This window comes from Pholis gunnellus (assembly GCF_910591455.1).
Source record: "Pholis gunnellus genome assembly, chromosome: 1".
Classification (NCBI taxonomy): domain Eukaryota; kingdom Metazoa; phylum Chordata; class Actinopteri; order Perciformes; family Pholidae; genus Pholis; species Pholis gunnellus.
Genome location: NC_136528.1, coordinates 6,593,868 through 6,665,956, shown reverse-complemented (window position 1 = coordinate 6,665,956; position 72,089 = coordinate 6,593,868). Strand labels below are relative to the sequence as shown.

Genomic DNA, 72,089 nt, shown 5'->3' with positions numbered 1-72,089 from the left:
ACCTGAATATAACAATCGTGTTTTCGTAGCCTTAGAAATAGATGTTTATTATATTTATTCTCTTCATGGAGCCGGCTGCCATCTTCTACAGAAGCCCAGAAGGGACAAACCAAACACAAAGAGGGAGGTCCAAGTTTTCTTGTCAGCCCACGTTTGGATGAACTGATATTAATGCTGACATTAATAAAATACAAACCAAAACTAAAACTAGTAAACAGATTTTAAAGAATAACACCCAGAGAAGGAATATAAACAAATATAATAAACCTTACATTTACTTAGCTGAACAGACTTAAAAGAAAAAAAACACAAACTACTTTTTTATCTGGTCATTTTTATTCATGTTTTAGACAAACAATATGTTCAGACCATATGAATTGGATAATAATGTTACAACCAGTTGTTTATTTGTAAAATACCACAGTGTATTTTTACAGGTTGGTAATAAACAGCAAAGAATGAACGTCTGAAAGAAAGAAAAACAATACAAAACAGAAATGGTTGAGAGGGTTTCCCTCCGTGGACTGAAGGGGGGGGGGCTGGTTCAGGTGAGGATGTCGTGGGCTTGTTGCTCCACCAGCATGGCCATGTTCTTCACGTCTCCACACCAGAAGTCCAGACGCTCCTTCATGCCTTTGACCTGAAATAGTAAACGACAGGAAACCATCACTTCTGATCCAATGGTGTCGTTTGGTGGGTTTGTTTTTCCTCTTTCTATAGTCGTAGCTTTAGACAGTTACTCAGTCAGAGTGTGAACAGGAAAAACTGAGGCTGCTGCTACGTTTCCATTTTAACCAGGTAGAGACCTGTCAATCACAGTAAGCCCCGCCCTTAAGCATCCCCTGCTTTATGGTCTGTTTGACTCGAAATGGACCATCATGTACTAAATGAACATCATGCTGTATTGAATAAGACTTGAAACTAGAGATTGAGACCATAAACTCATGTTTACAATGTTTACTGAGGTAATAAATCAAGAGAGAAGTAGAGTCATTTTCTCATAGACTTCTATACAACCAGAGGAGTCGCCCCCTGATGGACACTAGAGAGAATGCAGCTTTAAGGCTCTTTCGGAGGTTGCTGCCTGGTTTTAAAATGGCGTTTAAAAATAAACGAGTTTCCTCAGCTGGATTTAGGTCAAGCTGATAAAAACATGCGCCGGATTCAAGAGCAATTATAATCTGTTGCATATATATATATATATATATATATATATATATATATATATATATATATATATATATAAATAACTAACCTGCAGCAGGTCCAGCACTCTGGGCTGCACCCAGGTCATCTGCACCTTCTGGTCCACCTCATCAATGTTCCCTTTGATCAGGCCCACAGACAGAGCCTTCATCACCAGCAGCTCCACCTGCAGGACACCAAGTCACCATTTTCATATCGACAAAAAGACTTGAGGATCCGCAAGTTAAAACTGAGAAACGAGGTAATTAAAAGTCGATCATTTCTGATCACGGTGTAAAAGGTTTTTATTGACATTCATTGATGAGCTGATGGTTCCATCTATTCGTCATACGACTGACCTCATTAACAGGGATTTTGGCGCTCTGAGAGATCTCGGTGAAGGTGAGCTGTCTGTGGTTTGCAGGACGAGTGAAAGTCATCTGGGGGGGAGAGAGAGACAGAGACAAAGAGAGAGAGAGACACAGAGAGAGAGAGAGAGAGAGAGAGAGACGTTTCAAGTGATTTAATATTCCTGTTTTTTAACCTTCGGCATGTCACAGATGATGATGTCACTGTGAATCGTGAGGAAAACAAACAGATAAAAGACACATTTCATAACACAAAAGATCATTAAAAGCATCGGATTTGACTATGAAGTGTAAATTTCAAGCATCTAGTCTCACCTCCATCACGCAGAGCAGCTGGATCTTCTGCATCAGTTTAGCTTCGTGAGCTGCGAGGTCGGGCTGCAAACAAGAGGGAGTCAGACCGTCACTAAATATTAGGGATCATCTTCAAAGTGACAGTCCTTTGATCGGGTTCCAGATGTTCAGATCTTACGGCTAAAGTTTGACTGGTGAGTCATGGATGCTGTTGACATGTTAAATGTTGAGATTTGTCTCACTTGGATCAATCACTAAACGTCACAAACACACAGCGATTACATCACTTCACTGTGTTGGGAGTGTGAGCACGTAAACAGAAAGTTTAAATATTATTATATTATTCATCATAACAGGTTGATTGAGGGGGATTAATCTCTTGTTGAAGAAAAAGGTTTAAATCTACAGCGGACCAATCTCAAGGAAAAAGCTGAATTCATTACTTTAAAAACAAACATAAAACATTTACAGTCACAAGATCTCAGCCCGGCTGAACAAAAGCAGGAATATCTTAGAGGATTGGTGCGACGTCCCTCCAGAGACGGTTTAGGTTTTACTTTTATTTGTCATCCATCTGCATTTTAAATAAAGCATCTTCTTTGTTGGACCTCAAAGACATCCCCAAAAACCTAATTATCTTGAGTTTTTTGTTCTGAAAGCTAAATTGTCAAACATCGTCGAAAACGATCACGCAAGTCTTTACTAAAACCATTTTAATTGAGTTTTTCTTTACTTCTCTGGTACATTACCATCTAACTGACATTTGCATATTCATAAAATGAATACATTATGAAACAGAGCTGCTATACTTCTGCTTTTAACAAGAAAGTTCAGTAGAAAACTGAACTTTAAAGAGTAAACGTTTTTTTAAGCATTTGTTTAGGAATGACTGTCAGAAGCTTTTTGATGAACAGAAGCGGTTTCCACCGTCTATGAATCATTGCTCATCAGTTCAACCTTTAACGTCGATGTCACACATCTCACGTTGAGCCGTTATGTAAACGTTGATCACCTGTTGGCCCCAGGCGGACTTGAAGCTCTGGAATTTCTCCACGTTGCCTCCGTTGAAGGCGTAAAGTGTGTCGATGAGCCACTGTTTGTCCGTGTTCCTCAGGGACTCCAGCACAGGATGCATCAGCTGCAAAGACACGACAGCAGACGTCAACAAGCTTCACCGGCTGACCGGCACTGATGAACAAGAGGACTACTGGTGGTGTAACGGAGCCCCCCCTCACAGTTCATCAGGCATGTCAACGTTAACCATCACAGTGTAAATAAAGTTTTACTGACGATCGATATTCTCAATATTCAGTAAACTATGTGATCGGGACGTCATTGATGTGTTTCCAGTCTCTGATCATGTTTCATTGTAAACAACCAATCAGTTTTTAGACCAACAGGAGGAGAGCTAGTAACGTTAGCAGCACCGCTAACGGCTAACCAACGGAGGTTCACTTCCGTTACATGATGATGCCTTCAGGCTCTGCTCAGTGAACATGAGTACTGGCTGAAGGTTTGGATCTAAAAGTTGTATGTATTTAGTAATACGTTATATTTCTGATCCGTTGCACCACTAAAGATGAACATTGTTTTTTAATCTTACCAGCTCTCCGAAGTTGTAGACTCCTTCTCCTAAGAGTCCAGCCAGCCCCAGCGTGAACGCCCTCTCCTGCTTCTCCGTCTCTGTGGAGTAGCAGGACATTAACACTAACTCATGAATATGAAACATGAAAGACGTCCTGAAGTCGAGTCCGAGCGTCCGTCTCCTCTCACCTGGAAGGTCTTTGATGTCCACACACCCGAGGTAGCGCAGAGCGTCCTTGTAGTAGGAGGCGTGGTTCCCGATGATGCGGTAATATTTGCTGGAGAGGTCATAAAAGCGGCCGTGGACCGACGTCACTCCGGGCAAGTTATTCAACAGTTCCTCGACTTCTTCAATGAGTTTCTGAGAGTAACAAAAGAGGGAATATTTATTCTACTGTTAAAAAAGACAGTTTTCACTCCCTGTATTTATTAGTGCAACATGTTTTAGCTCATTATTAAAGATCAAATCAATCTGACTTTTCCACTCTACCGATGCAGATCTCCAAACTCAAGACTCCCGTTGATGCAAAGTAGTGATGTGATACCACTGCTTTGTTGTTTTTTTAAAATCGGTCCACCTCACAGCAGGAACACATTGAGATGATTTTCATGTAAAGTAACATGAGGTCAGTAATGACCGTGGTTCTATTAAACAGACTCTGGAGCCCAGAATGAGCGTAATTGATGGCAGAAACAAATCATTTCCGCCCACCACTGTTTGCTTTCTGGCAAATCTGTACATTAACTATGCTTAATATGTATATCTACTATATGGACAATCTGACGCTAAACTGCACTTTGTTACAGTTAAATTGAATATAATATAATCTGGACCGGCAGTGGACCGACAACAATGACACTGAAGAAAATATGTAACTGTGTTAAGTTTAAAAATCAACTTTTTAAATATAATTTCTCAACAGATTCTTGTTTGTTGATCCCAGAGAGACCGTTGAGATTAAACTTTCACTGATTTTTTTCTTCTTTTTTTTTTACACTAAGTGCATCACTCGGGTTTAAAGAGTTAAATGTTTTGCAGCCATCTCATTTTTTTAGTGTTTGCATGTTAACTCCACATACAGTGCAGTGCAGGAGTAAATAAAAACACAACATCTTCTGTGACCACAGCTGACATCCTCAAAAGATGTGAGATGAAAGTGCCTTTGGGGGATAAAACAGCGGATATTAAATCTACTGGGTTCATTCCCTTCTAGCTGCTGAATTAGAATGTAGCTGAAACCTTTAAGTTAGAGAAAGACACATCGAGTGTGACCATCACCTGCAGCTCGGCGTTTGAAATGTGCCAAACCTGAATGAGGTGTGAGGCTCGTTGTGCGTCAGCAGCTTGATAAAGAACAGAAAAAGGAGAGCGCGGAGCTTTGAGGAGCGTTTACCTTGGTGGCAGGAAGATCGCTGATCTCCAGCTTGAGTCGGCCGATAGAAGTCTTGCAGAGGATGACGGCTTCATCGCTGCTTTTCACCTGAACCACAAACAGACACGTTTGATCAAAGATACCGTTATTAAACTGCAATAAATCCTCCTTCATGAAGGTCAGGACGTTCACTTTGTGTTTTTGGAGGATGTTCAGTTTGTGGTGCTGTTGAATTGTTTTGCTTCATGCAGAGGAGATGTTTGGGTTATTTAGTTTGTGTGGGAAGGACGCCAGCTCTCAATGCAACACAATTCAACAACACAAGAAATGCCAGCCTTCAAAAAGACCGTAAAGTAAAATAAAACACGTCTAAAGCAGTTTAAACTTAAACTGAACATTATAATATTCATTAAAAAGGTTATATTTATTGTGAGGCTTTTGTATTTGACTGCATTAGCTTTAGTTAGGTGCTAATAAACAACTGAGTGTATATTTAAAGATCTGATGTACCGGTCAACTTACCTTTTCCTTGGTCTTCTCGAGAAAAGTGATGGCATCTTTGGGATCTGGCACAAAACAAGCATTTTTTGTAAATACCACAAAATGTGGACAAGCAGTTTATTCTGCTGAGAAATATTTCGTCCTGCATGTTGATGTTCTCACCTTTCATCTGTCTGGCAACGTACAGTATAATCTCCATGAGGGACAATGGGTTGATTCTAATGGAGGAACAAAAATAATGAATCAGCATCAAACATCAAACGAGTCCCGAGCAGGCAGGTGTAACCGAGTGTTTATCTCACCTGTGTTCAAAGTCACTGATGAAGTTGTCGTAGAGCTTTGAGGAAGAAACGGAGCCGTCAGATCACAGAAAACATCACAATGCTCAACGCGTTAAAGTGGCCATGAATACTATTTAGATTATGACATCATTTAGGGTTAAAGTTCCTCCATAGAGCGAGAGAGGAAAGTGTATAAAGTTAGTAACGTTTGTTTAAATTCTTTATAATCAGTAACAAAGCTTCGTGTTGTGACTTTACTGAATTAATCATTGGCTAATGGCAAGTTTATGAACATAAATAAAACAATCATAACAATTCATATCAACACATTTCTGTCGTCCAAATGAAAGAATCTGAGAACGCCGTCATTGCAAAACAAACAAAATGAATTACCTAAGATTATGTAAAGTGAAACAGTTCTTTTCTTCAACCATCATTTTAATTATTTTATAATTCTGACATTTAATGGCAACATTGTAAATGCAAAGAATTGTGTATTTCAAAGCATTAAAAGTATCATTTCTGTCCTGAAAAGAAACTTGGATGCAATAACTTAATGAATTCCCCTTAAAAGGTAACATTAACTATATGAATACAGCAATGAAATGTGTGCATACTCATTCCAGGTTGTGTGCATTGAATCTTCCTCACAGTGAAGCGTAACAGGTGTTATTGTTATTATATTACCGTTATGTTAATGTAGTTACCTGTATGAGGCCATCTCCGGTTTTGAAGCAAGGATCTTTAACAAAGTCTGTCAGCCTGAGAGTCAACTGATGCCACAATCTGTCAACGAAACACACAAACAAACGGTGTTTGTGAATGTCAACACGTTATCCAGAAGATAAACAAATGTCCCAAAGAAACATTGTAGGTTTTTGACAGGAAATCAACTAACGAGAAATGTGAAACTGAATCTTTTGTTGTATCTTGATACCACAAGTGCAAATTATATTTTATATTCCACTAAGTTTATCTGTCACCAAGAAGTTACTAGCGCACAAAACACATGAGTTTATAAAATGTAAATAAATGTTGTGAATTAAACTTCCCAACAGTTTATACAAGTACAGCTGAAACTATTAGTCCATTAAATCAATTGACAGAAAAATGGAATCTATTTTAATAATAGTTTAATAAACATTTAATGATTCCAGCTTCAAACATGTGAAGATTTGCTTCATTTCCTTTTAATAATGAAAATATTAGTAATGCATCAGTAGAAACCTGCTTTTACATTACTGCACGAGTATTAACACTCTTACGATATAATATATAATAGTACAGTCATATGGGTGTTATACTCACATAGCATCCACAGCTAGCTAACAGCTAAAGAAAAACTTGTGATAAACTTTGTCTTACACTATTCTTAATTGATAATGTTGGGTTCAAAGCGTCAGCCCTATATATATATATACACATCGTATTCACGTCAATGATTCAAATGGTTAGAAATAAAAGTCACATTTCCGCTCAGATCTGTAAGAAGGAACTTGCGGCTAACATTAGCCATACATCAGCTAACGCTAGGTCACTGCATGACTCAGCGTGCATTTGCAATGAATGAGCAAGCTAACGTAAGCTAGCCTAGCATAAGCTAGCCGACTTTTCTTTTTACCTTTTGTTGTGAAACTCCTCCAACGTATGCCACTCCGTCGCCATCTCCGGAGTGGTGCTGTTACTCTGCTGCTGTTTGAGGAACCCGGAAACATCTCTCATGGTGGCGATGAAACTGTGAAGTTAATTTTATATATGTATTCGGGCTCTGTTGAGTGGTTATGAATCTTCAGCTAACGTTAGCTAACGTCAAGTAGCCTGCCGTGTTGTGGGTCTACTGCTGGGCGCAAAGGATGATGGGAAATAAAGTAGGCGTTCCTAAAGCTAGCCTTGTTTTTACCGTAAACTGTACTTCTTGACTGCTAACGTTATACGTTATACAAAGTTATACATGTTTGATTTGTTTCTTGGTAAAGTCGTTTTTTAGACGTTATACACTAAATATATATTGCACTGTAGGTTGTTTTTGATCAATAAACGGTGGATAATTGAACAAAATATGAATTCACTCGGTAGCTATCGACCGAGCTAAAGTTAGCTAGTCTATATCGTACATTACGGTACACCCGTCCGCGTCATTACGAGGTCAAAGGACAACAACAAACATGTCAGCAGGCAGCTAGTCATTGTTAATTACATATTTAATCTGATTTTAGCTGGATAGAATGCTTTAATATCTCGTATCCGTGAGTAGGAGTCATGCAATAACAATCTGTCAGTAACTTTAGTCCAGTTTCTGCTCTGTTATGGCTTCTTTAGTGAGTTCCTCATTACTGTCACCTGTCAGACTTTGTTTGTACTTGAGCTCGAGGACAAGCAGGGCGCTCTCTGCCAACGGTTAGTAGACAGACCATGAAACTATAATGAAATAAGGATTAGTGGTTTGATGAGTGATCATTGCGAGTCTTTTTTTCTAGGTCGTTTGAGTCAAAGGAGTTCGTGTCCAGGTTCAGGTGCAGCTCTGTGCAGGTATGTCACACACAGGTACACACGAGACTCCTTACCAGACAGCAGTGGGGGAATGTAACTAAGTACATTTACTAAAGTACATTAAGTATTTGAGGTACTTTTATTTTATGCAACTTCCTCCTTCTACTCCACTACATTTCCTTCAGCCCATAAGGGCGTCTTCAAATGTCTTGTTATGTCCAGCAGTCCAAAACCCAATATATTTATAAAGATGACAAGGAAAAGCATTGTCACATTGGCTTAAAATTGCTCAAAAATGGTCGTCACCAAAAGCCCCAAGTGACCTCCTCAAAAATATTGTTTTCTATCCAAAAATATATGTTTTACAATTGTATGAGACTAAAGAAACCACATCATATTCACAATAGAGAAGCTGCAACCAGATAATAATGGAAATATTATAATAGTTGCCAATTACTTTTCTATCAATCAACTAATATTTAAAACGAGTAGAGCAGTAGTATCTGCAGCTCTGATTGTGCAAAAGAAAAGAAAATCAAATGAGTAAGCAGAGCACAATACTTGACAGACAGAAACAATGAGATGCTGGATGTTTATGTGACGTTACTTCAGAGTTACATGTGTATACGTCCATGTGGGTTGCTGCAAACTGCCCATTATAGATAGATAGATAGATACTTTAGTCATCCCACAAGGTAAATTTGTTCACTACAGCAGCAAATAATATACATAAGCAATGAAAGTAACATACAATACAAATATTCAGTAAAAAAATGCACATTATATATACGTGATTATGGGCTCTGATGCTTCTGTTAAATCTAATATTTATGTGCATCTCTGTGGCGTTGATGCTAGAGATGGGGACTAGGACTTGGCACAGTGACTTGATTTGGACTTGTGATGGTCTCTGTGCTTGTGAGTCTACAGTACAGTAGATTAGAAGCTGGCATTAGTTGGAGACCCAGTGTAGTTATACAATACGGTCGTACCAACTGTAATTGACTTTACGGGTATTATTCCAAGTCCAGTAATTTTAGCGATGTTTTCCTGTCTTCCTTCCTTAGATATAGCTACCATAACCCTAACCCTCTAAGTAGACCGGCTGGCGTGCAGCAGACGATAGAACGCTCGTCACAACCATAAAACTCGACTTGCAAAACATTCCTTGTGAGCATCTCTGGTTCAGTCAGACAAACATATTTATTTTAACAAACTCCTTCGTTCCTGTTTTTCTTCTTCAAAGACAAACCAACTCTCCCTGGTGGAATGGGACTCGAGGGCTTTCCTCCCGCGGTGGCGGTGCAGCCGAGGATCAGAAGACCCTGGAGGACATCGCCAAGAGCATCCGAGAGCGGCAGTACAGGAGGGTGGTGGTGATGGCTGGAGCCGGGATCAGCACGCCCAGTGGCATCCCAGACTTCAGGTGACACTGTTGGCTGTTCATTTGAGTATTCGTGTAAACCTCCTGTCGGTATCGGGTGTATTCAGCAGCTTATTACCTCGCAGGTCTCCAGGCAGCGGCCTCTATGACAACCTGCAGCAGTACGACCTGCCCTACGCCGAGGCGATATTCGAGCTCAGCTTTTTCTACCAAAACCCGAATCCCTTCTTCGCCCTGGCCAAAGAGCTCTATCCGGGGAATTATCAGCCCAATCTAGCCCACTATTTTGTGCGGCTGCTTCACAAGAAGAGTCAGCTTCTCAGGATGTACACGCAGAACATCGACGGGCTGGAAAGACGTTTGTACTTACTTACTTTATGTATTCATTCTACAAATGACTACACGTCAGTGAGATACACGCACTGACGTTTTAAGCCACCTTGCTTTGTTTACTTGTGTATCAAGTGGCCGGGATTCCTCCTGCGATGTTGGTGGAGGCTCACGGCACATTTGCCACGGCGACCTGCACAGTGTGTCTGAGGGAGTACGAGGGGGAGGAGCTACGCGTGAGTTCTGACCCAAAACACGAACTCTACACATTCAGCCAACCTTCAGCAGAATATTTAAAATAGGTTTATCATGTCGTCTGTTTTTAGACACGGTGAACATTAAAGGGACAGTTTACCCCAAAATCCTCTTACCTGTAGTGCTATTTACCAAGCTAGATTATTTTGGTGTGAGTTACTGAGTGTTGGAGACGTTCAGGCGTTGAGATGTCTGTCTTCTCTCCAATATAAATGTATATGACGCTCTGTGGTCGGTCTGTCTGTCCATTCATCGATATATCTATCGATGTATGTTGAAGAGAGGGCGGTTATCTTTACGGGTGATATCTCCAACTTTCAGCAACACACACCAAACAATCTAGATTGATAAATTACAGGTAAGAGGAAAAATAAGTGAGTCATAAAATGAATTATAAATAAAATGACATAAATGATATATATACAAAAATAACCATGTAAATAAATCAATTGCACCATTTTATTTATTATTGATCACTTGTGCACTCAACATTTTAATTCTCTGCACAATAAGACTTTTTGATGTCACTTTATCTTAACATAGATAACGTAACACCTCAGATAAGCTTTTTCAATGCTCAAGTAATTGTTCATCAATTAGCAAAAAACTAATTGAGCATTTTAAATTAGACGGTAAACCAATGCAGTCGTTTATCTAAGTATGAATCACAAACACTTGAGTATTTTCTTGTTTTCCTTCATTTTATACAATTGTACCGTTGAATACGGTTTGAATTCATGATTAAAATGTAAGATAACACTTTAGACTGTAATGATTTAAGAATATTATTAATACTAATGTTCCATGTTGTTTCCATGTCTCACTAGTCAGACGTGATGAGCGGGACGGTCCCACAGTGTCCCACCTGTAAAGGTGTGGTGAAGCCCGACATCGTGTTCTTCGGGGAGGAGCTTCCACGTCACTTCTTCAAGTACCTCATAGACTTCCCTCAGGCCGACCTGCTGATCATCATGGGAACCTCACTGGAGGTGAGCGCCTCCGGCCTCAAAGCACGTCATGGCCCAGTAATCTGATGTTCTTCCAGCTGAACCAGCACATTAGAGTGAGAGATAACATGAGGAGGGGTGGCTGTAAGACTGGAACATGCACTCTTTAAAGATTTAGTTCTTGTCTTATTTAAATAGCTTACAGTGAAGATGCTGACGGGACACATGGGCAGAGAGATAGATATGACACCAGGAAGCCCCTGAAATTTAGGATTCTTTGTAAATCGATGAATTCCAGCAGCCACCAGGTTAAAACCATCTTGTTTTGCAAAAGACGTAAAAGTCTTTGTTGCCATTTTTGCAACTTTAAAAGCAGCTCTTATGTTCTGTTGCTAACAGGTGCAGCATGAAGTAAGCACTGCAAATATTCTCACTTTTCATGCTGGAGAATCTGTCGGGTTTTCATATGAAAATACAACAAAATACTTTATTGTTGGCTGACGTGGTAAAAAATCCACTTCTTATTGTGATATCAATAGTTTCAAGCAGCTGGATCAGGATCTGTCTTCTCACACTCAAGGTTCTTTGTCATAGTTGCTCTTGATTCTTTATTGTTAAATATTTGGAGTCACCACAAAGTCTGTTTCCTGTCTGCATCTCCACTATAAAACTATATTAATCTGCAAAATACCCCCAAAACATATTTAAAAAAGGTTAAAATAACCAGTTCGACATGCTTTGACCAGCTGCTCTTTGACTCTTTGACTCTTCGCTCTGCAGGTGGAGCCTTTCGCCAGTCTGGCGGGATCTGTGCGCAGCTCCGTTCCCCGTCTGCTCATCAACAGGGACCTGGTGGGTCCGTTCGCCTGGCGCCGCCGGCCTCATGACGTCGTGCAGCTGGGCGACGTGGTCGCTGGCGTGCGAGCTCTGGTCGATGCCCTCGGCTGGACTCAGGAGCTGGACGCTCTGATGGCGGCTGGTGCTGAGAAAGTGAGTGTGTGAGTGTGTGTGTTGTGGTTACAAACTCAAGTTATAACTCTTCTACGTCAGAGTTCCCATGAGCCTTTCAGGGTAGTTCACTTTTACGTACTTGGGTTCATGGCATCTATTTAATCAAACAGCCAATAAAGTAAAGTTTAGGCTGTGAAAACAAAACATGAGCTGAAAGGCACTTCAAAGCTGAGATAATGAATCACTGTGATCTATTTCACATTACACCAAATCATTTTAGTAACGTTAGCTGATGAGTTTATGTTGTTTTGTGCTCTGTTATCTTCAGGCTGCAACAAAGACAGAAGAGTGACGACTACAACGCATCAAGATGGAGGTTTGACTTTATTCACTCACTGTAACAAAAAACACCAACAGACTAAGTCTAGACTTTTTAAAATGGGATTTGTGTGGTGATACCCGGACCTTTGGTTACATCAAAGGAAACTCACAGACGGGACAATAAGGAATATCAGCAAAACGCAGGTGAGTGACACGCAGGGAAAACAAACCAGGTGCAGGTTTATATGTACAATCGAACACAATGTGCAGCTTATTGACCATGTTGACCTAATAATAAGAAAGATGTGCAATATTATATTTTATTTATTCACCTCTAACTTCATGAAATGTGTCGAAAGTCTGCAAAAGAAAAGCAACGTCCGTTTGTATGAAGTCATTTAATCGCTACTTTAGTGGAATTTCAAGGTTCCATACGTTATAAAGAAAGATTTTTATTATAAAGCAAGTTTAAATGTTGTATAAATACTTTGAAAGTATTGAAATGTCAATCCATGGTGAAATACTCACAGCCTCTATTCAGAAACTGTGGATCCAAACTACACAGTAAAGACCATCCACAGTTTTATAACGTAAACGTTCTCAATGTGTCCGAGTTTATTTGCGATGTATGTGTGAATGACATCAGCTGACAGGAAGTAATCATGGACCCAAGCTGCAGTGTTTCAGACAGAGGATGAAGACGGCTGTATTCAGAGATAAATAAAGAGTTTTTGAACATTAAAGCATGAACACAATGTTCTATTATAAACCCAAAATACAAGTATGAACCTGAAATATGAGCTCAATATGTCTCCTTTTAAATAAATATCAATATTTAAGGCAGGGGAATACAGGAAGACAAGATGGTATGTTTAGCTTTTTGATCAAACAAACAGGAGGAAATAGAGCTTTTGTTGGGGACTATTTTCAGCGGCAGATGAATCCACATTCGGTGCTCTAGTGAGCATTTGGGAAAGCAGGACTGTGTGTGTTTGAGTCACAATACACTAGAGAGTGTGTGTCTATGGTGATGAAGGAAGACCAGTGAGGCTCTTTGATTGTTTTGGGACAGCTGGGACAACTTTTTATGAGGTTTGAGGGTGTTTTGAACCAGCAGAGGGAGCCAGAGGACCGTGATAAAGACTCCTGTGTGACTGCTGCTTTGAATGGTGTTTGTATTTATAATTACTGAACAAATTACTGTTGTTGACAAAATAAAAAGTGAACTCTAATATGTTTTTACAATGTCTTCATTTGAACCAGAGCTACTTAACAAATGTCAGTAAAAACTCAAACTTAGATGATTAAATAACATCAGTTAGGTTTTCATGATACGTTATTTTCCTCTCACTTTAAACTGCATTAAGTACGGCAAACTCCGAAATATTTCTCCATATTAAAATACATTAATAAAACAAAGTCATACTTACATTTATGAAGGATTGGCTGTTAAGTTTAAGATATTATTTGGCTTCCTAAAACTGTTATTTTGTAAGTTATCCAACAGCTTGTGATGCTACAGTGACTGGTAATACTGATTACATTACTAAAGTCTATGTTTAGCGAAGACATTTCTCAGGTTTTAATGGCGCCATCTGATTTTATTAAATCACAAACTGAAGCTACTTGTTACTGAGAATCTAAGAGTCTAAGAGGGACTTTACATAATAAATAGCTGGTGCAGCTCAATCCAGGATACTTTGATGTGTAAACACAAGTTAGTCAGTAAAATAAAACAAACTGATGCAATGACGGTCCTCGTGCTAAAGTAAAGATGGAAGTCTGGCTTTAGTGATCCAGAGGACATTCTTTTTGCCTCCTCTGGTCTTCTATTATTAAAGATTAGATGGAGAAATGTAATCCAGACGACCACAAATCAAACAGATCATTGTCAACTACTGAGGCGTTGACTCGGTCGATACAGAAACAACAGGTTTGCTGGATGTGGAGGATTGACAGAGAAACCTTCACTGATGCAGACAGTCAGGAGCAACACTGTGTCTTTTTACTCAGGTTTCATGTTAATGTCATCAAAACCAAGATAACAAAGATCTTGTCTCGACTCTCTTCCATCTGTCTTCCTTTCACTTCAGTTTTTTCAACCTGTCTCTCACCTCTCGCTTCAACCCCCTCTCAGGTCCTGCTGCTGACGTCTGTGTAACAAGAAAATGCTTCACTGCACGATATCGTCTAATGCACGGAGACTTTTCTCTTTCATGCGGATATCTGTGTCCCTCTTAAAGGGTGTGAAGTGCTCACGCTTTGTAATATCTTCACAGGATTATTAATGAGTTTAATAAGTCGACTGTAGAGTGTTTTATGTTTTCTTCTCTGGCTCTGCTCTCAAAAGGTGTCTCCAGTTTGAACTGGGTTGACCATGAGATCCACCGGTCTCAGCAGCGGTCACTTTACTCTTTAATGTTCAGTCAGTCAGTCGCTCCACCACTTTGGTCCAGACTGAAATATCTCTACAACTGCTGGATGGATTGACATGAAATTTACAAGAAACATTAATGTTGAATCCTCCTGAATTTTGTTGATCCTCTGGATTTATTTAGCGCCACCATGAGATTCCAGTTTGTGTTTTTTTAGTGGAACGTCTCGACACCTATTGGCTGGATTTCTGTGTATTCAGTACAAACATTCATGTTCTCATCAGGATGGATTGTAATCACTTTGGTGATCGTCTGACTTTTCATGTGTAGCTCAGTCATCGGGTCGAAATCTCCCTTTGTCCAATACTTTGGTTTATGACCGAATGACATCACTCTCCGCTCTAGTTTGTGTGTTTGTTGCGTAAACTGTCTATAAGAACGGACGTAGTCATCGTAATGTCACCCGTTGGTTTGTGGACGTCCGTTTTGAAGCCTCAAGTTCGTCGTTTTGGTCGTCGCCATCTTGTTTTTTCTTTGCAACCGGTGAACAGGAAGTGACCATATTTGGACTGAGAAGGAGTGACGTAGAGACACCGTATACGTCTCTGATGGAGACCTGTCAATCACTGTAAGCCCCGCCCTAAAGCATCCCCTGCTTTATGGTCTGTTTGACTCTAAATGGACCATCATTTACTAAATGAACATCATGCTGTATTGAAGAAGACTTGAAACTAGAGATTGAGACCATAAACTCATGTTTACAATGTTTACTGAGGTAATAAATCAAGAGAGAAGTAGAGTCATTTTCTCATAGACTTCTATACAACCAGTCCTTAGACATATTAGTGGCAAATCAGAAAGTAAGACTGTTGTTTTCCTCTACTGCTGATGCTGTTAAGCATCAAGCATTTTTAGAAGACACCCAGATGTGACTGGTGAGTCACATGTACACAACAGTATAAATGCAGACCATGGATGGAAATGGCACAATTTAGTTTTTAACATGAAGTCACCACATGTTGAGTAGGAAGTAATAAGACGGTGCAGAGCCTAATATCCAATTTGCACATCTCAGCTGGGTGCCTATTCATGGTTTATTCTTCTTACTTGGTGGTTTCCCAGCTCCATTAATCCAACAGAGATATTGTTGGACCTTTTTATAACTGTATCAGAAATCTTGCATTACATTGTTTCTTAAATGGATTTCTGGACAGGACCACCGCGCACAGTCCCAGAGGATCAGTGGTCATTTTAGGCCTTTTGTGTTGTAGCATTTAGTACGATATCTACGCAGAGGAGTGTGGGTGTGGATCTGCTGTAGCAAGAAGCTTTAAACAGGATTCAGACAGCCTCTACATCTCCAGAGGGATTAAATGACCAGAAAGAGACGACGACTACAACCACAAAGAGATGCAAGACGATCAGAAAGAGACAATAAATTACTACAAAGAGACAGAAAACCACCAGAAAGAGACAGAAAACGGCTACAAAGAAATGCAAAATGATCTGAAAGAGACACAAAACTTGTCTTTCAATGAAAGGTCTGTTCATCCGGCGCGAGGCGTTGAAGCACATGAAGTTATTTACATTAACTGACATTAATCAAACTGAGCTGATTAGAGTTCAGCCACTGGAACATTTAGAAAGATGACACACTTTATTAGAAAGGTTTCCACATAAAACGTGGATATGGCGTACAAGAGGCACAGTCAGTAACCAGACATACACACTGTGTGACAGGCAGTAATGGCTTAAATGATGATTCCACTCAAAGTTAAGCCATACTTAAGAATACTTTCAGAACATAGAAACAACTTCTTCATAAAACTTGACACAAAAGATATCATGACTAGTGAGCAACGTTATCAAGACACAATCTGGAAATGCTTCACTTACATCTTCTATTGTAGCAACTTAAAGGTTTCATTCAACATCGTACGAACATTTTTGAAAGCAAAAACAAAGACTTCCTCTACGCGGTTGCTGCTTTTTAAGATGTCCAGACTAATATTATCGATAAGTCAGAGAAGGTATCATATGTTGTCTTTCATGTCTCAGAAATAATAGTTAAGTAAGGAAATGAGATCATTCGAGGCTGGATATTAGTGTAAAATATAGCAAGTTATTACTGCCACAATGACAAAAAATATTCAATCACATTCTCGTTATAAAAAGTTTTAGTTCTTCATTTTAACAAGATCCTTGTCAAAGGTATTTTTCATGTTATAATTACATATATTTCTTGTTATTACCAGATTAAAACAAAAAATCTGTTTTAATAACGTATCACTTCTTTTTTTAGTCCTGAAACGTTGCTGTTATTACAAAAAACTTGATAAGTCTTCATTTTAATTCTCATTAAAACAAGTCTTTGTTTAGTTTTAGTGCGACGAGTCGGTTTGTTACATGAAACTTGGGTTTGTTTCAGTTACATATTCATTTTAAGCTAAACTATGATGTTTATTAATAAACCTAACCAAGTAGTTTTGTAACGTTTAGCTGTTATTTTTGAATTTTCAACGTTAACCACGTGTTTAAAACTGTTGAACTTAATTTAAGTTGCACTTTAGTTTAGGGAAAGTCATTTTGTAGGAGACAAATTAGACAAATAAAGAAACAAACATTTCACAACACATAAAGAAACAGGCTGCGAATACAGAAGTTGACTCCACGTTAGTGGTTAAAAATGTTCTTGTTTAAACTTGAAATAATGAGAGATTTCTTAATATAACATGCGTGATTAAGTGATTTGTTATTATCGGAAATATAGTGTGGAAATAAAAAGGATCTTGTTTAAACAATACTTTTTGTTTTATTAAATGGATATATTTTTTTGTCATGGTGGTGCCACAGTAAAATAATTAGTGGGAGGATAAACTTTCTTCTTTCCAGAGAAGCAGAGAACTATTTTTGAAATGTCAGGTAAAAGATGGATGGTCTTCCTGTCCTGTGTGATTTATTTTAACGTGCGCGTGTCTTATTCTCACCGCTAGAATGAATCATATCACTGGTTAAAAAAGCAGAGAAAGCAACAAATCGGGACTCCTCATCCTCGCGTGTTTTGATGAGTGTTTCTGACATAATGTGGGACAAAGGGTTTGAATAGGAAACGCGGGATCTCATTAACGCCTCAGTATGTCGAGAGTGTGACTTCTATCACGGCAGAGAGACAGAACATCCTCTGAGTTTTAAGGCATATCGCTACTTAATATCGTATGAATGTATTTTTTTCTTTATCAGTACACGACTTTAAACCGCCATGATGAGCTGGTTCCAACTGTGCCGTGCTCCACTTTATGAAGAGTTTCACTGATTCAGCACACAGAAGGAATCAGTGATGCCGTCGACGGCATGCAGCTGACTCTCCAGTTCTGCTCCTCTGAAGGGAAAACTCCACATTATCCACTCGCTCTTCTTGATGTCACGCTTCAGATTCCTGAGAAGATGAAGCATGGTGTTTCGAGCAGCCTCTTCGCCTTCATGTCTTATCACTTTTAATGTGAACTCATTTGGGGAAATCGTCTAATTCGCTTTCCTGCCGAGAATTAAGAAAGATTGATACCACTCTTCATATAGCAAGGAGCTGGTTAGCTTAGCTTAGCATAATGACTGGAAATGGGAGGAGTCTCATCAGGTCGTCAGAAAGTTACTTTGAAAAACTAATCTAACATCATAACATGTTTGTTAAATTAAGCTTTAGAGGTTTTGGTGGTCAGATTTTTGTTATCGGACAGAGCCAGGCTAGCTGTTTCCCTCTGTTGCCAGTCTTTGTGCTAAGCTATGCTAACCAGCCGACTGTAGCTTCACATTTAGCGTAGAGACGTGAGAGTGGTACTGTTCTTCTCATCGAACTCTCAGCAAAATCAAAGTATTTCCCAAAAATGTCAAACTATTCCTTTAAGCGTATATGAGAACGAGGAGAATCAAAGACTGAATTTAAAGGATTGCTTGAAGCTTTTTTTTTACGTTCTGGTCTGTCGAAGCTTATTCGATCTCCCGGGGACATTTTCGCCCTGAGTTGATCCTCTCTTGTACAAATCTCCCGTCGTTGGCTGGAACTGGCAGACCATAACTTCAACAGTAAAGAGTGACTTTGGCTGTACAGACAAACTGAAAGTGGTGAAAAGCTCCTCTCAGACGGGAGTCCGTTTATCTTTCCTTCCCGACATCATCATTTTAGTTTGGCCAGTATATATATATATATATATATATCACTAGTATCAGTGTCAGTCAGATATCATCAACCATCCATCTCCAAAGGTTAATAGGCCAAACTGGAAACTCCCCAATGGAGCTTGGTGACCTCCCAGTCAGAAACCTGGGCGTCAGCAGCAGCTGCGGAAGCATTTCTTGAAGAACTTCTTGAACTCTGTGTTGAAGATGGTGTAGATGATGGGGTTGAGGGCGCTGTTGACGTAGCCCAGCCAGGTGACGGTGCTCATCAGACCGGGGGGGACGTCGCACGTCACACAGACGGCTCTCGTCGTGTGCACCACGAAGAACGGAGTCCAGCAGAACAGGAAGCAGCCTGCATGTAAACAAAATATATATATACGTCAGCGTTAGTCGTCACGGTTTCGTCCTTGATAATAACTTAAGACCCCGACGTCGTGCTTGCATTCATCGTCTTCGGTGCCAGCAGTGAAATAAATAAATAAATGTGACACTGTAAATCTCAAAATGTCACAAAAAATGTGACAAATACACATCTGGGGGTTGTTATTCTCTCACCAATTATGCCTTTCTTTGTACCAGTCAATCTGTTTTTTGCTGGCAGGATCGAAGAAATGACATAAATGCACAATGTGAAGTGTTGGAGGGCTCAACGCAATTAAAATGTTGGCACGGTGATTTTCTTCTCAGAGAAACATCTTGTCTCTTTAGATTGTGTTTTGTGTCTGACGAAGGTGTTTGGAAAGTTTCACTCCAACTGAGTTCAGACATGGTAACGTTATTTATTTACTTGTTGTAGTTGCATGTGGTGGAAGAACGATTCAGAGCCTTTATTTAAGTAAAAAAGCACAAATACCAGGCTGTGAAAAATACTCCACTACATGTTAAAGTCCTGCATTAAAAAGTACAAGTACGCAAGTAATTATCAGCAAAATGTAAGAAAGTAAAAGGACGCGAAGTGCTGAAAAATTACCCCTGAAGGCAATTCATTAAATATCTATCTTGGGCAGTTTAATATATTTTACGTACAAAACACACAATGAACTTATAAAACACGATGTAATGTATCGTGTGTTATACGTTTGTGTGTTGTGTATGTACAATTTCTTTCTGCAAATGAACTAAAGCTGTACAGTTACAGCACTGAAGTAAATGTACTACCACTGCATGTAGAAAAGGATCATTGGTAAAACAAGAACGTTCTTTTTCCTCCAATTTTTAAAACAAGAAACAAGAAATGGTTCAACTTGAAAGCACTTTTTTGCCGTATTACCAAAATAATAATAGAATCAAGAATAGAATAAAGATTCTTTTACTTGCATAGTTTGTTGTGATCCAACTTTGCATTCACGCTGCGTCGTGTGTCACAACAAACTGTAACCGAGAACTCAGATCTTATACTTAAGTAAAAGTAGTAATACCACAGTGTAGAAATACTTTAAAGTACACAGTTATAATCCTCAAAATATACCAAAAGTACACATTCTCATTATGCATCCTTTGCTACTTTAATTATTTATTTTACTTTCTATATCGCTGGGTAGCTTGTGATTTCCAACCCAGGATAAAAAGTCTTATTTGAATCTATAATAATATTAAAATTATGATATTAAGATCTTTCATATTATTCATTTTAATCTGCAAAGTAATTAAATTAAGTAATTAAATTATCACTCTAACTGACTCTATGAAACTACAAGTTCAAAGGCACCTGTAGTCTTTGTTTTATCAACGGGATGATCTCTCCCAAAGTAGAAACTCGTCCTTCAGAGGTTGTAAATAAAAACGTGTTTTTATGATGTCCTGTCTCCGGCTTTAACTTCACAGCCAGATGTGCTGCTGTCTCTTCAAGTCTGAAGATTTAGGTTTTCTGCTGTAAACTTTTATAAGCTTGTGCTTTCAGTTTCATGCCTGCAAGCTTCATTTTTTAAAGTCATGAGATAAAAAGAAATCTCACGCACTTGCAGACTTTATTACAGATTTACTACATGAAGAGGTTTTGTACTCTGTGTAAAGAAAACGGAGGATTCACAAGAGAGAAGACTTTGACCTCTAACTAGCAGACTTGTGAGACGGTTAGAGATGAGATTCACAAAAGCAGCTGAAATGACCTGAACACTTCAGCTTGTAACGTATAATAAATCTGTGTTAACCCAAGAACAGACGAGATCAAAGATGGGCCGAAGGTGGAAGCTTACACACATGCAATTTAATTCACAGAGGAGGAGGAGGAGGAGGAGGAGGAGGAGGAGGAGGAGGAGGAGGAGGAGATGCTGCTGCTGCTGCCAGGAGCTGAGCTCTCCTCCTCCTGCAGGTCCAAGGCTGCAGGTGAAGCTGGATCTGGGTCTGTCCACGGTGGACCGGTCTCTACTGGAGTCTGAGCTGAAGGAGTTTCTGGTGAACCTGCATGATTTCATCTGGTTTCACCAGCTTTAATAATAACTCTATAGAAATAGACCATCTTCTCTCTGATGGTCTCTTTACTGATGGAGGTCTGATGGAGGATCAGGACTAAACTGAGACTGGTTCAGGACCAGTTAAAAGTTCCTCACGGTAACTTTAATATACTATAATTATGGAAAATAAATGTCAAACTGAACGCAAGAATACCACTTTTAACGGATGACCTCATGCTGTAACTGCAGGCAGAACATACAACTTTTTTATCTTAACAGCCGTCCCTCCATCTCATCTGAAAAACACGTCCCTCTCTCCTCGTTAGCTTTGTCTGAAGATTCAGCTTCAACGGGGAAATGCGTCAAACGAGGACGTTTCATTGTGACTCTGAATGATTCACGACCGTGCTGACGTCATTAGAGATGAAGTAGAAATGTAACGAGCCTGCTGTCTCATCATTTTTATCCCGAGACATTACTGCTCAGGGGGGTTTGATACATTTTGGATTTCTTGACTTTCCTTTTTTCTTGTCCCTCACAAGAAAGTCATTAGAACCAAAGGAAGGAAAAAAGATACAGAAGCAGAAAACCGTTATATATTCAATGGCCACACAAGGACATCTTTTGCTGTCCGATTTAGAGATCTGAGTGTAAAAACATGATTTATATCCCGTCTTCAAACTAAAAACAAAAGCGCAGACTCGACAAACAAAGGTGAGACCTCTGCTTTAAAATAATAACCCGCCTATAATAAGCTCAGGTCCCGTGATCAGCGGAATAACCGTGTCACTGAATCAAACCGAGGACATTTGTCTCAGGTGTCGTCACGTTGGTGAACAAACGCGTCCGAACGATTTATTAGCTTTGTGTTGAGGGTTTGATGGATGAGGTTTAGGTCCTCCTCCGTAATCATTTAAATACAAAGAAGACAACAGAAGCAAAGTAAAGAAGAAAGATGTGTAAAATATTGCACTTGGCTTGTGAGATAAAAATTATTAATACATTATATAAAAATGAGGAAAGAAATCGTTAAAAACCATGAATATTCTAAGCTCTTGTGTTATGTGTTGTGCTCTGCAGTCGACGCTTTGCACTGCAGGTCGTAAGTCTGTTGACATACATTACTGTGGACGGTTCCATAAACTGCTGCATATATGAAGCATTTACACAGTAAAATAGAGCCGTCGCTGGTGGAGGGAACAGAATCAGAGCCCAGCCTGTCTGTGTACAGCAGCGATGGTGTGTGTGACCGTATCATCATGTGCTGCATATTAATTGGATTGAGGGCGTTAAGCTTTATTGGCGTCGCTCCATGTTGAGAGACGGAGAGTCGGCGGTGACGCTTTCATCCCGGCGCTCACAATAAACAATAAACCTGCATGAAAGTCTGCGGCCGCACACCTTCAGTTAACCGAGCTGCAACACAAACATCAGTTAAACTGTTAAAGTGTGAAAGCTAATTATATGTTTCGACCAACCTCGAGAGTCCAAAGTCAATTCTATCTTCATAAACGTGCAGCAGGTGAACGTTTCTGAGATTAATCTGTTCATAATGTATCTTGTGATGCTGTGTGATTAATGGGCTCCAAACAGCTGCTGCTGTGCTGCCAATTTTAAACAGGCTAGTAATTAGTATATTGAACTGTTCAGCACCTAAACGCCTCATCTGCTGTCACAAGCAGCTTTGCTTCCATTTCCTGCTTCAGTGAATAAACAGATTACTGAAGTACACAAGTGGCCACAATGTAAGGCATGATGCCCCTTGACAGCACAGGAAACAACACTTTCTCTTTTATAAGTGGAAAAATATCTTCTACGAGTAAACAAACAGCAAAATGGCCAATCACTTCTGAGTGGTACAATATTCTTAGAAAGAGAAAGCAATCAAAAGAATCTAACAATCCATTCATGTAGATAATACCTTAAACAAGAGGCACTCAAGATGCCCGATGTCCGACCATACCCGCGACCCAGATAATGACACGAACCCTGAAGCCAACAAACACAGAGTCAACCGATCACAGGAGCCATCAAAGAAACATGAAGACGCCGGAAAATAAGCTTTTATTCTGAAGGGTAACTTCCTAAGTTGACAGAAGCAACTAGATACTTTTGTTCTCCATATTGCAGTTTGGAGCATCATTAGATGACTGGACATCATTTTCTCTCCCTCTCGTTAATTTTGACAGGCTTCACTAAGCACAACAAATATCAAATTTAAATGTTTGTGTTTCTTTTTAGTCACAAGTGATCTTCTAGAGCAGAGCAGAGGAAACCACATTTTTCTTCAAGGCACTTGAATAACGCTGCCCGTGTTTTCATTGTGTCCTGTTCATTTACGCTGATGAATCAAAACTCTTTCACTTTCCAGATTAATCTTCTTCAAAGTGACGCTGCCTGTTACTGGACACAGATAAAACCCTCCCCATCAGAAAGTGTCGGAGGGACACCCATGTTTGTTTGTTTGCATGCAGTCAGGAGACGCTTTATTCCAGCTTGAGCGTATAAGTTGTGTTCACAAATGGTCTTTTTGAAACAGTCTCCTTTACTAAAGCTTGAACTAAACCTACAAGCAGCAAACTCTGTGTGTAACGTGTCTGACAGGGATGCAAAGTAGTGATTTTGTAGTTCAGGAATAAAACCATAGACACAGGAAGTGGATATAGTTATCGTGATGTCACCCATTGGTTTGTGGACTGCCGTTTTGAAGCCTCGATATGAGCATTCTGACTGTCGCCATCTTGTTTTTTTGCAACCAGAAGTGACACGAGAGGGTGGAGCTAAATACAACCGCACGCGACCAAAAATGTTACAATTAACTTCCATGAATTGAAAACACATTGTAAAAGGGTTAAAGTTGTAAGACGACAAGGTAGCAACCTGTGAATGACAAGGTAGCCCCGTGTAGCCCCCTGTTTGACTCTAAATGGACCATCATTTACTAAATGAACATCATGCTGTATTGAAGAAGACTTGAAACTAGAGATTGAGACCATAAACTCATGTTTACAATGTTTATGAGGTAATAAATCAAGAGAGAAGTAGAGTCATTTTCTCATAGACTTCTATACAACCAGAGGAGTCGCCCCCTGGTGGACACTAGAGAGAATGCAGGTTCAAAGCATTTCTGCATGGGTTGCACTTTTCAGAATTGATTAAAACATGGTTCTTTAACTGTTACTATAGCTGTTGTGTGCCTCTGATTGGAGGAGAGGGACAACATGAACACTCACCTACTACTACAGGTAGCACCTTCATAGCTTTCCGCTCCCTGCTGTTGATCTTGGCTCTCTTCTTCCTGTGCAGCTGCTGGCTGAACGTCAACGTGGGCACCGAGTTCTCCCGGTACTGCCGAGGATAGGGAATCTCCTGCTGCATGTAGTCGTCCGTGTCGTCCAGCCGAGACTGGGCCAAGTCCCTCTCGATGATCCTGGGCAGAGGCATGGGCAGCGGCCCGGGGATGGTGCCCGCCAGCAGGGGGAGGGCGGTGGCGACGGCGGCGTGCTGCAGCTTCCTGCAGGCCTCGATGCTGCTTCGCAGCTTGATCTTACGCGACGCCTCCCAGTGTCGTAGCCCGCGGAAAACCCCGAAGTAGAGCAGGACCATGATGGGGCAGGGGACGAAGAAGGAGCAGGCCGAGGAGTAAACCACGTAGTTGTTGTCCTCCAGCTTGCACTCGGTGGGGTCGCGGTTCGGCACGCTGTTGATGCCGAAGATGACGGGCGAGGCCACGGCCAGGGCCAGCAGCCAGGTGGCCGCCAGCAGGACGAGCTGACGGTGGTCCACGTGTTTACGGTTGTAGTTTAGTGGGATGGACACGGCTATGAACCTGAAGAGGAAAGAAAGCTGCGTTAAAACTAAACAAACATCTCGAAAAGACTTAATTGTTGTAACATTGGTTACGTAATGCCTATTAGATATTTATTCCTCATTATTTCAATTACTTTGTATTTGTCAGATATTAATCAGTAGTTGTAGGCCACTCCAAAGCTTTAATGTTTCGTGATGTCTTTCATTTCTTAAAAGGGTTACTTTAAAAAGACGCTGCTCAACATGCTGCTAAAAATAGTCAAAATAAGTAGTTGAAGAACAAAGGAACGGTACATGAGGGCATCGCCCTGCTGCTCCCGACAGGAAAGTCAGCAGTCGCTGTTAATTTCAAATTTTTACAGGTGTTTCATGTGTGAAATATAAATTGTCTGTTTGTCATGCAGAGACCTTCTGCAGCTCCCATCTGCTGTGTTTTTCATTAACACTTTTTTTTCTGTCTTATTAGTTTATTCTGTTTATTAGTTTTATTCTGTCTTCAGCATCAGAGTCTAACACAAGCAGTGTTTTAAAACTTGTATGTTAAATTCTTTTATAAATTAGACCAAATGAATGCATTCAGGTGGAGCGAACAGACTCTAGTTTTTCCTCATCAGTCAAACAAACTTTTTATATCGATTTCTTTCTTTTTAGATTCAATGTTATAAGTCGGCTACAATTATCCGAACAATACGAACATTCAGGCTCCCTCACGTGGCTTTGCACTGTGTTGATTGTTTAATGTTATGCACCACCCACCATGTCAAATTCCTTGTATGTGCAGCATACCGTGGCAAATAAACGGTTCTGATTCTGATTCAGATAGAAATGTTGAATAAAAGATTATGGAAGAAATTACGCAAATTTATTTGGTGACCCTAATAAAATGTCCTGCGACCCACCTGTGAGTCCTGACCCCATCTTTGGGAAAGGCTGAGCAACACGTTATTTATTATGCGTAGCTTTTGTAAATCACTAATTTGGAGCATTTTCTTTTGTCAAGTGTTTGTTAAAATGTGTTTTCAGAAAAAATGCAGCACTCCAGTTGTTTTAAAAAACCAAAAGGTGAATGAATCACCTCCATCACTTCACACCTCTATTGTTTTGGTGAATTTTAATTTAAACTAATAGACTGCTGAGGTCTTCATCAAAGCTCTAATGAACCGAAATTCAGTGCAGGAGAATCACACATCAGTGTGGTGAACTGTGCTAGAACTAAGCAGCATTTTAAATTGTACTCTACCAGGCTGTTTGCATGCAGCATTTGTAACTATAACCACGAAAATGAATTCACTGTAGTTCGTAGATTTCCTGCGATGGCAAATTTTATGTAATCAACGTAATCATCAACCAGCAGAAAAAGTCACAAAGCTCCCTAAACCTAACTAAGTATTTCACGATCTTTTCCTGAACCTAACTACGTATTTCACGATCTTTTACTAAACTTAAAGTATTTCCCGATCTTTTCCTGAACCTAACTAAGTATTTCACGATCATTTCCTGAAACTAAGTATTTTCACAATCATTTCCTGATCCTAACTACGTATTTCACGATCTTTTACTAAACTTAACAAAGTATTTCACGATCATTTCCTGAACCTAACTAACTTTTGTAAGATATCGTACGAACGGTTGTGTGAGGATACGTTGTGTCGACTGTAGAATATTCAAACAGTATCTGTTGTCTGATTCTTTAATGGATACAATTCTAATCTTGTTTAAACTCTTACATAAATATGACTCATCACCCTCCCACCTCTGGTTTCCACATTCCCTCGTTCCGTTGGCTCACACATTAAATAACCATAATGAAAATCAGCGGTATGATTGATGTCTTCATCTAAACTGTGACCAGACAAACACTCATACCTGTCCACGCTGATGGCACACAGGTTGAATATGGATGCGGTGCACAGCATCACATCCATGGTCATCAGGCTGTCACACACCACCATGTTCAAGGTCCAAACTCCCCCCTGAAACTACACAGAAATAATACACACACAAAAAAAACACCAACTGATTAGCTGTTCTAAATCTTGAGAGCAAATATGTTTAATCCTCTTGCTCCACTGCAGCTCAGCGTTGAGACAAACATTCCTCCAGTGAAACACTTTCTCCTCACCTGACTTCTCCTCAGGTGAGGAGGTGACATGGCGAGGTTTTAAGACTGACTCCTCCAATCCGGTGAGCGTATGCGAAAGAACCTGCCGGCGTGACTCTGGGTAGATTAACTGTCTGCAGCCACTGGCACAGGTAACAAGATCACAAATGCAGCTAATTAAGGAGGACTTAAGGGGGGAAGCCTCAGTTGGGCATCTCTGAGAGAGACAGGGAAGCCGGCAGGTGGCGTTTAATACTTTATTAAGGGCTAGATTATCCTTTCGAATGCCTGGAATATTGTGATTCATGGACGATGTCTCTCCTAGTAACCAGTGCGAATCCCCCGTGTCTCCGTAGTCCTTAATTGATCCTGATTAAACAAGTGAGAGAGGCAGCACGTCGATGGTCTTTTTTTCTATTTTGTGCCATTATGAACCGGCTCTGGTGGGTTTAACGAGAAACCTTCCAAGAGCGGATTAGCTCAAGCGTTGATCCTTTTTATAATCTTAGGCAGGATAGCGCAAGTATTTGATTTTACTTGAGAATTGTGAGATTTATTAGACTCCTATCCGTGTAAACGTGTGTTTTTACACACTAGAAACTGAGGTGTGTGTCTGCAGGTGTTAGGAGTGATACAGGCTTCTGTAACGGATGGATTATGAAACAATGGGCCTCTTGGCACAGACATGTAAAAAAGAACACGACCTCATCTACACTGGAGCAAAACGGCAGAATGAAAGACACAAAGCGACTGTTTTTATTTTGTGTGTCTCTGTTTTGCGCGTTTGGCAATTTCATACGTTTTTGTAGTTGTTTTGCAAGTCTTTGTGGTCGATCTGTGTCTCTCTGTGGTCGTTCTGTGTCGATCTGTGTCTCTCTGTGGTCGATCTGTGTCTCTCTGTGGTCGTTCTGTGTCGATCTGTGTCTCTCTGTGGTCGATCTGTGTCTCTCTGTGGTCGTCCTGTGTCGATCTGTGTCTCTCTGTGGTCGTTCTGTGTCGATCTGTGTCTCTCTGTGGTCGTTCTGTGTCTCTCTGTGGTCGTCCTGTGTCGATCTGTGTCTCTCTGTGGTCGTTCTGTGTGTCTCTGTGTCTCTCTGTGGTCGTTCTGTCTCTGTGTCGATCTGTGTCGTTCTGTGTCGATCTGTGTCTCTCTGTGGTCGTTCTGTGTCTCTCTGTGGTCGTTCTGTGTCGATCTGTGTCTCTCTGTGGTCGTTCTGTGTCTCTCTTTGGTCGATCTGTGGTCGTTCTGTGTGTCTCTGTGTCGATCTGTGTCTCTCTGTGGTCGATCTGTGTCTCTCTGTGGTCGTTCTGTGTCTCTCTGTGGTCGTTCTGTCTCTCTGTGGTCGATCTGTGTCTCTCTGTGGTCGATCTGTGTCTCTCTGTGGTCGTTCTGTGTCTCTCTGTGGTCGTTCTGTCTCTCTGTGGTCGATCTGTGTCTCTCTGTGGTCGTTCTGTGTCTCTCTGTGGTCGTTCTGTGTCTCTCTGTGGTCGTTCTGTGTCTCTCTGTGGTCGTTCTGTCTCTTTGTGGTCGATCTGTGTCTCTCTGTGGTCATTTAAATGTTTTGGTGTTCATTAGTCTTTGTAGTTGTTTAGCATCATTGCTTTGCGTGTCTTTGCGGTTGTTTTGTATGTCTATGTAGTTATTTTGCACAACTTTGGTTTTGTGTCTTTCTGGTCATTTTGTGTATTTTTGCAGTCGTTTTGCACATCTTTGTGGTTGTTCTGTGTGTCTTACGTTTTGCATGTCTTTGTGGTCATTTGGTGTCTCTTTGTTGTTATATTGCATGTCTTTGTAGTTTTGTGTTTCCTTGCAGAGTAATTTTGTGTCTTTCAACAACATTCTGCAGAGCAAACGTAGAATGGAATATTGATAAACAATAAATCTATTTTACACAAACTGCCTCCTTATCTTTCATTATCAAAGTCTTTGGACCAGTGGCGGCTGGTGGAAAATGTTCTAGGTAGGGCCATCCAATCAATTTCAGCAAACATCCCAGGATGATTTAATACAACAAAAATGAAGGTATCAAACACGCATTACTACTTTGCAGTTAAATATTTAACATTTATTCCAACACGAAAAAAAGAAGTAAATAACACTTTGATAAACACGTCAGGACATCTTATTTTGGGCACCCTCACAGAGAATTCAGTATAATATATATATATATACAGTATAATATATATCATATAATAATATTCAGTATAATATAAAACACACGCATACATATATAGATATAAGCTATGATGAGTTTTCACTGTTAATTTACCATCTCAATTAAATGTTGATGCCTCCATGACCAAGTTGTCATGAAACTATGTAGAAGAAAAGATGTTCACTTTGCCTAATATGTAGCTTGACAGAGTTCTCATGTGTGCCCTGGTGTTCTCATGTCTCCTTACCTCCTCATCCCTCACTCCCTACCCTGGTGTTCTCATGTTTCCTTACCTCCTCATCCCTCACTCCCTACCCTGGTGTTCTCATGTTTCCTTACCTCCTCATCCCTCACTCCCTAACTTTCTCTTTCCCGCTGCTCTGCTGTCTGATTGTGAGGTCAGGCTGATCTGGGATCAGCTCTTTAACTGCAGAATCTCCGCCAAACTTCTCCTCTCATACGGGTCTTGAAGGAGTAGTGCTCGCGCTGGCGCTCACGCTCGCCTGTAGAGACTTCTCCTGACGAGAACGCGCAGCTCTGAATCTATTAGAGGACGCTGATTGGCTAAATTGTATGTCACTCATTTATACCTATAATCAGCAATTGGCTAAACTGCTTCATAGACCCGCCTCTTTTGGGCCAAATTCGTTTGGCCCCCCTAGCTGCGTGTTCTGAGACGTGTCGTGCACACAGGCGGAGAGGACGAGCAGGAAAAGCATATATTTTGCGCAGATATCATATTTTACACATATTACTGGGTACATTCCATAGTTCATAAACACAAATATTGACAATTTGTATAATTTATTATTATTATAATTTTTGTTTTTGTTTGTGTGGCTCAAGGTGGGGCCAGGCCCCCCTCTATTGGCCAGCCGCCACTGCTTTGGACCCTCATCTCGGTGTGAGCTGCAGAGACATTTTAAACTAGAAACAGGATTTAGGAACATTTCAGCACTGGATGAGAAGTATTTGTTGGTTAATGCAGTTTGCTGACTGACGTCTCTTGTATGTGATTAAAACAAAAACAATGATGTTGTTTTTAACTGGTTTGTTTTTTAAGTCTTATCTGTGATTTTACATGGTGCTGGTGTGAAACTGACCCCTGACCCCCTTTTAAATAAGATTCAGAATCTCAATGGTATTATCCTGGTTAAATAATGTGAACAAAAACTGTTGACAAACTGTTTAACAGAGCAGCAGATCCACACTGACACTGCATAAAACACAGATATGAAACACTAACACATCCTGGTATAATGACCCCCTCGTGACCCCTCGTGCGCCTCGATTTTGTACCCGGTCGCCTCGTTCAGTAATAATCCTGGGTCTCCCGTAGATCTGTGCTTACCTCTGCGTAAACAAAGAGCGGAAGCACCAGCACCGCCAGCAGCAGGTCCGCAAACGCCAAACTGACTATGAAGTAGTTCGTCGTGGTTTTTAAAGCCTTCTCCAGATACACGCTGAGGCACACGAGCACGTTCCCACCGGTGATGATCACAATCAGCAAAATCCCGAATATCAGCGCCGGGAAGTTGTAGTCAGCGACCGCAGCCTCCGGCAGCGTGTCGTTGTTGGAGTCGGTGGAGATGTCTGACATGGTCGCCGGTGTTCCGCCGCGCGCCGCAAACTGACGGGCTCCTTGTCCGAGAAAGAACGACTCTCTCCGGGGGCAGTTTTCATCTATGAGCCGTATCCAGCAGTCCAGAGATAAGCACGAGCGTTACAGGTGAAGTCCGAGAGAGGTTTTTTCGGCCCCGTGAGGACGCTCATCTGACGCCTTCAGGCTCCAACACAGAGTCCGCGCTGCGCTAAGCTCTCCAAAACGCGCAATAAGATCCTGCTTTCTATCCGCTTTATCCAGCGCCCCTCGTTTTACGGGTCTTACAATTAGGCCTAATTAATGGACCGAAACGAGCAGTCTCTCACAGCATTGAGTGAATCAGTTTCCCTGTCCGTCTTCTCAGCCCGCTCCTGAAGGAATAAGTTAGCAGAGTGGACGAATCAGGAGGCAACAGCTTAAAGCCACCTGCACAAAGCTGCTTACAGTGAACAGCGCGAGAGTGTCATCAGCTGTTGGACAAGGACAACACACACCGTTTCAGAGGGAGGTTTTGTTTCGGTTGTCGAATGAAACACGTCATGATGTGACTCTGATTTGTTGATTTGCAGGTTAAAGAAAATCTGTTGGATAAAACTCGACTAAATATGGATAAACATATTTTAGAGCATATTTTAATGTAAAGCAGATCATCATATTGAAATGCATTAAAGAGATCCAGAATCTGCAGTTTTAACCCCAAATCTAAAAAAAACATCACAACCAAAAGTTTTAACCTGCTGCCTCCCTCTAATACTGTCAATTATGATCAGAAATAAGTACTCTGATCAACAACACCAAAGTGTAGAAATACTCTGTAACAAGTCCTAAAGTACAAAAGTATTAGCGTCCCAAAGTAAAACCTATTATTCAGAATGTCCCATTTCAGAATAATATATGAATTATATCATTGAATTATAACTGTGTTCACTTTAATGTTGCAGCTGGTAAAGGTACTGTCGGGTAGCCTAAACTATATAATTCATTTGTTTATAATATTTAGTATTAATCTGAATCTGTAAAGTAACGAGTCAAAATTTGACAAATAAATGTAGTGGTGTAAGAAGTACAAGGTAATAATAAAATTGAGGTATTCAAGTGCAGTAAAGTACCTCAAAATTGCACTCAATGAAAGTAGTTGATTAGTTGACTAATAAGTAATTTAAGTGTTAGTCGAATAAGACTTCTTGAGTCTATTATTACATTTTGAATGCTTTTTTATGCGGAATGACTTATTTCCAAGCAACTCATGAGCACATCGCCGGTAAACACAAGATTCAAACAACACAAAAAAATCACACAAAAGGACCACTGTCAATATCATCAACAAATAGTTAGTGGACAAAGTATTGAGTGTTGTGGCCTGAGAATGTCTTTCCTCCTAAAACCAAAATTACTTCAGTACAAACTTGACCAACAAAAATGTAAATAAATAATATATATAACTATATATAAAAATTCCTACACGGTATTTGCAAGAGTCTAATTTATTTAATTTTTCTTCTGAATTATTAAGTAAAAGTAGCATTGAAGTATTTTACTGTTACCTGCAATAAAAATACACTGTAAATCACAGGCTACTACTCTGCAGCACCTGCAATTTGTTACTAAATTGGAATATTACTGATAATTATTTATCGATATTGTATTTGCTGCAGTTTTAAACGGAGATAAAGTTCCTCACAGTTGTAATAAGTACGTAAATGTACTTAGTTTCTTTCCAACAGGTTTATGTTACTACAGTTTTCCTCTGTTGCAAATGCAGTGACATCTTTCACATAAAAAATACAGTTTGCAGTACATGTAGCAAATGGAATAGAATTAAATTGAATAGTAGCTAGTTAGCAGGACATGCTAACGTTTGCGGCTATAACATTAGATGTTGGAGAGATAAATGGAATTAGTTTGAAAACTAAATGTAGCAGCGACACAGACGCTGGGTAATCTTGGGTCAAAACAAATCTAATAGCCACACTTTGTTTGTTGTTTATTCTTCAAACCTCACAGAACCAAAACTTCAAGCAGCGAATATATTTTTACACTTCTTACACACTAATATTAGATCTGGAATCTCAGGTCTAGTTTTCACCCCACGACGTTGTAATCAGACATCTCGTGCTGCAAACAGATGACAAGTTTTCTAGCGCATTTCATCTCAGTGTAAAGGTGTTTGTTCCACGGCTGCTCCTGTGGCATGAATATCATTAGAATAAAGTCAGCAGCAATTACTATTATTATTATTTTTTCACACATCGTCACAAAGCCTCGGGAGGAAAATAAGAATAGCACACATGCTTAAAAAAAAAGAAGCACAACGCAGATGTTAGACTCGCCCTGAATCCTTTTGGGCAGAAAACACATAAAGAGGAGGAAGATCACTGCGAAGTATCTGTAAATAAAGAAAACCATTTGTGTTAATCTTTCCCTCCAAAGATTAAATGAGGGCAGCGTCACACTGAGACAAAGGTACAACCTCAATTTAATTAATGCAATGTGATACTTAAAGAGTTTCATGGCAGAACGTCGCCTGTTATTGAAGCAATCTGAGTCAGAGGTGAAAGAAAAGTTCCGGCTGGAAAAAATTATAATCGACGAGCACTTTCACTGGAAAAATGTGTTTAAGACGTTCATTACTTAGGCTGACGTAGGACACAATGCAAGAACATTTTCGTTTTCTTATGCTAAACTTGAGTTTTTCTGTGAGTTTGTTGGTAAAATCTTTACACATCTTATTCATCAACGTCTCTAAACGTCGTTTCCACTGAATCAACGTCTCTTGTTCATGAGCAGGTGTGTGTTTGAGAGACATAATCATTAGCTCTACTACTACTACTACTACATGCTAGTATTGTTCTACTATTACTACTGCTTTTCACAATCAAAACTACTATAACTACTTCTGAGACTACCGATACTACAACTGCTACCATTGTACTACAACCTATTATGCTGCTGCTACTAGTACTATTCTATTACTACCATTACTACCACTATCGGTCTACTAATAATAATACTATTGTATGGCCACTGCTATATTTACTACTGATATTCTCCCTAACACATGCTAGTATTTTTAAACTATAATTGCTCTACTACTGTTATTCCACTTTTACTACTGATACTACTGCAACTGCTACCATTCTGCTACTGCTACTAGTTCTACTTGCTAGTATTTTTCGATTATTACTACTGCTGCCCAGTATTAATTACTACTATTCCACTACTACTACTGCAATTACATGACTACTGGTACTATTACAACTGCTACCATTTCACCACTACTATTTCTACTACTAGAACAACATCAACTACTACATGCTAGCATTCTTATACTATTACTACTGCAACTTCTTATATAACTAATGATACCACTACAACTGCTACCATTCTGCTACTACTACTACATGCTAGTATTCTTCTTCAATAACTACTGCTGCCAGTATTCCATTACTACTATTCCACTACTACTACTATAACCACTTCTATGACTACTGCTACCCTTATTCTCCTGCTACCACTACTACTACTACTCCTACTAAATCCAAGTATTATTCTACTATTACTACAGCTGCTAGTATTGCATTACTGATATTCCTATCTACTACCTTTGTGCTGCTGCTACTAGTACTATTATCTTACTACTGCTACTACTACTATCAGTCTACTATACTACAACTGTTGTAATGCCACTGCTACATTTACTACTGATATTCTCCTAATACTGCTATTCTAATACGAATACTTCTACATTCGAATGAAGTAAAACTCAATTTAAATGATCTCTCTTTGACATATCTTGCTTCATTCTTATTCAACAGAGATATGTCTTATCTCAAACACTGACGTTCTCTACATTCATTTTAACGACATGGCCGTGAATCTCTCACTAAATTAGATTTTATTTTTAAACCCTGCTATCATCCAGCGAGCGGTTTCTTTCACCTTAATCCCCTTTGGTGTGTTGCTGCCACTTGACCACCAATTTCACAGGTCAGTCTGTCCCTGAATGAGCTTGTGGTGGCTCTGTTAATCCTGCAGGTAGCCCCCCCCCCCCCCCCCCCCCCCAAAAAAAAACCACACCCACACAAACGAATGAAAGATATGGAAGTGATTGACTCCTCTGGATTTTACCCTGATATTTAAAAAAAGGTGGGGGCTTCTCATTCTGTCTGGAAAGGAGACTTTTTAGTGTTTAAAAATTCATAAGACGAAAGAAGCGCTATGAGACCGAGCTGATTGATGGGATAAGGCTACTTACTGGGGGATGTGTGTGTGTGTGTGTGTGGAGAGCAAGATGGTGTGCGTCCCAGTGATTAAACCTGACCACCAAATGAAGATCAATGACCTGATATGAGTAGATAAGTAAAAGTAGAAGAGATGGATAAAGAAAAAAAAGACAGACCATAGGCAACTGAAAAGATGAAAAGAAAATGTCAGACAGATGACGGAGCAGATAAAAACACTGGGAGAAGATAAAGACACAGTAGAAGAAGCTAAAGGTGAATAGAAGTCAAAGAGCAGCGTCAGAAAATCAACTTAATAAACACTTGTCTCTTTGCCCAACAACATTAAACCAATTCAACGTTTTAAATATTACTTACTACACCAGACGTTTCTTTAACATTGTGACAAATACATTACATTGTGCAGTGCATGCTGGGAGATCACTGCTGAAGAAATCCTTTGAAGACCTCTCCAGAGGTTTTTATTAATATGGTTTAAAAGAAGATATCATAATTCATGTATGACTTCATGACTCAGCCTGTGTTTGAGAAGCCAGTTCTGTTAATTCAGTAGGTCTGACTTTCCAGAAAAAACATTTTTTTTTCTCAGAGGAATTTTTTTTATTTAACTATCAGAGGTTTTTACAGAGAAACACAAACATCTGCCAATTTCTGGGCTGAAAGATTCATCCTTAAAGATGCAATAACTTCATTTCTTTTGGCTTCTTGGGGGCAGAAATGATTAGTTTTATTTTGTTTCTGTCGAGTTTGAATGAAGTGATGATGATCAGTCGATCACAGTATCATTTACCTAATGAACATCATGCTGTATTGAAGAAGACTTGAAACTAGAGATTGAGACCATAAACTCATGTTTACAATGTTTACTGAGGTAATAAATCAAGAGAGAAGTAGAGTCATTTTCTCATAGACTTCTATACAACCAGAGGAGTCGCCCCCTGATGGACATTAGAGAGAATGCAGCTTTAAGACACTTCAGCATCGGCTTCACTCGGTAGAACCGAAGGTTGCCGCCTGGTTAGACAAACAACGAGGTGAAAGTCAGCTAGAAGCTCTGTAAATCCGAGACGAGCTGCAGATTCAGGTGACAATCCCAAGTTTCTGAAATTTCATCCACGTTTTTCCTCACTTGTGTATTTTCTTTTGGTCTTAGTCCGTTCCACTGGGGATGATTGGACAGACGTGAGAAGAGAAGAAACAGGACATTTTCTTGCGTTCATAATGTTTTTAGAGAAATGTCCTTTTCCTCTAATGCTTCACGTGAAGCGCCGTCTGTTTCTGATGACGGCAAGCTGATCACAGCTGGATCAGCTTTAACAGCTATAATGGAGGTTCATGTGCACTGTGTGAATACTAATAAAGACACACAGTTATCATCAATGCCAGAGCAGCAGGGTTTCTCTCTGTAGCCCGTTACCTGTTTAACAAACACCTGCACATGAATAACAACCTGCATTCTGCATTCATACTGTGTCCTGCTCAGAGTCACAGGAACCATTTCTGCTGTTATTCATTCATTATTCTGTATTTACCGACATTCTGATGGTAAATTTATTATTTAATAACCCACAATCTAATTATGGTTTCTTTTGAACACTGGGAGTTTTTCATCAGGCTAAATGTTTCGGGGAAAATTGAAATGATGTGACTCACATCAAATCCGGAACTCGGGAATCATCAGCCTCATGTGACTGAATGGAAATAACGATAAATCATGTAAAAAGTGTTTCTTGCTGACAGACAGACGCACAGTCTCTCCTGATGTCTCTGACTTTAATTATATCCATGAAAGTTAATCAGGGGAAAACAGATCATTAAAAGGCAAATCTTTCTAACGTTGTTTTGGGTCCTTTTTGTTGTTCAGACCTGCATTTAACACCGATTTTAAACTCGATGGTGAATCAGAAAACATAGAACTTGAGAGCGAGTTTTTTCTGTGATTTGTCTTCACTTCAGTATGAAGTATTTAGTTAGGTTTAGGAAAAGATGGCGAAATACTTAGGTTAAAGAAAAAATGGTGAAATACTTAGTTAGGTTTAAGAAAAGATCATGAAATATTTAGTTAGGTTTAGGAAAAGATTGTAGTTTGGGTTAAAACAACTGCGGAATTGCCGGTAACTGAAGTACACAAGTTACGTGACAAATAAATTAACTTTGACTTCTCGTTTCATACGGGGAACGAACAGAAGTTACCTGGCTATAGGACCGCGTTCGATGGATTCATCCACCCCACTTCCTCGTTTATGATCACGTGGATAACATATTTCATTATTTTGTAGGATATCTACAGATTACGGCACATTGCTTTTTGCAGGTAAAGCTACGAATGCTGGATGAGAACAGCCGGAGCCGTGGCGTCAGACACACAGCGTCCGTTTTAAAGCTCATCAGACAGACAAATCTCCAAAGCTCTGTTTGTCATTCACACTTGTTTTCTATCTCGTCACACGACTGTGACAGACCTGCGTCCCATAATCCTCGGGGGGTGATGTCACAGGGTCAGCCACAGGTCAGACCATGTGACTTATCCTCTCTGACTACACTAATGATACAGGTCAGACGGGAACACGACGCAAGAACTGGACACATTTCACAGATAGAAAGAACCCGTTCACAACCAAATTATGTTATATTATAATTAAAAATCTAAAACCAATCATTAGGAATAAAGAAAATTGAAGAATATACTTTGGGTTCTTATTTTAGAATCTGGTTCTGAATACTTTTTTTCTTTATTTTATTTTCACCTCTCTCTGTCTCTCTTTGTCTTTCTCTCTCTCTGTCTGTCTCTCTCTCTCTCTCTCTCTCTCTCTCTCTCACTGTCTCTCTCTCCTCTGCTTTATATGAAACAAGAACTCTATTAAGTAGGCCTTTAATGAGATAAGCTTCTCTGCTGAACCCCACCAACCTCAAGTTACAGTTACATCACCAACATGACATAAATTATATAAAAAGGGGGTCAGTTAAAAGTCCAAAGCTTTGTAAACACACAAAACGCAGACAAGAACAAAAGTTATCCACACCATGTGAGGCTGAAATGCTTCTTGTAAACCACACTGTTGTTATATGTCGAGCTACAATACAGGAAGTTACTGTTAACTATATATATCAGTTTTTCACTACACTATTATCGTGGCCAAAATAATTCACGATAATGATTTTGTTTCAATATCTATAGTAAATTTGAGAAAATAATAATTCATATGTGTATCATTAACATGAGATCATACTTTTACATTTTTTAAATATCACAGTTACACCCTACTTTGGTCAGAAATAGACTCGCTGTCTCGACCTTCATGCTAAGCTAAGCTAGCCTGCTTCATATTTACCGAACAGAACCAGTCTCTGGTCCACAGGAACACAATGGACTATCACGCTTGCTTATAATCTCTGTTTATATGTTGCTATAGTAATATTTTAGCATCATGTTTGCTTTTGTCTTATCCTTCCTGATGGGAGAGTAAAAGTAAAACTCACTGAGTAAATCTTTGTTGCTGCGTTTTATCAATTTACTGCATTATTTATTAGCTATGAGACTGCTGTGAGCTCACAGTTGTCAGTTTTCTTACTGGTTACTTTTGTTCCTGTTCTGTAATCACTCCTCATATCTGACGCCTCTAATCCATTATAAATCTTGAGTGCAGCTATTTACTTCAAATAAATTGTCAGACAGTCGTAGTTATTCTGATAAAGCTCATGAGGGACTTTTGAAAAAAAGAAAAGAAAACACAACCCAGATTGACCTGAGATTAAAAGGGATAATACCAATAATAAAGTAATATCAATAACTCTATTTATAAAGCAATTTTAAAAACAGAATTAGAAGTGCTGAACATGAACCAGGAATAAAACACTTCAAGATGAAATGAGGCAAATAAAACAATTAAAAATCATACAAAATCAAAATACCCGCCAATAATATAACATAAAAACAATTTAATAATAATGATAGTGATGATAGAATATATGTATCATTATATAATTATGGTTAGTATTATTAATGTCATTATTATTATTACTATCATTATTGTGGTTGTTGTTATTCATATCAAACCAATAAGATAAGTCCTTTTTATCACATAGTACTTAAGAAGTTAATTTTAAACTAAGTTTATTCGTTATGATTTTTTTTAAATGTTTTTATATTTATATTTTAATATCTTAATAACATAATAATGTACTTATTATTAATTCCTCATATAGTTTTTAAACTTAAAGGCTGTTCTTAGTGATTATTAGTATTCTTTCCTTTGTCTTCTTCTGCTGCAAACAGCTTGCGAGGATGAATAAAGTTGTGTTGAACATTTAAATCGGAGCCCTGATCGTCGCTGATGTTGAGGCTCCTCCCGGTGGTCGGATGGGAAATCAGCACAGAGGAGCTGTGTGTGTGTGTGTGTGTGTGTGTGTGTGTGTGTGTGTGTGTGTGTGTGTGTGTGTGTGTGTGTGTGTGTGTTCAGTGTTAGTGAGGAGCATCTCTGCATGGAAACATAAGCATGAGCTTCATGTAACAACATGACACTGTGAGCTCGTTGTTCCCACACAGAGGAGATGTGTGTGTGTGTGTGTGTGTGTGTGTGTAAGTACTTAGTGCCATGTATGTCAGCCTGGTGTGTGTGCACAGTGGTTCCTTGTCCACACGTGACGCCGTTATGAGTCCCAGTTTGTTCCAGTGTAACTTTGTGTCATTATTACTGAGGGAGAGGAAAACATCTCTGACCCTTTAGTGTTTGTTTACCGGCCAATCAGAGTCGCCCATCACTGACAACATGGAGGAGAAGGCTGTTTCCTTATCGTCAACAAATCCCAGAAAAAGACTGAAACCAACAAAAGTGTCAGTCCGTCTCTCAATGCTGTCTGACTTCCTGTCTGTGGCTCTCAGCTCCAAGCCCATTGGTTCCTACTGAAGATGTAAATCTTTAAGAAAAGACTCACAAATATATAGTTTAATTTTTACCATATCAGTTATCAGTCATTTCCTAAAACAGCCAGTCACTGTAGGGGGCTCAGCTCTCGCCATGTTGAGAGCCGTTAAGAGGCAACAGAAATGCTCCCAATCTCCCGTAAAGCACCTTTAACATTTATATCTGCAGGAGGTTCTGATTATTGTAGCCTACATTGAATTTAATGATGAGAGGAAATTAAAAGAATGAGAATGTTAACTCCACCTAAATGCATCTATTGGCTATAAAGTATTTAAGATAATTATGTGTTTTCAATAACACATGCATAAAACAAAGTTGTGATTTATTCAAGATAATGAGGAAAAATGCCAATAAAAAATGGTTGGGAACGTTCATTTTTGCACAAATTTGCTCTTCGTATGACTTATACACAAGGCCTATTGTGAATCGGGTCTCAATGGTTTATCACATTTAAAAAGTTTGTCCCCAGAAAAAAACACTTTCAGCCCTTTTACTGTTGTTTCCATTGTTAGCATTGTTAGCTTCTAGCCGCCGCCATGTTGAGAGCCTAATGGAGGCAATTGATATACATATTTTTCTTGTTTTAGTTACATTCACATTGTTCAGTTTATGTTTCTAGTTTAGTCAGTCCTGTTAAGCAGATTTAATCTTGTTCTAATCTTACTCCACCCATGTCTGACACTATCTTACATATTATATAACCTTGTGTTCCAGCTCTTCATTGAAGCTATTTGATGTTTACAATGAGAGACATATTGAAACCAAAGACTGTTTTTAAGGCTGCACCGACACATCTAATGGAAATATTCTAGATGTGAGACATTTTACACACACAAAAAAGTGGCCTAATGTATTTGGTATCTGAACTGTGTTTGGCTGCAAACATTAGTTTGATCCACCAGAAGCTCAGCGAGGTGTAAGAGGACACGTATATGTATTTATGTACACCTTGAAACCTGAAGCGTTTTCATCCATGTGAGAAATGTTTTCAGCTGCCAACATTCCTCTGCTGGACTCCTCTCAGAATGCATCAGGGCCACCAATACAGAATGACCCGTCCAGCTAAAACAGATGCAAGTATTTTAGTAGGAGGCTGCGAGTCCTCTGCTGGCAGGCGCTTAATGCAATATGTGCCCGTAAGATGAAGTCACAAACATTGCGACTGTAGTCGACTCCCACTCGCCGGGCAGCACAGACGGGGCATTATGTGGACGAGTACCAGCTGGTACCACGGGCTCCTCATCCTCCTTTCGGGACTTCATTCGCTGGTGCCTTTTGAAATCAGGACATGGAACTGAAATCGAGGAGCCAACCTGTGGACGTTCTCCTCGGATGCATCGTCGCCGCCTGCCTTTGTGCCGTATGTCCGGCCGAAAGACGTGAGTAGAGCTCTGGACTCTGTGGAGGGCCTCGGCTGTTCGCTGGCGAGGGGCAGGAAGAGATGGGGATGTTGGGGAGGACTCAGAGAGACACTGGATGTTTTCTATTTCTGCTCCTTTTTAAAGCACTTTAACCTTCATGGACTCTATGTCCACTTGTGATCCCTCGTGAAAAGACAAAAGTATTTTTAGGGGCCTGAAGAGGTGAAAGAAGCCAGTATTTTACCACAAAAAAACAGATATTCTTAACTTAATTTATTGTCAATTCTTAGTAATCCCCCCCCCCCCCCCCCCCCCCTTTCAGACTTTGGGGCCCATTAACTGCTTTAAAATAATAGAAAATACATTAAAAAATCAAGACGATGGGATTTGTTTTCAGTGCAACATATAAGCAGACATAATATATATTAGACATATTAGACAATAAATATTAGCAACATTGGGACTTGGTGTTCACCCTTAAAGTTTGAATTGAGAACTAGCTTTAGATGAGCTGTTTGTGTTGTTTACGCAAACAAGACATAACGTGTTATCAGCGAGACTTTTCTCTCGGTGTGGTGCAGTGGAGGAGCGTCCTCACGACGTAATGACTGTGTTGTTGGGCAACATGTCAGCTGGACAAAGTGCTGCTGCTGCTTCCACAGTTATTGGATGTGATCACACACCCTCAGAGGAATATACATCTCTACAAAAGAAGGGCCTTAAAGTTTAAAGGACCCCGACTAACAACCTTTTTAAATTTCCTTCCCGCTCACACAACACTGAGAAGCATTATTATATATTCTTCTAATATTAGTGCGATAGTGAAGATGTTTTTAACGCACTTGAAGCTTTTTATCTCGTTGGTCGTGTGATGTTGCTGCTAGTTTTCCTACACGTGCTTTATATTTTCTGTTGTTGGATTTGATTTGTTTCGTGCTTTTATGATTGTTTTATGTGTATTAATATCTCTTTTATACTTTGTTTAATGTATTATGTGCTTTTCTTCTTGCTCTGTCTTTGTGAGCTCACAGAGATACCGTCAGACAGAGCTAGCTGTTCACACCTGCTTCTAGTGTTTATGCTAAGCTAAGCTAAACTAAACTAACGAAGGCCTGTAGTCACTTTATATTGACCGTACTGTCATGGCGGTGTCTTTATCATCTACAGTAATGTAAAGTGCATTCCTCAAAATATCAAAATATTCCTCTAAGGACAATATTAAGTCAGTCAGGTTGTCATTTTTGGGCCCTTATTCATAGAGGGGCCCCGTGGAAAGATCTGAATCAGTTTCTGGCTCAGACGGTGCAGATTCTAAATAAAGTTGTGTTTAATTAAACCTCCACAAACTTACTGACACACAGAAAACAATATGCCAGGAAGTTTAATTCCAGTATAGACATCCTGCTGGTGATCAATCTGCTCTGCAGGGTTTTAAAAAGTTAAAAAAGTTAAAAAGTGTGACTGTTATACTATAATATCTTATATCAATAGATTATAATTACGCATGTATTCATGTAAAATCAGGATTTTACTGTTATAGTTAACAGTAAATAGTTAACTAATGATTATTTTCATTATGGATACATCTGCTGATTATTTTCTCCATTAATCGACTGATTAATCCCAAAGTGACACCTTCACAATGTTTGTTTAATCAAAACATTATTACTAAAACAAACATTATTAACTTTATTAAAAAGAAAAGCTGCAAATCTAGAGCCATCAAATGTTTTTACATGTTTAGTTTCTAATTCATTTTCCTTCTGAGATGAATTTAATGTCGAAAGTGGGATCAAGTTAAGTACAAATACTTAATCCAGCACTTGAGTAAATGTACTTAGTTACTTCCACCACTTCAGAGTATATACCATCTGATTACTTGTGTTTGAAGTCAAGTACACCAACTAAACTTGGTAATAATCGTAACCTATGTACAATAATCTCTTTAGTATCTTTTTATAATTCAATCAAATCTCTTGTGGCTTCCCACTTCCTGTTTCATTCGATGCCTCTTCCCTCTCTCAGTCTGCACGGTTCCTCCGGGCCCCGTGATGGTCCTGGAAAACAGCACGGCGGACGTCCAGCTGGTGACAATCATCTCCAGCAGCGACGCCACGCTGACCGTCACGGTGAACCCTGAAGATCTGTTCTACCTGAAGGGAAACGCCCTGATGGTGAAGAAAGGACTGGACTACGAGGTGATTATAGATGATAGAGTCTAGAACATGTGATCCTATCAGCTGATGGTTGACAACAGCAAGCAAACGTTTTGATGTGGATCCTTTGAATTCGTTCATTTAAAAAATATCTGTGATAGAAATCTACTGAGTGGAACATTTTACATTTATAAAATATGTGACGGTGAAAGTTGTTTTCAAGATGACTTCAAACATATCTTTTTAATTAACTTACAGCTGTAATGGAGGTTCATGTGCACTGTGTGAATACTAATAAAGACACACAGTTATCATCAATGCCAGAGCAGCAGGGGTTCTCTCTGTAGCCCGTTACCTGTTTAACAAACACCTGCACATGAATAACAACCTGCATTCTGCATTCTGCATTCATACTGTGTCCTGCTCAGAGTGACAGGAACCATTTCTGCTGTTATTCATTCATTATTTATGTATTTACCGACATTCTGATGGTAAATGAATTATTTAATAACCCAGAATCTAATTATGGTTTCTAGAGTTTGAGACCACGAACTCATGTTTACAATGTTTACTGAGGTAATAAATCAAGAGAGAAGTAGAGTCATTTTCTCATAGACTTCTATACAACCAGAGGAGTCGCCCCCTGGTGGACACTAGAGAGAATGCAGCTTTAACACATGAAGCATTGTCTTCACTTTTCAGAACCGGAGGTTGCCGCCTGGTATCGATACTTACAACATCATAAATATAAGAGGAGTTGAAGTTATTTTACGTAGCCCTTGCCATCAGTGGCTACCATGCAAGCTGCCACCTGGATGGGTGAATGATGACATGTAGTGTTAAAGTGCTTTGAGTAGTCGAGAGACTAGAAAACCTCTACACAAGTACAAGTACATTTACCATCTACCATCAGTATTGGTGTATTAACTCTGTCTATATAACTGCTGTGTGCTTGTCAGTCGTTGCACAGTGCAGCTCTGATGGTGTGGGTGCAGTGCAGCAAAGCAGGCTCCAGTTCTGTGAGTAAAACAAACACAATATCAACAAAGATGCCAACAATAATTATCAAGGGAGACAAGAAAACAGCAGTTTCTGACTGCAAACTGAGCTGCTGCTTCTCTTCAAGGTGAACGAGTCGGTTGAAGTCTTGGTTGAAAACGAGAACGATAACCCTCCAAACTTTGCACAAAGCCACTATGTACTGGAAGTGAATGAGGTGAGTGCTGTTGGTGTTTCACGTGTGTGTGTGTGTGTGTGTGTGTGTGTGTGTGTGTGTGTGTGTGTGTGTGTGTGTGTGTGTGTGTGTGTGTGTGTGTGTGTGTGTGTGTGTGTGTTTAAGGTTCTAGCTTGATGTTGACTCTGAGTTTTGTCTCCTGCAGCTCACTCCAGTCAACTCCAGTGTGGGACTGATAGAAGCATCAGATGTTGATTCAGAGCCGCTGTACTATCGCTTAGAGCCTGCAACCGTAAGAAGATGTTTGACGTGATGATGTAGTATATTTACTATTGTTATAGAGAACAGCAAGATACTGAGGGAACTCCGAAAATGTGCTGTATGTTCATTTATTATGTATTTGTAGGGGACAGCGCACACTATGGCTTTTTATATTACATGTTTATGACATATTATACAATGACTTTTTATGCCATTTTCATGGCATATTATACTTTTTGTATTCCATCTTCATGACATAGTTGGTATTGCGTCTCAAAGCTCCACAGGGCTGCGCTCTGAGTTTTACCTGAATTCATTGGGTTGTAAATCACTTCATAACTTTTTGGAAAGATGCTTTATAAATATAGTTAATTATAATATATATATTCTTTAAATCTTATATATGTATACGATATATTTCTTGTTTCTCTCTGTCTGTTAAACCAGGATAAATACTTCCGTCTGGAAAACATCAACACTCCAAAGATAATTGTGAAAAGCATCCTGGACTACGATGTGGTGCAGAAGATCTCTCTGGTTTTACACGTGCAGGTACAGTCACCATTTATTAAAAACAACATCCAGGTGTGGCTGCTTCTCTGTGACCTTTGACCTGTGAATACGTGTCACATGTTCCAGGATACACTTGATGGTTCGGCCTCCGACAAGCCCTTCTTCACCTCCGTGGCCACCATCACAGTGCAGGTGAAGGACGTTGATAACCGCCCTCCGTGGTTTCAGCCTTGTTTGAGGACCAACCTGGGAATCGCCAAACTGTGTGTGAGCAGCGGCTACAAAGGCAAAGTCAATCTCACCGAGAAGGAGGTGAGCCTCATTTCAAACACATGCAGTTCTGGTGGAAAGGAAAATTACACCTTAAGTTACTATATTTGCTCTCGAGGTAATGAGATTTTCTTTTGGATATAAAAAACCCCGTAATATTCTCCTAAAAGACGCTGGATTTATTTAAAGATGAGGCACTAAAGCACATGACTTTTAATCCACAGGACGGGCCGTTGGTGCTGGAGCCCGGTCCGGTGTTTGCCAAGGACGGAGACAAGAACCGGAGCGAGCAGATCAGCTACAGAATACTCCGAGGTTTGAACTCAGCAACACGATCTATTTCTATTTGCTTCCGGTCATGATGTGTTTGGTAACTCCTCTTTAACAGCACACTCATCAGCAGCTTTTACTTTTGTCATCATTAGTAGTATTGGTAGTAGCAGAGGTGATCTAGACCTGTTCAGCTCCTTAGAAAACCTTCACTAACCATCATGAAGACAAAACAATAGTATGTGTGCAGCTCTTCCTTCAAGCGTTTATACATCAGTAAAGGTTTTGTAAAAACACATTTTCTCCATCAGCTTCTCGCTCACAGTGACGACGTTTTCTTTCATCGTCAGGAAATGAGGGAAACATTTTCCAAATTGATGAGGAAACGGGAAACATCTCAATGGCTAAAGCTGCTGACATCGTCGGCCCGATAACTCTCACTGTTCTGGTAAAAAGAATCTCTCTTGGCTGTTGTTCTGTGGGGATTTGAATGGAAGAAAATAAAGAAATAGCTTTTTAGTTATTGCAGAACATTTGAGAAAAGATGTGGACTTGGATGTAACTTTGGTCCAACTCGTTTGCCGTCCTCTCTTGGCACATCAGGCGTCACAGGTCACCAACAGGGATCAGTTCGCGGTGACGCAGGTGACCATCGACGTGATGAAGAAGAGCAGGAACCCTCCTCGCTTTGAGAAGGAGCGATACGAAGGATTTATCTACAGCAACTCTGTCCCCGAGAGCATGATCCTCCGAGACAGAAGCACCAACCGGCCCTTCAGGGTCCGAGCTCGGGACGAGGACTTCGCCGCTGTGAGTGTTGAACCTCCCTTAATATTCAATGTTCAACTGATCATTTTACACTATTCTCACCATTAATGTATTGCTAATTTAAAAAAATACTGTCCAACTTTTCTTATAAAATGTAATCATTCACAAGATTAGTCAATATGTATCTGAACTGATGACAATCATTAAACATTTTAAAATGCTCTTAACGCTGCCCTAATCAATATTCCTACATTAACAATGGATCAAATGATTATTGTGTGAAAGGGATAGTTCATAGAGACAAAACCATAAAAGAATTGTCACCAAATTCTGCAGTTCGTTCAGCTCTTCGGAGCTTTTGTGTCTTTCAGATAATCTTTGGATGGCAGTTTACAACCAACGATCAGCGTAGTTTCCAGCTGTTTTTAGAGAAAAAGCCTTTAAAAAGCCACTGTCCTCTACCTGCTCAGCAGCAAACAGCAGACAGACTCAGTTTGAGACCAGCTGGTGAACAAAGTGGAGTATTTACCGGCTAAAGCGACAGATATTTCACTCGACGGGGTCGATAGTAACACCAAACTGTAGACCCGCTATGCGTGAGTCTTTTAATGCTGAAATAAAGAATACCGAAAACCAGAGGTTGTCTTTTATATATTTATTCTCTGCGCAGAGAAGATTCAAGCACCACAACAGAAGAACTAAGTGTAAAGTGAACACGCTTTCTTTATACAGAAGGAGCAACGGTGGGGGCCAAAGTTACAGACATTTTGGTCTCAGACTGACAACAATGAAAAACAAGCGGCCATGCGGCCTTGGCGCTGGAACATTGTCATACAACACAGTTCTTACAATCGTACAATTCTTCTTTTGCAACAATAAGAAAGATACATCTGGGCATTTTGGTACAGCTGCTGTACGTCATTGTGTTGGTTCTCACGCTGCATATATGATTGTCAGCTCTCTTGAAATATAATGCAGACAACTGTCGGCGTCTTTGGTAAGAAGACAAGCTCAGAGACATCTAACATGTATTCTACCTGTGCAGAACCAAATGGCAGGAAGAGATGTGGAACATTCACAGGCTGAATAGACAGATTTTTTTTTCCAGGAATTGAAAAGAATTTGCTGAAATGACTTTTACCAGATTGAACCAAACACGGATCCAAATGAAAGATATTGTTTCTCTGTGTCGTTCAATATGTCAACAACCTATTAGCTTAAACAATCTGTGTTTAAGTGGGTTTGTTTTGCTATCTGCCCCCCCTAGTGGTTAGACATCTGTAAATGCAGCTTTAAATGGCATACCTCACATCCCTAAATCATTTAATTTTGTTGCATTTTATTGTGTGTCAGGGTGCGAATCCAGATGTGAAGTATGAGGTTCAGTACAGCAGCTACGTCAACGTGACCTCAGACGGGTTTGTGATCCTCAAGAGAGTCGTGAAGACGGAGTCCTTCGCGCTTCAGGTGATAGACGTGTAAACGTTTTAAGATCAAGCACAATCAAATATCTTTGCATACATTTACTGACACGTAAAATTGTTTTATTTGTTTCAATGTGAATGCAGCTCAGAGCCGTGGACCCAACAACAGGGGAGTTTGGAACAGCTGCCCTTTCTGTTCAGGTCATACCAGGTAAAACCATCACAGTTACTCTCTGTCATACTGACTGACAGTGCTGTAAAGTAACGCAGTACATATTCTAAAGTACAGTACTAAAGTAAAATTTAAAGGGACTTTGTTCCCCCTCAAGGTAAACACTGTTAGCACTGTTGTCATTACGGTCTGTCAGCACTGTTAGCTGCAAGCCGCCGGCTCAGCCATCGCCATGTTGAGAGCTGTGAGGATACAATAGATATGCAATAGATATGCAATGAATACCAGAAAGAGAACCGTCAACAGAATAGCTTTGTCTGTTGTCAGTTGGATCACCAGCCGGGACATTATTTCCGCGGGGTGCGCTTGGTCATGATGGTTTGGTATCCTGCGGTCAAGTGCGGTACGGTTGCTTTGAGTGGCCAACAGTCAGCTCACATTCAGAATAGATTTATGATTTCCTCAAATTTGCACTTTTATTAAAAAAAATCATAAAAAGTCATGAAGTCATAAAAAAGTCATAGTTTATTATGCCATGAAAATAGAATACAAAAGACAAAGTTTATTATGCCATAAAATAGAAAAGTCAGAGTATTGTATGTCACAAAAAGGCTCGGTATAGTATGCCATACAATTATTTTAAGTCATATTATAGTATGTCATAAAAAATGTCTTATAAAGTCATACGAAAGAAATGTCATAGAAAAATGTCATAGTATAACATATCTGAAAAATCATGATACATGTCAAATAAGAAATTTCACAAAAAGTTATAAAGTCATAAAAAATGGCAAGAAAAGTCGTTAAAAAGTAGCCAATAAAAATGTAATTTACAGCATGTTATAAAAAGCTCATAGTGTGGCATGTCATGAAAAGGTCATAATGCTTTTAAAATGAAACTTGTAAACCTTCCCTTTGCAGCCGTGGCCATCCCGTCTCCCTCAAACGTGGGCTACCGTCCGGGCGACATGGCTCTGCTGGGGCTGGTCATGGCGGCTCTGCTGGTCCTCTGCTTCATTGTGATCGGCTTCCTGATTTCCCGCTTGTGGAAGGGAAACGCCAGCATGGACAAAATATGCGAGGTCAGTCAGCATTTGTCTTGTTTTGGTTTTCCATGTCGTTTAGTTTGTTAATGTGCTATATATTAATCTCCCATATTAATGGAATAGTTTGACATTTTGGCTTTTATGCGTATGTTAATGAACAAAAACAATAGTTTTAAAGGGAAACATCTTTATTTTACAGGCGATTGTCAAAGTTTCTCTACAAAGTTATTATCATACCTGTTACCAATTTTAATTTTTTTGTTTATAATTAATTTGTATTTAACCTCAAGTTACACAGGAAGTCTTGTGACACATTAATCTCTTTAAAGAGAGAGAGACCATCGTCCTTTCCCTCGTATGTGTATGTTAAGTATGGAGCTAGAGCCGGGAGACGATTAGCTTAGCTTAGCATAAAGACTGGAATCCGGATTGAACAGCTTACCAAAGTGACAAAATAATTTACCATATTGTATCTTAATTGTTTAATCTGAACACAACCAGAAATACAAAAACAAGGTCCTGAGTATTTAACTTAGGACACATCACATACACTTTAAAAAAAAATTTTTAAACACCTTGTCTGGCAATAAATACTACCATATATAGATTTAGTTGATGCCACTGAATTTGTCATTTGAATTATTTTCTTAATAGTCAGAAACAGTAATTTTTGTTCTGCCCATTTTATAAAGAAACACTGACAGTTGCGGTTCAAAGCCACCTCCATACTGTGATGGTTTAGTTGTCACACAGACTCAGCTGCCTTTTCAGAGCTCCTCCTGTGTGGCTTTGATGAATATTCATCAGCTGAAATCCACAGAAGGGCTCTGTGTTAAAACAGAACAAATGAACCTATAGCTCGCCGTCGGGGGGGAAACCACGGTGGCATCTGAAGCATCGAACAATGCCCCGATATCCTCCATGCTTCATTAACTGCTGTATTAATGAGGGCCCTCTCTCCTTTGCCTGTAGTGTCTGGGCCCCTGCCTGAAGTTGGACCAGCACCAGTCCGGCCACAGGGACTCCCTGCAGTACACCAACGACGGCTTCCAGACGGAGGGCGACCAGAGCCGCAGGCGCTGGAACAACGTTCTCCCCGGACGGAGCACCCGAGGCCGGGTCCTGCCCATGGAGAGACGGGGCCGCAACTGCTCCTCCTGCGGCGTCCACACCAACAACGTCCCCAAGGGGAGCCCCTCCGTGAGACCGTCCAGGAGGGGAAGAGGAGACGCGGACGACGAGTACGAAAAGAGGTCCATCCTGATCAAGCAGAGGAGGAAGGAGGGCCAGAAGACGGTGTGGTTCAAGGAGATCGAGGACTCCTCCGACATCGAGGTGGAGATCATCCCAGACACCGTGAGCCCCGTGGAGGAGGAGACGGAGGAGCAGCTGGATATGGAGGGGGTCGTCAGAGACCCGGCAGCCCCAGTGAGAGGGTCCGACGGCGGGCAGGAGAGCCAGAGCACAGAGGCCGGTGAGGAGCAGGACCGGGGGAATACCGGCTCAGAAAAAGAGAAGGGAGGCCAGGAGGAGGGCTGACGGCAGGAGGTCAGAGGTCAGAGAATGAACCTGAGCTGTTTGTTTTCTTGTTTTGGAGACGACAGCCTGCGACAGGGAGGTCTCAGCGGTCCAGGATGACACGTCCAACATCTCTGGATAACTGCCAAACCTCAAGAACACATTCAAAGGTCCAAAAAGTATTTATTTTCTGCTGTGAGTATCTCAGAAGAAAGATCCAAGCTTCATGAAATGCTTAAAACATATACTTAGAAACGCCGGCAGTCTCCTTACTACACAAAACGAACGCGTACTTGGAACCTTTGGATTTAGATAAACTGGTTGAACTGCTGGTTTGTTTACATCTTGACTTCTTTGTAGAAATGTCCTCATGTTTCCAGATGTCAGCAGTAAGTTCGATGAGTACAATGTTCTCATAACGGATAGAAACGAAGGTCTAAACTACTAAAATAACATCCAAGTTGTAATAAAGTGAGCTGAGGGCAATGTTGCAAAATCACTTTCTAATAAGGCATCAATTACAATAAAAAGGGTTTATATGTTGTAGTTAGGGCTGAAACTAACTTTTCATTATCAATTAATCTGCAGATCATTTTCTCGATAAAATATAAATGTTATGGTCTATTAGTTAACGAATCATTTAACGCTTTATAAAGTACTTGTCATTGATCAAAACAACTAAGTTGAACTACTCCCTCTATCATGCAAGGTGAGTTACTAATTAGATTATTATCAGAACTCTGTCTAAAGCTTTAAATGTTAAGTTAAAATGAATGGATATTAGTCCAGAAGGTCAGAGGTCAAATGATTAATTGGAGCCTAAAGCAGACGTTAACGACTCATATTTGATCTATAAAGCGTTAGTAAAGGATTTATTAACCATTAATAAACCCATTATAATAGTATTTATGTTTCTTAAGGATGCCTTATTAGAAAGTGGTTATTATAATGTTGGATCTACTGGATTTTTTGCATTAATTTGTGAGGTATTTAATTCACATCTGGTCATTTTATGTGCGTTTATAAAGTGAATTTTACAGACATTTACAGTATAGGGTTATATATATATTCAATGGATATTAAACCACCACAATAGATTTTGTATTCACTTCCAGTCAGATCAGGAAGTCAGCTGATAACATGAGTCAGCAATAAAAGGCCAAACCCAGAGGAGAGATTTGTCTGCGGTGAACGAGGTCACTGCGGTGCTGTGATGAAGATTTACTAAACCGGATTTTATAGTGATCATCATGTGAAGACAAACTTTAGCTACTGAATACTAAACAGCTGAGGGGACGTTCTTATGTGGACTGTTTTTATTGAGAACGTCAAGTGAAATAACTTTTTATGGATGAATCTTTGGTTAATGTACAGTTGACTTTTTGTACATTTAAGTGATTGAAGAGAATAATAAAGTTTGAAGGATTTGTTGAGTCTTGGGATCGCCTCGCTGGTAAATCTAAAGTTTCACTTTTAAAAAAAGTCTGATATTTAAAAAAGGAAGAGTTCGGTCTTTTGGGAAATGTTTGCATTCACATTATTGCAGAAAGGATTAATACCACTCTCATTTCTGTAGACTAATTATGAAGTAATAGCCAGTGACATGTTTAGTACTCTTAGGCAAGTTTTCACCATCGAAGAGGAGCAATTAATTAACAAGACGCGTCACTGCTTCATTTAAAAACGGTTTATTCAGGCCAATCACATCAAGATACATCTCACAGTCAGTAGAAGAGGAACAACGTCCTCCTAAAATGTAAATTAAAATCCCTGATTTAAAAAAAGAAAAAAGATCACTTGGTTTAAAATGTTCACCCCGTCACACAACATATCAAATCACAAATCTTTCACACACTCGGCTGGAAATCGTACACATTATTGTGATCAGTGCGTTTAGGCTCTACACACACTATTGCTAATTACTGTTCAATTGCGAAGCAACAGAAAAAGTGTGCAGCTCAGATTTGTGGTTTTCGTAAAGCGTTGCATTTAAACATGTGCCTCCAGCGCAGGATGCGCTCTCACTTGGCCGTGGCGAAGCCCACCCTGTTGTTGTCCCGGTCGAAGACGGTGTAGTGCGGCCCGATGAACACATCTCCCAGAATCCACAGGGGCCCGGCGGGGGCAGGGATGTCCAGACCCATGAAGCCGCTCAGACAAATGGTCTTTCCAGCCTGACTCACCTGGACAATAACAAGAAGGAGAAAGACAGTCAGAGACGTTCTTAAATAAACAGAGAGGAATGTGTAATCACTCCTCAGACAACAAACCAGCTCAGCAAAGTGGAACAAAGCTGCACTTGTTTAGTTTTTCATGATGCAACACTCAGTCCACACAGTGTCTATTGTTGCTGAAGGAGCCGCCTCTCCGTCGCCCCCTGCTGGAGGATAAACATCACCCGTCTGACAGGAAGTCTCACCTTGAGAACGTACTGCTCTCCGGTCAGAGAGTAGGGTTTGCCGCCAATGTTGAAGGTGATGACGGGCAGCGTTGGGACCTTGTCACAGCTCACCATGTACTGAAACGACCAGAACACAAAGTTATGTTAATGTACTAAAAAAAAAAAAAAAAGGAAATGTGACATAGACCACCAAAAATTAATGTAGTGAAACCTGTTACTAATTAGATTAAATGAACCCTAATACAATAAAAACTTAAACTACTTCTTGAACGGCGCCGTTATTACTTCAACACACGTAACAAGACCTTCACTGAGCAGCAACAAAAACATGTTTCTCAATTAACTGTTTGGTCTATAAAAGGGTCGTTAAATGGTCACACATTGTCGTCAGAGTTGCTCGTTTTGTCCAATAATTAAAACCCCAAAAGATATTTAGAGTATCAATCTCGGTCAAAGGAAGAAAAGCAAAGAAATCGCCATAAATTCTGCAAAAAAAGTTACCCAAGACTCGGCAAGTCTGTTTTTATTTATTCCCAATAAATGTTACGCAAAAGGTCATTAGGCAAATATGTTATAACATGTGTTGTAACAGATCAGGCTAATGTTATTCTATATTTCTAATTGTGAACAAAGCCAATACAAAAAAAGAAACGTATTTTTCTCCCACTTCAATGGTTCACTGCTGTGTTTTTAAATGGAGCTCTATGGCTCAGGAGAAGAAGAGCATCAGGCTTTGAGACCGGGACAATACTAGTCAGTCCTTTTAGAAGTCGCTGGTCTCACCTCTCCCTGGATGAGCGGAATGGCGCCGATGGCCTTCTGCAGGGCCTTGACCTCCACAGCGGGGCCGGTGATCAGAGACGTCCCTGTGTCCACGATGGCCTCACAGCCGTCCTTACACAGGCTCAGCTGGCTGCCCACCGCCATCCTGGAACAGTTAAGATTATGGTCTGTTAGACTCTAAATGGACCATAATTTACGAAATGAACATCATGCTGTATTGAAGAAGACTTCAAACTAGAGATTGAGACCATAAACTCATGTTTACTGAGGTAATAAATCAAGAGAGAAGTAGAGTCATTTTCTCATAGACTTCTATACAACCAGAGGAGTCGCCCCCTGGTGGACATTAGAGAGAATGCAGCTTTAAGACACTTCAGTATTGGCTATACTAGTCAGAACCGGAGTTTGCTGCCTTGATCCCTTATGAATGCTGGCAGAACTGGTTTCTGGTCCTAAACACCTTTTAAATGGAATGACATGTTCACTGCCCTCAAACTAGAGTCCTACACTCTTAATGTTTGTGTGTGTGATGCCCTTCTTCTGTTTTGCTGATTGTTTTCTTTTGAATGCTTCTGGTTCTCAGGTCTCTTGGAAAAGAGATCTTAATGTCACCGATGAAATAAACTCTAATCCTCGTTTAAAGTGTAATGTTGGAGCTCTCACCCGTCCATGTGGATCTGCCAGTACGCCTGGCGGGTGACGTTGACGTAGCTGAAGTCCCCGGTGTAGTATTTGGGGTCGGTTCCTCCGAGCAGCAGCTCACCACCGGGCTCGGTGTCCGGGTTCCTGACCAGAGAGAGAAGACGGGAAGTTAAAACTTCGTCACCACAGACGTAAAAACATCCGGATCAACTTCAGCGGATTCAAATGTTTAAACAAGTTACAATAAAGTCGTTTCTCATTTAACCCTTGTGGTGTCAAGACATGCTGATAGCTTCTTTTGTAGTCAAATAACAGTTTCTGAAACATCTGTAACCACAATGCAACAGTTTGTGTTCCATTACATTGGACTTTGTCAACCGATTTCTTTCAAGAAAAGTGCTACATGCGTCCCAGTACAACACATGTCCTCACTGCAAGCGCCAAAAAGCAGAAAACAGTTTTATTTAAACATCCAGTAGATTCATATGTAGTCGTGCATTTGTGTCCAATATTTATTCCACCAACAGATCATCCGTCTCTTTAACTTCGTTGCAGAAAACAGTTGCCGAGCGCTCTGAGACTGAAGTATACAGGAATAAAACTATTCATATTCCTCTATTGTTCACCCAATGTTAATATAAACATACAGAATGAGATCATGGCCATAAACTGACATTAATGTCACGAATCAACTGAAATAAGGTTTTTTTTTTTTAGTTTGTATAGTTTCTCTTAAAATAGCTCAAACGGAGATGCAAAGGAATCGAGCATTAAGAAGAATATTGGAAGACTACATTCAGAAGAGGAACAACGTGTTATTTGTTCTCTGATGTCACATTAGTGAGAAGGCTCCATCTGTAACGCGTCCTTATCTACAGCCCGCTGGTCTCAGCTGTGGTCGGTCAGAGCGTTGCTGCAGGAAAAGACGGCTTTTAAACTGAACGTTTGCAGAAACTTAAACATGAACTGACCGCTGGAACAGAGTTGCTGGCAGTCGATGGTGATTGATGAGGCAGATGTAATAATGTAATTGTGCCGGCCAAACAGGGTCCCAGGACCAGCGCAGAATCAGAACAACACAAACAACTTCACCCGCCTCCAAACAGCACATAAATGAGTCTCTAGTATCCGGCAGGTCACACTATGGTTTAGTTCCTGCAGCAGAGAATTGACTTTGCTTCCTACAGAAACAGACTGAACGGCAGCAGGTAATAAGACTTTATAATGGTCGGTTCCCCCACCTGTTCAGGTAGAAGGAGAAGACGTTCTTCTCCACCTTCTTCTGGCTCATGATGTTGTCAAAGACCGGCGCCACCCCGTCCACGGAGATGCGTGGGTAGGCCATGCCGAGGATGCCGTCGAACTTGGCGGCGATGAAGGCGATGCCGGGCTGATTGATGGCTTCACCAAAAAGCTGCTTATCCACCGAAAGGGCTCCGATCTAGAACAGCAATAATAAAATAAATAAAACGAGGTTAATCAAGTAAAACTCCTCTGAAACTAGTGGTGTGACGGACGTAGTCTGTACGGATTAATTACAGTTTAACCATCACAGTGTGAAGTAAAGTTAGTTATTGGATGATATTCAGTAAAAACATTTGATCAGGACATCAGCATTAATGCTTTTATAGTCGCTCTATCGATCTCGAATGTTACATTTTAAACAACAAATCAGTGTTTAAAGCAACAGGAGGAGCGCTAGTAACGTTAGCGGTATGTACGGAGTTCAGTGACATCATGATGCGTTCAGGCTCTGCTCAGTAAGAATGAGTACTGGGCGATGGTTAATTAGAACGTTATCATGATGTGTTCACATGTAATCTCGTAAAATTTAGTTTTTGGTCACAAACTTAAACAAATCTAGTTATTTGAAAGATGTTTTCACATTAATATAAAATAGATATTAGATGAATTATGAGCAGTTTAACTTCCTAACACGAGCTCTAAGCAGCTTATAATATAAACTACTAATGAGAAGATTTATTTATTTTTACAATAAAATATAACCTTTTATTTCCTAATCATTCGAATTGAAAATTAAAAATCACTATAGATGACTTAAAGTGAAAGCATAACACAAGTTTTGATGGTTTACACTTCAGAGCGTTAAATTATTTTGGGGTTTGGAGCTTTGTAGACCAGCTGCTATAAACAAACAAAACCATTCCATCTGCAGATATGATGCATCAACGGTCATCATGTTCGGAGGATCTCTAAAAGTTATTGTTATTTGCTTCCTTTTTCTTTCGCGCTGATCTGATCCGTGAGCGTCTGAAACTACAGTTTGAGACGTGAACTCACCGTGCACGTGTCCTGACTGAGGTAGCCCGACAAACTGCCCGTTCCATACTGGATGGCGAAGGCAGTGCCGTTCTTCACGTAGGTGCTGGACTTGGCAGAATTATATTTGTGGTGGAGCACTTTGAAAAAGGAGGAAAAAGTAAAGAAATGTCATTTTACAGCCAACACGCGGGGGAGTGTGTGTGTGTGTGTTTGTGAGGACTTGAGTTGGACTTACAGCAGGCGATGTCTGTGAAGGAGCAGTGAACGGAGGGAACCCAGAGGTTGGAGGAACCCGTGTCAAACACCACGGTGAAGAGCTGAGGAGGGGTACCCAGGCCGATCTCACCGTAATACTGGGCCTGGACGAGAAAACAACAAAGACGTTCACAAGCTTAGTGGAGAAGTAAATAAATCCATGTGGGAGAACACATAATCCTCGAGCTGATCTGGTGTTTTCAGGAAGAGAGATTACGATAATCCATCATGGCGGATTTCTACCGACAGCAGAGAAACTGAGCCGGACGCTTTAGTTCAGAAGTGGCTTCACTAACTCAAGATAAATGATTATTCTCCTACAGATAGTCTGTTGTAAAAATAAAGCTCAGCACAACCAGCAGACGATAAAACTGAAAACAAACAAAGTGTTGTGTAGTGATCACGATTACAGTCATCAACCGCGTAAAAGATTTGGACAGAATCTCTCCAAAATAAATGCTGTTAAAGTAATTTGCATGTAGTGATAAACTAGTCGAGTTATAGTGTTCATTTGGGGTCTTTTCATTCATGAAAACTGTTTAAAACTTGCAGATGTAGGATTTTAAACTCTAGTTTAACACAGTAACAGTTTGAGGAATGTTTTTTTTTTAAGTATATCTTTGATTAAGTAATCTTGAACATTGTGCTTTTATTTTGAAATAAAAGGCAAACCGATAGTTGAAACCATGATGAGCATTCATATGATCGGCTGTGTGCTGATCACAATCACCACCAATGACCATTCAGTTGTAGTTAATTTAAGACGTTTTATTGCTCAAATAAAACATTCACATTTTAATGTGCAAATTAAAAGTCATATTTTTGGACTCCACTGTGTTTATTAAACATTTTGTTTATATTTTAGCAGCGTGAAGGTAACTCAATAACCTTCATGTTCTCATCTAAAAATTATATATTGAGACTCTTTTATAAATCTAAAAAAAGCCATTTGTATTTAAAAAATACTTCACTTATGAGGTCAGGATCCAGCTTACGGTTAATAAACTGCACTTTAGCCCGTATCAGAGTCTAGAGATTAAAACAACGACAACAACAACAACCAGGTCTCTCAAAGCTCAGTGGAGTCCAGACAATCTGATGAAGCTGAAGATGAAGAGGCCTCACAGCTGTTGGTGTCAGCGAATGTCAGAAGGATGCAGGTCAAATAATTACAGAGTCGCGACAATAAATCACTCGCTGCCGTTTGTGTGACGCAACAAACGATGACGCAACAAACGTAGGAAGTGAAACAAACTTCCGTTTCTTGTGACTGAAAGTCACTCTGGTCAAAAAACTCAAAACCGCCAGACTGCAGAGTTTTGTCGAGTCATCCAGGACACAAAGTACTTTTGAGAGCTGCCAGATTTATTGTGGCGGTGCTTTGCTTAAATGACAGAATGAAACGCTTACTCAGTGGTATGTAGCGCTTTAGATGGTTTCGTTTGTCTAGATTTTGTATTTTACATTTCCACTAAAAGTGCTAGTTTTTGCCACAGACGGGCTCAGATTGTTATACCAACATTATGGAAAAGACACCACAGAGAAATAAAACCCTTTTCTTTCCCGTTCTGTGCGTTATCGTGTCATGTGACTTGCTGACAGAAGAGCGTAAACATCAATGAGAGAGAGCACAGTGCCGGTGTTGTGTCAGCTTTAGGGTTATCTAAAATATTTGCACTATCATGAATAACGACGTAAAATGATTTTCAACAATGTGGCTGTAATCTTGAGAGGCTGACTCATGTCATTACTGAAGATAAAAAGCCTGATAAAGTGACACACTTTGTTTAAGAGGCGTAGAGATCAACACTGAATCAGCTGTTAAAAGCTGCGTTTGTAGAAACACAAGAGGACCTTTGTAGCACCCCCCCCCCCCCCCCCCCCCCCCAGGGAAGAAGACTTTAAGGGTCCACAGGTCAGCGGTCTGGAGAGTGATGCTTACGTCAAGGTAGTTCTTCAGGACCTCTGGAGTGGGTCCGTTACCGGGGGGGAAGCCAAAGTTGTACTTCAGGGAGGGCCGGTCGGCCCGGAGCTGCTCGGCCGTCTTCCCCGAGTCGGTCAGCTCACGTCTGATGGAACGGAATTTCTTTAAGGGAATTCTGAAAAGAAACACAGAAGGGAGATTTAGGACTTAGTACAAAGCCAGATCTCTGAATCTTTCCATTTTTGGACAGATGCAGTGGAATTTGAGTTTGATTAGCTGCTTAACTGAAGTATAAACACGACTAGTGGCGCTGCAGATCAGACCTGACCCACATTCCTCATGCTTATCTGCAGAGCGGCACCTCTCAGAGGGTTGCAGTATATTATAGGTGCTGTTCATAAAGTATGACACAACGTCTGTGACCAGAAATGACCCCACTACGTCAATATTTTCAAAACACAGTCAGTTTAATCGCTACAATGAGCTAAACCCGATGCACTTTAATGCAACAGTCCTGGAATACCTCCTACAGTTTGTTGTGCTGTTGAACCGATTGGTCTAGAAAATTTGAGTTGACTAAACAACTAATCAAGAAAACAATTGAGAATAATAATATCGTTAGGTGCAGTCCTACTGTATTGTGTTATAAAGAGTGTTTGCTATGTATCCTACCCTCACTGATATACAAAATAATAGAAACACCTGTGATTCAGTCTCTAAAATGATCCTAAAGTTATATCAAAACAGCTCCACAGAACAGTCATGGAGGAGGATTTATCACAGGACTGCTGCATGACATTAGTCTCACCCACCCACCTAATAAAGTGAACTTACATCAGTTGTAATGAGTTCATGAAGAGTCAACTAATATTCGGCTTAATCACTGCTTCACCCTGAAGAAATCTAAAAGTTAAACTAAGAGCAAACCTCCTTTTTAAAAGTACTTCCATTGACATCTGAGTCATACTGCAGATAGTGTAACGTGCAGTGTCTGTAAACTGACACCAACAAATCATGTGATGGAGACACGAGATCACAACGATTACTACCCTGTGGCTTTTAAAACGAAGCAGAGGAAGCTTTGTATTTTTAGCACATGATGTATGTGCAGAGTCGAGGGCTGAAACGATGCACAATACAAGTTACGGGAGCTTAGACTGCCATCTCACAAAAACAAAAAAAACACGTTTGGATATTAGATTAAATCTACAGCAGCTGAAAAGTGTCTTAAACTATTATAAAGTATTACAAATGCAGAGTGTGCCTCTTAACTATAAGCTGGTATTAAAGAGAGGAGGAAACGCAGACATCAGGCCTTCATCAGTGTCACAATCAGCTAAATAACAACCAATCAGCATCCAGCATTGGAACAAGAACTAAAGGGGGGGGGGGGGGGGACTGGTTATGTGAAAGAAACAGTTAAAGGTGTGATGAAGCATCGCCCTTCATTTCCCTTCACTAGCACACATTCAAGTTTGGACTCATTATACATCACACAAGACACACAAGAGAAAACAAAGGCTGTAAAATAAACCAACAACCATCACCACAATGGTAGGAACTAAGTATTATTATACATTTCTTCCCCCACTGACTGGTTCTTCTATCACAACTCCAGTCTCAAGCTTTAATTGATAAAGAATTAGAAACAGCACTTTATAGATCAAGTGGGGAACTGCCACACGGCAGCAGAACACAATAGTAAAGAGTGCAAATACAACAATAATGTCACATTTAAAACACACCTGCATGTACACAAAGCAACCTGTTAACCACATATGTAGTCCAGAAACCATTGCACTGCGGTCTTATGGTATTCAAAAGTCACAGCTTGTATCTGTACACAGCAGTTAAATGTTTAGGTTTTAACAGTGTTGACCCTGTTTGTAGCTGCATGTCTATTTCTGTGTGTTTGAACACATTGGCTTCACACATACTTGTCCAATAAAGCTGGTTTTGCTACACATTTAACAGGATAAATCCTTAAACTAAAGTGAGGATCCATGAACAGAGAAGTGGTGGGATCGCAGCACAACTAAGCAGTTTAAATATGTCACGAGACCGGCTGTCCCCGCTGACACAGACGAACTAGCAGCTAATGGCTTAGCATTAGTTCCCATACACCGTGTTCCTTTCGGCTCAAACACATTAAACAACAGACATATAGTCCACATTCTTACCGAACAAGCGCGTCGGTGGTGAGGGCTAACGCCGCGAACACGACCAGTAGCAAGACCCTCATCGTGGCAGTTAAAAGCTTCCTGGACACAACAATGACGGAGCTGTTCAGGCTTGTTGTCGACAAACTGCCGACTTTTATATCAGCTGACTGGAGGAGCGGAAGCTATGTTACTCCAGCTACGTCACTTCCGGCCTTTAGTGCAACGCTCTGCTTTTCTTTCTTTTTTTTATTGCACAATCAAAAAGGCGTGTTAATTATGACTTACTATCTCATATGACTTACTATCTCGTAATTATGACCATCTGATAATCATGACTTAGTATCATAATTATAACTTACTATCTCATAATCATGACTTACTATCTCATAATTGTTATAAATAAATTGTGAGAAATGCAGTAACATTTCTAAGCCCTGACTCCTTGACAATGCTTGGTTTGTTCAACCAACCTCAACTTTATAACGATTACATTACAAATATTATTATTATTAATAGGAAAAGAAGCAAATCTTCACATTTGTGAAGCTGGAACCACAGAATGTTTTTACATGACAAAACCATCAAAATAGATGCCAATTCATTTCTGTTAATTGTTTCAACTGTATTCGTTTAAACTGTTGGGTAGTTTAATTTATAACGAACAACTCTTCATATATTTTGTGAAACAATCTTAAATTGTAAAAACTAAAGCTGTCAGATAAATGTAGTGGAGTAAAACATACAATATTTCCCTCTGAGAGAAAATACTCAAGTGAAGTACAGTTACCTCAAAATTTTACTTGAGTACAGTATAAATATACTTGGTTACATTTCACCACTGGTTCTTTCACAAATATACTTCTTATTTAATTTATTATTATTCTGCCAGTAAAGCCATGTCTTCCACCAGGTGGAATATTCATTTGCTGTTGTTTCAACAGGCTGTTTGAGTGCGTAAATAAAATCTGTTTTGTAATGACGAGGACTGAACAGCTTGTGGCGACCTCGTCCCACAAATCAGAGACCACCATCCAGGGTTCTCCCTCAGTCTACACATCACACTTAAACCTTTCTCTCATAAAACCTCATGGGGGGAAAACTGAGCAATTAAAACATCACAATCACAGACAGGCTTATCCAAATACTGAAAATCTAATTTATTTAACAGCATGTCTGAAGTCTCACAGCACGACTGCTTGAAAAGTACTGCAACTGTAGATTTCACTAAAAGGAAAATAAAAACATGGAATTACAGCGAAACACAAGACCTTAAACCTCATAATGAACACTTATCTTGTAATATAAAACGTTCCTCTATCTCCTGCTTTATGGAATCTGGAGGGATTGTGAGAAAAAATGGCATTCAAACAGCTGAAGATGATGACTTGTAATTTAGACGGATATGTTCATAAAATACAATAAATACAATACAATACATTAAATTAGATTAGATTCAGTCCTGTTGTATCGTCAAAGACTGAAGCAAAACAATAGGGACCAGTTCATCAGCAGTTTGAAGTTTGATGTTGGAAGTAAAATCCCAAGAACCTTTATAAGAGCTGAAGGCAAACACAACCAATCAGCTAGTCGTGGTAAAGTCGCAGATTGCATCCAACTGAATAACTCTGCTCACGCCTCCCTTTCCAAGCATGTCAGAGAACTACGGTGGCCTTCAGGTAACGTAAAAACCACAGACTGTATATAAGAAGTGGACGTAGTCATCGTGCTGTCACTCTTTGCTTTGTGGACTGATGTTTTGAAGCTTCAAGTTCTTTATGGTCTGTTTGACTCTAAATGGACCATCATTTACTAAATGAACATCATGCTGTATTGAAGAAGACTTGAAACTAGAGATTGAGACCATAAACTCATGTTTACAATGTTTACTGAGGTAATAAATCAAGAGAGAAGTAGAGTCATTTTCTCATAGACTTCTATACAACCAGAGGAGTCGCCCCCTGGTGGTCAGTAGAGAGAATGCAGGTTTTAAGACACTTCCACGTTAGCTTCCCTCTGCAGAACCGGAGGTTACCGCCTGGTAAAAACATGAAAGTCTCTGAAAGAGCCGGTGTTTGGTTGTCCGTTCTGGGCTACTATAGAAACATTTCGGACTGTGAAGAGGACCCGCTCCTTATGTAGATATGAATGGCTCATTCAAAGCTAAAGAAACACAAAGACTCTTAGTTTCAGGTGATTATACACTCATTAAACATACTGTTGGAGCCATAATGTGGGTTTGTTGTTTTCTTTTGTTTTTGAGGGTAACACAGGGTGAATTTGTGTGCAGTTCTGGCATGGATCAGTGGGTGGCACATTGCCCTGAAAGTGCATTTAGGTAAGTGCCTGATAATGAGCCAGGTGTGTGTGTGGACGGGAAGCCAACAGTTTTTGACTTAATGTAGTGACTTTAACCAATATCCATTTTTTCTATCTAAATGCCACTGGGGAGTGAACGGGAGAACTTGTTCCTGCGACTCCACATTGACACGACAAGTTGCCTTGATATGACTAGTCGTCTCAAAGCAACTAGACGTCTCAAGGCAACTTGTCGTGTCAATGTGGAGTCGCAGGTGATATATTATCCAGTCCAGTATCCTATGTGTTTCTGTTATGGTGTCATGTAACCGGAATAAATGGATCAACGGATCGAAAGAAAGACAGCGCATTGGACAATGAAATGTTTGTGGAACACGCGTCCGAACAAGTTCTCCCGTTCACCCCCCAGTGGCATTTAGATAGAAAAAATGGATATTGGTTAAAGTCACTACACATACTTATGAATATCAGTCATTCATTTCTGCCAATGAATCCCCCTGAATGTTACTCACTGTTCCTTTAAGTAAAGAGCAGATTAGCCTAGCTTAGCATAAAGACTGTACGCAGAGGGAAACAGCTAGCCTTGCTCTGTCCATAGTTAAACCATAAATTGGCATTTTTACGTTTTTGAGGTGTTGATGGGCACATTTTGCCTCCAATGTTCATGACCACAGCAGTTAGGAATGAAACAAACCAAAAACATGTAAAAAAAGATTAAAGAGAGTGGTACTGATTTCCTTATTCGACTTTCTGCAAAAAACAAAACATAAAAAAACGATTCAGTGTATCAGCAAATGAAAATGATAAATACAATAAAATGTCCCAAAACAGAAATGAAAAGCCAATTAACTTCAGATCATGAGGGTTTGAACATTTCCAGATAAAGACGTGTTAATTCATTTATAATCTTATTTGGGTTTTAGTATCCTAAAGGGTCCATATTGCAGATTTCATATTTGTCTTCCTTTTATCACGCACAGTCCTAAAATGAATTGTTATCAGGTGGCTAATTCAGGAGAAACATATCTTGCAGACGCTGTAGAATGTTGTTCAAAGGATCGGATGATAGACAGCTTCCATTTCTGACTACGAGTAGAAAACTCAACACGCACAAAGCTTCAGTATATTTCCTGCTATTACTGTCATTTCTCTCATTACTGAGTAAGACTCAGGCGCATTAAAAATGTGGAAATGTAACTTCTGACTCATGGAGAGTTTACAGTATGTATCACATGATGGTGCTAAATTCAAGCCAGCAGTGTTGTTAGAAATTAATCCTGTGCTTAGAAATGACTGAGTCATGTTTAGGAGCAAGAGAACACAAAACACTGTTGGATTAGAGCCACATCTGTCGCATGAAGCAGTGAAATCACGTGTTTTGGCTAATTCACCTCCATAAAACTGCTGCCTCTAAAATGTGTTCACAATCCCTCCAGCAAGGCTTTTGATTGTTACATTCAGCTGTGTCTGCAGCTTTAGATAACAGTTATTTACACTAACATTCGCAGCTGTCATCAGTCCTGCAATATGTATTATTGTATAGCTGAAATGTAAAAAAATAACCATATTACTTCGCTGTGACAAACACACTCTGGTGCTAAGTTGTTTTATGGTGTTAAATTGCTTTAGTCGTGTTTGCAGAATGGATTTAAAAGTTCAGACTGAAATATTTCAACAACTACTGGATGGATTGAAGTGACAACATTTTTAGAATTTGTAATATTTTAACCTTTTAAGTCAAACATGTGATATACTTTGTTGTAGTGATGATATAGTTAGTTATTTGTTGAAGTCAAAATGGTGAGATATTAAGTCACAATCTTGACCTTCTAAAATCTATGACATGATGTCAGATCTTTTACATCAAACATAACACTACGTCATTAATTTTGAGATAGTAAAGTCAACATATTATTAATTATCATTAAGTTAAAGCTAATCAGATGGCAATGTTGGTCCATGGATTGTCATGATATTTTGCACAGAAGTTCATTAAGTCTAATTAGTGATACCCTGACTTTTTATTGTGTTTTTAAGTGAAACGTCTCAATAACATCGGATTAATATATTTTTTGCTACAGACGTTTGTGTTCCCTCTTAGGATCAATTGTTATTCATTTTTCAAAATTAAATTTATCGAATTGAACGTAGAGGTGAAAACTGAACCTGAGTTTTGTCCCAAAAATTAAAAAAAGCTTGTTATGCAGTTTATTCAGTTTTTAGTGGCCTCTAATGAACCCCATTTCCAGTAAGCTCACAGACATGACTGTAATAATAGAACAACATTGAGTCCAAACAATTCTCATTGGTTTAAATATATTGTCAATTATGTGACATTATTTATCTACAAGAGGCAGACAAAGTTATGTATACACCTAAAGGAAAAGGACAAATTTGAATCAACTAAATCAACATTACGAAGCTGTTTCATACAGCAGGAGGCTGACTGGCAACAAATCAGTTTGGATGATCAACATATGATGAATTTTTAAAGAAGCATGAGTCGACAGCTGCAAACAGAGCAAATCACATGAGCCCAAACTACAAGAGCAGCATCCGAAAAAAACAACAACCTGTAAAGTACTTAGTGTGCTGATGGCAAAGGTCGAGAAAGTCATGAGAACATTTGGCAAACAAAGAAAAAAAGAAAGAGGAACATGGGTCACAAGTTGAAACTAAGTGATGGGAATGTGGCTGATTGCAACAGTGAATTATTTACCGATCATATCTGCTGATCTGTGGACAGTCAGCAGCTTCATGGTCTGAAAAGTGAAGACAATGAGTCATGTCTTAAACCTGCATTCTCTCTAGTGTCCACCAGGGGGCGACTCCTCTGGTTGTATAGAAGTCTATGAGAAAATGACTACTTCTCTCTTGATTTATTACCTCAGTAAACATTGTAAACATGAGTTTATGGTCTCAATCTCTAGTTTCAAGTCTTATTCAATACAGCATGATGTTCATTTAGTAAATGATGGTCCATTTAGAGTCAAACAGACCATAAAGCCGGGTATGCTTTAGGGCGGGGCTACTGTGATTGACAGGTTGCGACTACGGCGTTGTCTGGTCTGGGAGTTGTCTGTGTTTTTGTCTTACAACTTTAACCTTTTCTCAGTGTTTTTACTTCATGAAAGTTAATTGTAACATTTTAGTTGCCTAAAAATGTCTCATTCAGCAGTCGGTTCCACTCGCTTGTGTTATTTCTAGTTGCAAGAAAACAAGATGTCGACGGCCGAAATGAGGTTTCGAAACGTAGTCCACAAACCAATGGGTGACGTCACAGTGACTATGTGAACCTCTTATATACAGTCTAAGGTTCTTACTACACTCGAGTCCTTCTGCCCTTCTGCTGGCTGATCTGTGTCCTGAAAAATAACATAAAACATTCGTAAACAGTTTGATTCAGGCAGCAAACAAATAATTATCAATTCAACAACATAACATAACACCTCACGTCATAATGGATTGTTTAGTTTTGTAACACTGTTCTGCTTTGCAGAATGTTCATGCATATATATATATGTTTATGAACACTGTCATCACTGTTGTCAGTACAGCTGATTCCTTATCTACTTTGCTCTGGGGCTGTTTTTCATGGTTTTGTTCCAAGTAAAGGAAACCTTTATGCTCCTGCATAAATGTATAATTTAGAAATCAGTTGTCAACGGTTGCCGTTTGTTCCTTACATGTTTCAAGATGACTGTGTAAGCTCAGGTAATAACCAGGTTTAAACCCAGATGTACAACTCAAAGCTAAGCACAATAAACCATCTGGGACGGTAGACTATATATATCCTGCAGCGCCGGTGAGGACGGGTGAACAGGCAGGCTGTTCACATTTACTGTTCCTGCCAATAAAAAAACAATGCAACATAGTTTGTATACAACCCACGAAATCGTGTTGGGGAGTAACATGTTGCTCAGCAACAGTAATATAATAAGTAACATATCTAATTACTTTTGAAACCAAACAATGAGTAAAGTAACATTGTTACTTTTTAAAGGAGTAATAAGTAAAAAGAAACTAATCACACTTCCTGACTCACTTGCCCAGCACTGATCGAGGCGCCAGGATGGGCACAAGTGCTGCTAAGGAAGACAGGTGATGTAGTATAGAGTGCACAGGACTTTCACCCAGGAGGCCGCTGTACGTGTCCCGAGTAAAAGCAAAAGTTAAAGTTCACTGTTTGTTCTAAACAACAATGGTGGCTCCTGGAAAGGTTATATCAGAACCCTTTTCCAAACAGTTTCCAACGACGGCTTCTCAGATGGTTCTGTGTATACAAACGATCTGGCGGGTCAACCCCATCCAACACCTTTATGAGGAACTGGAAGACTCAGACTTTATCACCCAACATTAGTCGGCGACCTCACCAAAGGGTTCAGTTTGATTAAAACCAACTAGTTTGTATAAAGAGTTTAAAGTTGTTCTGCAAAGCCTTCTGTCACAGAGAAGGGGTGAAATGCAACAATCTATAGAATAACTTTTGGACAGTTTCTCCTCAAAGGCATTCATGGTGTTGCACTTGGTTACGTAAGTGGTTGTGTGAGGAATGAAAAGGAGACATTGAGAGAGAGAGGTTCAAACCCTGCCCACGGCAGTTCATCTATTGAGACAGCAACCACGGATCACACCTCTCTGTTTGAGTCTGACCTGGGACCTTTATTAAGTCTCTTTGTCCCTCATAAACTTTAATCTCTCATAAGAAAACCTACTCAACTCACGTATATGTGTGTGTGTGTGTGTGTGTGTGTGCATAGGTATGAGGCTATGCCCCTTTTTTAAAGAAAGTGAGGAAATAGAATATTCTCAGTTTGCATAATCCGGTTGAAATTCATTCAATTGTGAATTCAATTTATATATATATATATTTTTTGCAGTAAAATGTTTTACTGTAAAATGACAGTAAATTACTGACAGCAGTTTTGCCAATAAGATACAATTATCTACCAAATCAAAAGAATACCACAACTTACTGAAATCAAAGGATACAGCAATTGGCTGTAACAAAATACATACAAATAAATTACAGTATTTTACTGGACAATTTACAGCATCTCTACTGTATCAGAGAAAGACAGTAAATTATTGTAATTCAATTGTACACATCTTTTCAGTGGTGAGCAGTTAATTACTGTGAAAAGAAACACGGTGAGCTGACGTTATGACTCCCAGAATGCATTGCTGTCACAGGAATGTAGATTATAAGCATAATACAATAGTTAATTCTAAATTTACATCAAAGTGTCTCTAATTCAAGTCTTCTTCAATAGAGCATGATGTTCATTTAGTAAATGATGGTCCATTTAGAGTCAAACAGAACATAAAGCAGGATATGCTTTAGGGCGGGGCTACACAGTGATTGACAAGTCGCTGCCGCTACTAGAGCCGTATACAGCGTCTCTACATCACTCCTTCGCAGTCCAAATATGTGAACTTCCGTTCACTGGTTGCGAAAAAAAAACATGTCGATGGCAAAATCGCCGAACTCGTCATCAGTCCACAAACCAATGGGTGACTGATGACTACATCCACTTCTTATATACAGTCTATGATTTTAACAGCAGCATCCTGATGCCTTGGGGGTCGTTCACGTCACATGTTTTTGCGCCATCAAATTCATTGTTGTCAATGTAGACGCACGGAAGGCCCGCATAAAAGAAAGAGCAACGTTCCCGTTTTTCAGGGTGCACGGTGCAGCAGATTAATGTGGGATTTCTGTAAAATGGCAGAAGAGCACATTTCCCAACATGTTGTACTCTCACTTTAAATACAAAATGCTAATAGAAATGTCTGTATTGTATCTTCTATATTTCTCTTTCTTGGCTTGTCTCTTCTTTGAGAAAACAAACACCCTGCAATAATTGCACCAATCTGTTTGTCTTCCAGTGTATCAGCTCATCATGAATAATTTACACATGTCATTCTTCATCTAAAGAGTAAGTTATTAGCATTCAAATTCCTGCAGAGTTTTGTTGAATGCACACAATGCATCCAGCATTATGGCAATTAAAACCCTCCACGGTGTTGTGTCTTTGCCTGGATGCAGCATCTTGTGTGGATTGAAGGGGAAATGATAACAGATGGTTTAAACGTGTGGAGCCACTGATCGGGCTTCAAGCACCAACATGAGAGCTAAAGGATCATTCATGTACAGAAATTCGATTTCATCCTTTTTCCCCCCCAGTACTGATCTTATTTTATAGAAAATAGACCACAGACTTTGTGTGCCTGTTTATACAGCTTTATAATACATCACCTGCACCACAAATAGTCCAAAGGAAGATTTCCTTTTTCTTGTCACTCGCTTAAAGAAATGCTCTAAATGCTTTGTAGTTAGATTCTGTTATCTTGTCAAAGCTGATGAATAAAGCGCTCAGAAAGTGCACAAATTCCCACCAAACTCCATGACAGCTAAAACACTGCTTTTATCTGACTAATATTTTCCCTCTTGTGTCAGTCTCTTTAGATTATTAAACACCCGAAACCTTTAATCAGCCCAACAATCTCCTCCAATGTGCTGATGATAATGACGCCATAATTGCCAGTTTCTCTGCTTCTCGCAGCGTTTCCTTCGCTGAAATGCTCAGGAAATCAGAGCACCGAAAAAAAGCCCCTCCACAAGACCTTGTTAGCTCTTTAGCAAAGAAAAAAAAAAAAAAAACACCATTAGGAAAGAGAGTTATACATATAGACTGCCACCTCATATACTTCATTTCTATTAAAGGAAACAGAGTCGAGGCTGGGGGATAATTAGCCCGACAAACAGCAGCATCTAATTAAAAATCCATTATATAAGGTCAGAAATCTTCACTTTAGTTGCCTCTCTGAATATGTTGTAGAGAAGAAAGCTACCTGTTTGTTCCAAATGCACAGAAATACAGCTGCATTCGTCCTGCTGGGTGGTGAATTACACTCTCACTTCATGAGGAGAAGGAGCGACACGACACCCATTTAGGATTCTGACCCACATGTGAGAGAAACATTTGGCCCCCCTTCTATATTAGCCGACCAACTGTGTCCACGTTCATTTTAAATTCATTGGTTCGTGAAGGAGGTGGATGTGTCATTATCTGAAAGTGCTCTTTCTTCCTCGCTCTTCTGTTTTCTCTCATTTTGTATCGAGTGTCTCATTTTCTCTCCTCTTTCTCGGCCCAGTTCCTCGGCTCTATAAATACTGACATTTTGACTCATCGTACTTTTAGGCTCACAAAAAAAAGCCACAACAAACAAGCTAAAGTAAAACTTATACGATGTGCAATCTCTTCATTCACGTGTTACTACATGGTCTCGTTTTCTTTTATCGAATATTCCACAACCACCTCGGTGCATGTGTGAGGACTCCTTCAGAAATCAACGTCTTTTTAAAGGGACTTTGGTTCAGGGCTCATTCACGCTTGAAAAGTTAATTTACTTACTTGTCACATGTAATGAAACCAGCCTGTGGTTGCATGTTGTGTTTCACTGTTTTCAATCAAGAAACCTGCAAAGACTTGAAATTTGTCACACTTCACCAAAAAGTGACTGGTTCACAATTTAGATCCCCTTCTTAAAAGGGATTTGCGTGATTTACTGATTCACTCAGGCACATTGAAAGAGTTGTTTTATGTCACAAAAAGAGCAGGAAGCATGAATTAGCTCTTTTATGGCAAAACAAGTCTAAAGCCATGCTAGTACCTCTGTGTCATTTAGGCACAGCAGCTAAATGCTAACACCCCAATGCTACAGCACAGTGAAGATGCTAACATGAACACAGTGAAGATGCTAATATGCTCACAGTGACAATGCTAACATGAGCACAGTGAAGATACTAACATGCTCACAGTGACGATGCTAACGTGCTCACAGTGACGATGCTAACGTGTGCACAGTGAAGATGCTAACATGAGCACAGTGAAGATGCTAACGTGCTCACAGTGACGATGCTAACGTGCTCACAGTGAAGATGCTAACATGAGCACAGTGAAGATGCTCACGTGCTCACAGTTTTAAGACAAAATTATACTTTCTTGACTTGCAAAATTATCTTTTAAATTGACAAACATCAAATGTGGAATTCATGGCACAATTCAAATGGGATCAAAAAAATATTAGTTTCTCTCTGTTTTCTAGAAATAAGGTCCCAGGTGGACACCAGAAGGGGAGGGATTTAGCCTCTATAGATCAAAATGACCAAGATCCCCCTGTATATCTTCCTCCAGTAGGGCGTCATCTTCCCCTTTAAAATATTTAACTTTTAGTTTTATAATAACAAAGGCGGTATGATTTGATTACCCTCTAAATGTGGTTAATTAAACAAATTATATACATAATATAATGATATTCAAACTAACAAAAATAAAATGG

The 72,089-nt window shown here is 39.8% G+C and overlaps 4 protein-coding genes across 4 annotated transcripts; 1 reads left to right on the top strand and 3 right to left on the bottom strand.

Annotated features, from left to right (window-relative positions):
• Positions 1 to 323: 323 nt before the first annotated feature.
• psmd13 (proteasome 26S subunit, non-ATPase 13) lies at positions 324 to 7,413 on the bottom strand. Its single transcript, XM_079164963.1, has 13 exons — positions 7,208 to 7,413; positions 6,294 to 6,372; positions 5,608 to 5,642; positions 5,468 to 5,523; positions 5,327 to 5,370; positions 4,826 to 4,912; positions 3,621 to 3,792; positions 3,451 to 3,530; positions 2,860 to 2,985; positions 1,869 to 1,931; positions 1,545 to 1,625; positions 1,256 to 1,372; positions 324 to 640 (listed from the first exon to the last, which is right to left on the bottom strand). The coding sequence occupies exons 1-13, from the start codon at positions 7,306 to 7,308 to the stop codon at positions 545 to 547; spliced, it is 1,137 nt and encodes a 378-aa protein (XP_079021089.1). The 5' UTR covers positions 7,309 to 7,413; the 3' UTR covers positions 324 to 544.
• Positions 7,414 to 7,493: 80 nt separating this feature from the next.
• sirt3 (sirtuin 3) lies at positions 7,494 to 13,449 on the top strand. The gene is made up of 8 exons (XM_079165506.1): positions 7,494 to 7,983; positions 8,064 to 8,115; positions 9,323 to 9,502; positions 9,586 to 9,818; positions 9,926 to 10,026; positions 10,873 to 11,034; positions 11,773 to 11,982; positions 12,272 to 13,449. Exons 1-8 carry the CDS (start codon positions 7,893 to 7,895, stop codon positions 12,293 to 12,295), a joined length of 1,053 nt encoding a protein of 350 aa, XP_079021632.1. The 5' UTR covers positions 7,494 to 7,892; the 3' UTR covers positions 12,296 to 13,449.
• Positions 13,450 to 18,964: 5,515 nt separating this feature from the next.
• On the bottom strand, positions 18,965 to 30,875 carry drd4b (dopamine receptor D4b; the record flags this gene model as incomplete). Its single annotated transcript, XM_079174287.1, has 4 exons — positions 18,965 to 19,167; positions 24,442 to 25,037; positions 26,885 to 26,997; positions 30,627 to 30,875. 4 exons carry the CDS (start codon positions 30,873 to 30,875, stop codon positions 18,965 to 18,967), a joined length of 1,161 nt encoding a protein of 386 aa, XP_079030413.1.
• Positions 30,876 to 52,649: 21,774 nt separating this feature from the next.
• On the bottom strand, positions 52,650 to 61,592 carry ctsd (cathepsin D). Its single transcript, XM_079159621.1, has 9 exons — positions 61,446 to 61,592; positions 59,284 to 59,440; positions 57,322 to 57,445; positions 57,105 to 57,223; positions 56,045 to 56,244; positions 54,825 to 54,947; positions 54,162 to 54,306; positions 53,397 to 53,495; positions 52,650 to 53,160 (listed from the first exon to the last, which is right to left on the bottom strand). Exons 1-9 carry the CDS (start codon positions 61,505 to 61,507, stop codon positions 52,999 to 53,001), a joined length of 1,191 nt encoding a protein of 396 aa, XP_079015747.1. The 5' UTR covers positions 61,508 to 61,592; the 3' UTR covers positions 52,650 to 52,998.
• Between the last annotated feature and the right edge of the window lie 10,497 nt (positions 61,593 to 72,089).

Excerpts from the sequence above, each read along its gene's own strand:
- psmd13 (XM_079164963.1), bottom strand. The coding sequence starts at position 7,308 with ATGAGAGATGTTTCCGGGTTCCTCAAACAGCAGCAGAGTAACAGCACC. Across the intron at positions 6,373-7,207 it reads GAGGAGTTTCACAACAAAAG|ATTGTGGCATCAGTTGACTC; the intron begins GTAAAAAGAAAA and ends TTTCGTTGACAG. Across the intron at positions 3,793-4,825 it reads GCGATCTTCCTGCCACCAAG|AAACTCATTGAAGAAGTCGA; the intron begins GTAAACGCTCCT and ends TGTTACTCTCAG.
- ctsd (XM_079159621.1), bottom strand. The coding sequence starts at position 61,507 with ATGAGGGTCTTGCTACTGGTCGTGTTCGCGGCGTTAGCCCTCACCACC. Across the intron at positions 59,441-61,445 it reads ACCACCGACGCGCTTGTTCG|AATTCCCTTAAAGAAATTCC; the intron begins GTAAGAATGTGG and ends GTTTCTTTTCAG. Across the intron at positions 57,224-57,321 it reads CTTCACAGACATCGCCTGCT|TGCTCCACCACAAATATAAT; the intron begins GTAAGTCCAACT and ends CCTTTTTCAAAG.
- sirt3 (XM_079165506.1), top strand. The coding sequence starts at position 7,893 with ATGGCTTCTTTAGTGAGTTCCTCATTACTGTCACCTGTCAGACTTTGT. Across the intron at positions 11,035-11,772 it reads TCATGGGAACCTCACTGGAG|GTGGAGCCTTTCGCCAGTCT; the intron begins GTGAGCGCCTCC and ends TTCGCTCTGCAG. Across the intron at positions 11,983-12,271 it reads TGGCGGCTGGTGCTGAGAAA|GCTGCAACAAAGACAGAAGA; the intron begins GTGAGTGTGTGA and ends TGTTATCTTCAG.